General features: G+C 51.1%; 1 protein-coding gene across 1 annotated transcript; it reads left to right on the forward strand.

Annotated features, from left to right (window-relative positions):
• Window positions 1-15,403: 15,403 nt before the first annotated feature.
• MMD2 (monocyte to macrophage differentiation associated 2) lies at window positions 15,404-54,945 on the forward strand. The gene is made up of 7 exons (XM_045871013.1): window positions 15,404-15,450; window positions 40,273-40,405; window positions 41,780-41,940; window positions 44,707-44,781; window positions 49,811-49,912; window positions 50,886-50,955; window positions 54,742-54,945. The coding sequence occupies exons 1-7, from the start codon at window positions 15,404-15,406 to the stop codon at window positions 54,943-54,945; spliced, it is 792 nt and encodes a 263-aa protein (XP_045726969.1).
• Window positions 54,946-55,902: the final 957 nt, after the last annotated feature.

Here is a 55,902-nt window from a genome sequence, read left to right on the forward strand (position 1 = left end):
AATAAATAAATAAAATCTTAAGGGAAAAAAAGTACTAACCACAACATAAAACATTAATCTTCATCAAAATTAAGGACAACTGCTCATCAAGAGACCATCAAGAGACGTTGAGAAGGCAAGCCTCAGAATGGGGTACATATACTTGCAATACATGTATTTGCAATGCATATTTTGACAAAGGACGTCTTTCCAGAATGTTAAAAGAATTTCTACAAATCAGTAAGGAAAATACCAACTCATTTTTTTACTGGGCAAAAAACTTGAGCACAGGCACTTCATAAAATAGCAAAATGGCTAATGAGCACCTGAGAAGGTGATCATCATTAATATTCATCAAAGAAATGCAAATTAAAAGCAAATAAGATACCACAAGCATCTACCTGTTAAAATCAAATAGAAACAGAAACTGGACTAGGGCACCTGGGTGGCTCGGTTGGTTAAGCGTCTGCCTTTGACTCAGGTCATGATCTCAGGGTCCTGGGGTCAAGTTCTGCATTGGGCTCCCTGCTTAGTGGGGAGTCTGCTTCTCCCTTTGCCCCTCCCCCTGCTCATTCTCTCTCTCTCTCTCTCTCTCTCTCGCAAATAAATAAATAAAATCTTAAAAAAAAAAAAAAAAAAGAAACAGAGACCAGACTTGAAAATACCCTGAGTAGACAAAACCAGTTTAGTCAGACAAGTAAAGCTGAATTTAGCTTATTTTGTAAGACAAGCAAGGCTAAATCGACCTGGGTCACTTCTTGCTGGTGCCTCTGAAAATCATAAGTGAAACAAAGTAGTTCCCCCAAATTGATAGGGGGTAACTGCTAATCCGTGCATTTAAGAAAATTCTAATATCATAACCAATCATTGTAAAGAGTAAATAGTCACTATAGAAGCTGCTGCATAAAGATATACCTCTGAGCCTCCCTCCCTGTTCTGGTTTGAGCGCTCCTCGTTTGCAAACTGTCTCTTTGATGTGTATACAATAAACTTTTTCTAATTATCACTTCAGTGATTTGTTGATTTTCGTTTTTTATTCTGAACTTTTGACATCCCCTATTGGCTAAAATTACGATAACTGGCAACCCAAATTGTAGACGGTAACTGTGGGGCAACTTGAACTCTCATACACTGTGAATACAAGTCTAAATTCTTAGAATCAGGGCGCCTGACTGGCTCAGTCGGTAGGGCATGCGACTCTGGATCTCAGGGTTCTGAGTTTGAGCCCCACATTGGGCATAGAGAATACAGATGACTTAAATATAAAACCTTTAAAAAAATAAATCGCTAGAATCACTTTGGAAAACTTTTGACAGTATTTACTCAAGTTAAACATACATATTCCCTATGATTCAGCCATTTCACTTCTAGGCATATCCTTAATAGTAATTAGTGCATATTTCCCTCCAAAAGACAGGTATAGGAACACTCCTACCTGCTTTTTCTTAATAATCCAAAACTGGAAATAACCCAAATGTTCATCTACAACAGAATGAATAAGCAAATTTTGGTACATTCATACAAAAGAATACTACAGAGCAGTTAAAAGGCCATACACACATGAATGAATACAATATTGAGTGAAAAGATACAAAAGAACATAATACTGTATGAGTCCATCTACATGAAGTGAAAAATAGGCAGAGTCGTGGTTCCCTCTGGTGGGGGATTGGTTGGGAGGGGGTCAGGAGGGAGCCAGCTGGAGTGTGGGAACTGTCCTGTGTCCTGATTTTAGTGGTTGGGCATATACATATGTAAATGTATAAACATACATATGTGGATGCCCATAGAGTCCATCTCCAATCACTGAAGTCAAGGTGTAGCCCAGGAGCAATGTCTTTAGTGGTTCCGTCTTTATCAGTTGGCAATTTCCTGTGGGCCATAAAGAGGTGTCTGAATAAATCCCCTGGGTTCTAGACACAGTCCTTCACTTCATTTTGAAAAGCCACCCAATTTCCCCTCATTCATCAGAATCTATTGTTTCATCCAGGACAATAACTTCTTCTCTCTCTCCATTGGTTCAGCCAATGAAGATCTCCAAATGGCAGGGGTTAGACTCCGTTTCCAATTTACCAGAACCGTGACTCTGTTCCCTGGGGTAATAGGGGTCCTTTTGCTACTAGAATCTCAAAATCCAGTGAACTCAGGGCTGTGTGGATGGAAACAAAAAATTTTTCCGTGGATTATTAGTTGTAATCTGCAAGGAAACACTACCACCTCTACTCCCAGTTGATGGCATGTCCTGAATATTGTAGAATGACATCTCAACCTCACAGGGTGTGGCCACAGCTAAACCTTCAGGAGGCCATTCCACCATCTATGTGAACACCAGGATAACACTTTTAAAAATGGTAATGTCCAAAGCTGAGAGCTTGACCTGTGTGTGACTCAGAAACACAAACTCATGTCCCAGCTCACCTGGGGACGGCATGAACTGACATTCCTGATGACAGGTAGAGCAGGAAAGGTGCTTGAGACCTTCTATCATCACTTCAGGAGCCCTCCAGCTAACTAGCCTGATGCCAATCCCATGAAGAAGAGCTTCCCTTCCTCGTTTCAACCGTAGAGCAGAACCATCACCTGTTGGTGCTTAAAACATTCCTCAAGTATTCTTCCTGTGTGCCACATTCAGAGATTAACAATCCTCCCACAGGCAAGTTTCTAAATAAACCTGTGGGTTGAAGAGCTGGCAGAGAGGAGGGAACCGAGGACTGAGTGAAAGGGTGATGGAGGGCACCTTGCAGGAGGTGAGGCAGTGAGAGGGAGATCAGGGCAAGCACACCACTGAAATCGGACAGACATTCTGAGTTTCAAATCCGGGTTCAGGTTCTCTTGAGGTGTGTCTCCTTAAGTAAGTCACACAATCTCTCTGAGTATCTGTTTCCTCAACAATAACAAGGGCTAGAATAATTCTCTTGGGAGTGCTATGGAGATTGGATGCATGAATGGAGCCATCCCTCCGTGAAAGCAAAGAGAACACTGGCAAAAATGATCCAAATCCACTTCTTCGGAACTCTGGAGATGAAGTAAAGGATTGCAACATTCTAAGAAGCATTTATACAAGCAAAACAGTGGAATCTCTGTAAAAGCAGTGAGATCCGTGGCATTTTTAGTTTTCCCTAATTCCACCTCTCCCTCCAAGCTCCCTGGTAGCCTTGAAAGTCAGCAGCCTTGCGACAGTGACAGGCGTAAAAAAAGCAGCCTTGGTGGCGCCTGGGTGGCTCAGTCGTTAGGCGTCTGCCTTCGGCTCAGGTCATGATCCCAGGGTTCTGGGATCGGGTCCTACATCGGGCTCCCTGCTCGGCGGGAAGCCTGCTTCTCCCTCTCCCGCTCCCCCTGCTTGTGTTCCCTCTCTTGCTGTGTCTCTCTCTGTCAAATAAACAAAATCTTAAAAAAAAACCAACAAGCAGCCTAGCAGTCACTGGAGGCGGCGGAAAGGGCTTGGAGCTCCCCAAAAGCCCCATCCCCAGAGAATGGTCACCGTTTGACCTGCTTGGTCCAGTTTTTGCAGAAAAGCCCCATTTTGAAGCGTGTCTTTATTTGATCCAAGAGTTTGCCAGTTCATCATGTGGACGAAGTTCCCTTTCTATTCCTAGTTAGTTGAGTTTTATCTTGAAATGTGGTTGGATTTTGTCAAAAGCATTTCTGCATCTATAGGAGGATCACGTTTGTAATTTGCTTATTTGTTTGGTGACTTGGTCGGACTGATTCTGAGAACTCAGTCCCATCCCCGAATCCAGCAGTCCCACCTTGCACAATCTCTGATATCCCCGCTCAGGTTTTTTTTTTTTTCTCTTCTCTTCTTTTTGCCTCTTAATCTGGTTCGTCCCCTGGTTCGGCGTAAGCCACTGATGGGTTAAAGGTCGTGCATACGCCCCTCGGCCAGTTAGATTTTTGCCTGTTCCTGTTGTATGTGTGGCATAGAAGCTGCTAATCCAATTCAGAGAGTTTACTTGTTTCTGCCTTATGTTCAGCCAGAAACTCGCAGCTCAGCGTTCTTTTTTTTTTTTTTTTAAAGATTTTATTTATTTATTTGAGACAGAGAGAATGAGAGAGAGAGAGAGCATGAGACGGGGGAGGGTCAGAGGGAGAAGCAGACTCCCCGCCGAGCAGGGAGCCCGATGTGGGACTCGATCCAGGGACTCCAGGATCATGACCTGAGCCAAAGGCAGTCGCTTAACCAACTGAGCCACCCAGGTGCCCGCAGCTCAGCGTTCTTTCCATGGTCTCCTCTGAGAGGGTGTAGCCCTGGGCCAGCGCACCGTCTTCCAGATGGCCAGCGTTGACTGGGATGTCATTTGAAACCCCGGCTTGCTAGGAGCGACCACCGAGTAGCAGAAGCTAACTGTTCAGTAAATGCAGGTGTGAAGTTTGCGTAAGCTCCTTGGGCCGATGAAGTTTCCCCCTGTTTTGATGCAGTATGAAGGAATGCCTTCGTGTTTACCCCGTTTACAGCTACTCTGAAGGCTCCGGGGTTGGTACATTCTTCCTGGCTCCCAGAGCTGTCCAGGATCCCAGGAGGGCTGTGGGAATCTGCCAGATTTCCCTTCAGGCTTGGAGTTTTCAACTCTGGGTTCTGCATGAAGTCGGTCCTCCCTGGTGCAGCCGCTGAGCTCCTCATCCTGGATCCTCCCTCTGGGCAGCACCCTGGGCCGCTTCACCTGAGCTGCGGGGGGGACCAGATTTTCTGCTGATTGTTTTTGGATAGTGTCACTCGCTGAATTGCTGCTTTGCCAGGGAGAGGGCTTGCGAATCCTTTCCTCCGACATCATGAATGTCCCACCTCCACACCTTGCATTTTCACTTAACAACTTACCCTGGGGACATTTCCAGGCCCTTGGGATTGAGCACATTCTTTTCTACCCGTCGTCGCACGGGATTCCACTGTATGGCTGTTCTCCCATATTTAAAACAGCCTTGCTCAGTTGATGGGTATCTAGAGTGTCCCCGCTTTTTCACTGTTTCAGGCAACGTCGCACCTTCTCTCCTACCATCACAGGAAGATGGGAGAACTTGGCAGTGATGGAGGGAAGGCTCCTGTGGCCCAGCTGGAGGCCGTCACCCTGGAGAATTTGGAGGCGGCTCGCTATGTGACGTTAGGGGAGCATATTTGGTCTTCTCTGCTTGGCCCTAAGTTGGAAGTGGGGACAGAAATGAAGGAAGCTGTCAGTTATGGATCGAGTCTGGCATTTGGGAGCCGATGGTGGCTCGGGAGGCGGTCTGACATCCCAGACGGGTTGCCGCAGGCGGTTTAGGTCAGAGTTTGGTCCTCGTGTGTGGACTGGCCACCATACATCTGTATGTTCAGTCTCCCCACATCCTCAATAAACAGTGTAGATTCTACCTCCCAAATATAGTTAGGAAGCAACCACTCCCCCTAGCCATCCCCGTCCATGTTCGAGCCACCATCATCTCTGATTTTGCCATGAGAAAAGGCTTCCTTCTGGGTTTCCACGCTTCCAGCCTCGACCCCTTTCAACCCATTGGGAGCACTGCTCAGAAGAATCCTAGAAGGCAATGGGATCATGGACACCCTCTCCATCCCAGTTCCCAATAAAATCCCATTTCCTCACCGCAGTCTACAAGCACCGTTCTGAGAAAACTCTGCTCACCTCTTCCATCTCACTGGGGACCCCCTTCCCTCTACCCCCACTCCCAGCCCCGTCCTGCTTCTTCCTATCTCTCTTCCCCACCTTGAAGACGTTCCCTTGGCCTACAATCTGCCCCCTACTCCAGCCTCCCATCTTTCAGGTCTCGGCCTGAACAGAACCCCTGGGGACCAAGGCTGATGACATCCCTGACCATCCCCACCCAGCTGTCTTTTCTCTTCCCCTTTTAGCACTTAAAAAGGAAAACAAAACAAAACAAACCACCACTATGGATGGTTTCACACATATTAAAAACAGAGAGAAAAGCACAATGAATTTCCTTACACCAGCTTCAACAACAGCCTAAATTTTGCTATTCTGGTTTCAGTTATATTCCTTGACATCTTTTAAGAATATTTGAGAAGGAAATCCCAGATACCACTTCATTTCACTTGCATCTACCTCAGGATACATGTCAGGACCCCCCCCCCCCCGCCCTTTTTTTTAACATGGCAGCAATGCCTTTGTCCCACCTCACCCAATGAACAATCATCCCTTTATATCTACTACACAGTCAGGACTCCGTTTCCCCTGATTGTTGCTTATACGTCTTTTTACCACCGGTTCCTCTGCACCAGGATCCAAACTACAGGCCCTACATGATATTGGCCGACGAGACTGGAAGTCTCTTTTTTATCAAGAGAGTCTCCCCACTCAGTTGTCCTGCAGTCGACCCCACATTCTGGATTTGGCTGATTACTTTCCTGTGGTTTCACTCAACACAAGGATAATTGAGAATGTTCCTCTTATCTCTTTGACTTAGAACTAGAAGAAATACATTTTGGCAAGAAGATATCATCTGTGATTTCCAGCGCTGGGGTCAGTGGGACAAAGATCCGTGCATTTTAGGTATTGACACATATTGCTGAGAAGGTTACTCTAATTTATACTCCTGGGGCGGGACGGTGGGTAAGCAGGCCCATTCTCACCGCCAGACACCCCCAGTTTGAGCCAACTCCCAGGTTTGTCATTTTTAATGTGTGATAATGTGATAATTCTGCTTCTGGCCACAAGAGGTCAGCAAGGCCCGGGCAGCGGACCCCAGGGGATCTTCCAAGGCTGGATCCTGGGCTTTGAATCCCCTTGGGGGACCTGGCATCCGGGGTGTCTAGTAATCAGGAGGTGGGCGAGTGGGGCAGACTGGATAGGGGTGGACGAGGGCGGGGGCATGTCAGAAAGACCCTGGTAAGAGAAGGGCTGAAAGTCAGAGCAGGTGTTCTACTCCTGGAAATTCAAACACTGAACATTTCTGTGACTAATGTTAGTTGAAGCTTATAATTGTTAATTATAGCAGCAACTGGGCCTACGAGCACCACATACTTGATCTTTACCTCTTCTGCATATACACCCATGGCAGGTACAAAGATACGGCCTTTTTATAAAATTGCTATACAGGGGCACCTGGGTGGCTCGGTCATTAAACCTTCTGCCTTTGGCTCAGGTCATGATCCCAGGGTCCTGGGATCGAGCCCCGCATCGGGCTCCCTGCTCCGCGGGAAGCCTGCTTCTCCCTCTCCCACTCCCCCTGCTTGTGCTCTCTCTCTCAAATAAATAAATAAAATCTTTTAAAAAAGATAGAGGACATTATTAACAAAGAACCCATTGTTTTAGGCAAGGTCCCCCTTCTATGGGGGATGGTTGGGTTCTATTCATAAATTTCCTAGAGCTGACTGGGGAACTTGTTTGTTGACCTGTTAAAGGTTATGCTTCTGGGGGGTTGAAACTGCAGTTGGATTAGGTACTAAGTCTTGATTGACTGACTTAGGGCCTTAACCAAAGTGACGCCATTTTGGTCCTGTAGTTTTCTTTTTAACATTCGATTAAGTTTTGTTTCTTGTACATATAACACCAAAGCAAAGTTTTAAAACCTACTTACCACATCACACCAGTTTTTGTGAATATTTTGAAAATGATATTTTCCCCTTGTGGCCCCAGGACAATTTTTAAATAAAAAGCCGGAAGCCAATAATCTCACCTGGGGGGATGTCACCTCGTCCTCTAGCAAAATGTTTGGTATTCATTCTTCTCATGACAATTCAGGTTATCATTACTGATATTACCTCTCTGGTTGTTTTTGTTTTAAATCTGAGGTCCCAAGTCAATGGAGGGCCTGGATTTGAATTTGGCTTCAGCCTGTATGGACGTGTCTCCAGGTCTAATGTCCTTTGAATGGTGCCCTTGGGTACTTTGCAAATGCAGAGGTAACTTGGAGGCTTTCCTCCTCCAGGATTTGGATGGTAACTCCTGGGGATGCAGTGCTGAGATGAGGTGTCTGGAAGACAGAGGGCAGATGACCCAAGATCTGGGCCCCACACCCCTCCTTCCCCAGTTCACTTTCTGCTCTCATCTCTGCTGGTTTGGAAGCTCAGGATTTGGATTCCTGGCTAAGGCAGGAGTGGAGCAGACGGGAAAAGGGCATTCATTTGGAGGAGGTGGGAGGCTGGGACAGTTCAGAACAGGGAGGTCCCTGGTCAGAGGAGGCGCTTGCCAGGAATGAGGAGGTACCCTCCAAGCTGTCAGGCCCCTTGGGGGATTGCCATGCCCACCCTGTGCCCCTTTGTTGCAGCTGCACCCAGTGACTGGTGGATGGGAGGCCCCCTTGCCCCTGCTGTCCACCCCAAGAATAATCCCCTGATCAATCTCCTTGCCTTAATCTCCTCTCAGAGCCTGCTTCCCAGGAACCCTAGCTGGAACAAGCTGGTTCCTGGGAGCTGCTTTTTTTCCTTCTTGCAAAGACCTGAAGCTGGCTCAGGGACCGCAAAGCCAGAAAAGAGGAAAGGCTGCCCCCCGGCCGCCGTGGCTTCCCCAGCTGAGCAGTGACCAGGACAAATCCTGCTCCATGAGGCTCAGGGCCCGGCACACAGTAGACTGAACAAAGAACGGACAGTCAGAGTCCCAGCTCTGAGCGATGACAGGGGACAGAGGATCCTGATCAGACAAACCCTCTGGCAGTTAGACAGACATGGTTAAAAAGAAGGGTGCCTGGGTGGTTCAGTCGGTTAAGCGTCTGCCTTCGGCTCAGGTCATGATCTCAGGGTCCTAGGATTGAGCCCCCACGTTGGGCTCCCTGCTGAGCAGGGAGCCTGCTTCTCCCTCTTTCTCTCTCTGCTGCTCTCCCTGCTTGACTCTCTCAAATAAATAAATAAAATATTAAAAAAAAAAAAAGAAAGAAAGACAGCCACAGGCCCCAAATGGAATCATTTATGTTAAGAGCCTCACATCAGGAAACCAGGACTTAATACCTAACCTAACTGCAGTTTTCTCCCTCTATCCGAAAGTACCCTTGAACCCATTAACCTGGAATTTCCTGGTCAGCACTAGGAAATTTATGGCTAGACACTTTCCGTTCCCCTTAGGAGGGCAAACTTGTCTAAAATAATGCATTCTTTGCTAATTATGTCCCTTTTCCATTTTCTCCCTGTTTTTAAAAGCCTTTCCTTTCCTGCAGCCCAGTGGAGTTTCCCTCTGCCTGCTGGAAGGGAAGCTGCCCGATTCATGAATTGATTAGTGAAACCAATTATATCTTTACTAGAGTGAACATTTGTTATTTAACAACATATATCAAATAAAATCTGGAATATATATTATAAAATCTGAAATATACAAGTATGTATAAGCTATATGCGTGTATATACATGCATACATGTATATACACACATACACACATGTATAGTAGATTATAGATAAAATATAGGTATAGATACTGATGTAGGAAATATTGCAGTTTGGGAGCGAATGGTCAAGAAAGAATTCTTTTTTAAAAAAATATTTTATTTATTTATTTAATAGACACAGTGAGAGAGGGAACACAAGCAGGGGGAGTGGGGGAGGGAGAAGCAGGCTTCCCCCAGAGCCGGGAGCCCGATGTGGGGCTCGATCCCAGGACCCTGGGATCATGACCTGAGCTGAAGGCAGATGCTTAACTGACTGCGCCACCCAGGTGCCCCAAGAAAGAATTCTTGAGACCTCTTTGGCGCAAAAAGGTGGTTTTATTAAAGCATGCGGACAGGACCTGTGGGCAGGAAGAGCTGTACTGGGGTCATGAGGAGTGGCCTATTATATACTTTCAAGTTGAGAGGGGGTTAGGGACAGTGTAAGTCTCTAAGGAATTTGGAAGCAAGGTTTCCAAGACCTTGAGGGGCTAGCTGTTGCTAGGAAAAAGGTATTTATTACTGTCTAATAAAACCCTAGCCATGAGACCCTTCAGATGTATATCAGTGGGCCACATGCTTGGAGGATGATTGCTAACAAAAATCTTGGGGAAGGAGGTAGAGATAAAGGAAGTTTCCAAAGGAATTTTTATATGTTAAAGGAGAATTACAGGATCCTGGAGGTCAGGCTAATGTTAAGCTAAGATTGCCTTTTGCCCTTAGCAAAGTATTAACATGGAGGCAGTTTCTAGAGGAAGGTCACTCTGCCTGTCAATGGGCTGTAAGTTGGAAGGAAATTTAATTTTTTTCCCCTTTGCCTTTGTTCCCAGCATCAGGTCCTATTTGAAGGTATAGGGGGTGACGGAGAGCATCAAGAACCTGGAGAGAACCTTGAAAGGAGTAACATTGGCAAGTTTGTAGCTGTGTGCCTGAGGATAGTTTCAATGTGGATATCTGAGCTATCCATGTGTTTGCTGTCATATTCCTAGTGGTGCAAGGGGCTGATAGAGGATTTAAAAATGTTTCCTGCCTGTCTGTAGAGTGTACTCAACTCTCAGTCATGTAGATAGCGGTCTGTTGGGTGGTGTTTGGAGGAGAGCGTGGACAGTGAGATCTGGGATGGGGAGCCTCCCCTCAGTGGGGTAGGGAGACCAGGGACAGACTTACACTCTGGACCCGGCTGGACTTCAGGATCACCCAGGTTACCTGTAGAACCATACAAGTACTCAGCTGAGCCAGGGTCTCTGAGAAGGGGGACCAGGCATCAGGATTGTTGCAAGCTTCCCGAGAAACGCTGAAAGGTGAGCACCCCTGGATCAAAGTCAGTGAAGCAATGTTCCCACAGCGCCCCTCCACTGCAGCACAGACTTGGGGCAGCTGTTGAGAGACAGAAAAAGAGATTGATGCATGCGAAATACCTGTCTGGCTCTGTGATTATTCTTCTTCTTCCCATTTTGCACACCAGGAAGATGTGGCTGGCTGGTGGCAAAGCCAAGGCCAGAAAAGTTACGTGGGACAGCTGCCTATTGTCCACTCATTATTTACCTACCCAGGGTGGGTGTTTACCTTGAACCTGGCCCTGCCCATGGTCGTGGTCCCCACAGGTTAGGAGAAGCTGGGCAGGAAGCTGATCTTACAGCAGAGGACTGCCCGACATGAACCATCCACCCAAGTCAGACAACACCACTCTGTGACCCTGGTGCAGGGAGACAGAGACCAAAACCAGCTCAAAAGCTCATCTAATTAAGGTCCCTGTGCAAAGCACAAGAATACCAAATAGCCCTACTCTCCTGGCTAATACAAATGACCGTCACGGATTTGTCAGTCATAGCCCCACCCTCCCCCTGCTCTTTCCCCTTTCTAGAGAAGATTTATTAAGATATCTCATCAAGAATTGGTCCTGCTTCCTAATAGTATCCAATAAAAAGTACAGCCCCACTTCCTTGAACTTCCCCAAGCATCTAAGGCAAGTATGAATTCTGCCATGAGTCCTTCCTGACCCTTTCTGGAGGAGACCACTACGGTTCCCCATGGTGGGCCCTCCGACTTCTCACAACCAGTTGATAAACCTCCCCGCAGTCTTTGGCTGATGGGCATTGACAGGATGATACTGTGGGGCCCTGGGGCTGGTTCGAAGGTGGCACAAAGAGAAGGAGAAGCCATTTCCCTAAAAGCTCTTGCAAAGGAGATCTTTGAACTGGGTCTGGAAGAATAACAAGAGACTGGCCAGGCAAACTGAGGAGAAAAGGCCTTCCAGGCAGAGGGAACAGCATCTGTGTAGTCCCAGAGCATGAGAAAGCCATACACATTTGGGGAGTTTGTTTGGATTCATTTACTGGGTGTGGGGCATGGGCGAGGCTGTTTTATACTGACTCTATCCTGAAGGCAAGGGGAGCCACTGAAGGATTTTAGGGGGAGGGACTTAATCAGACTTGTGTTTCAGAAAGTTACTCTGGTAGGGAGGGTTTGTGGCCTGGAGAGGCTGAGACAATTGGGACTTTGTTATCAGACACTGCTAAGCACATAGTAGATGCCCATGTTGGAAATTACCCCGGGGGGAGAAGGAAAATCAGGTCAGGTCAGAAGGGGGCATTGGGTCCTGGGGACAGATGGCAGAGGGTGGCCTTGTGAGAGGAGACTGTGATGTAGCCAGGGCTTTGGGGAAGGGGTGAAAAGCATGGGTGGTTGTGGGGGGGGGCTTTCTCTCCCTCCCTGCTTGCCAATTTGCCCTCCAAAGAACCAGGAAGACAGTAAGTGCTTAATCAGTGCACATTCAATAGTGCAAGACACTTCAGGGACAGACAGATGTAGGTCTGTGTGGCTTGCTTTGGGACCTAGCCTCCCTGAGCAAGGCTCCGCATCCACAAATTAGGAACAGCACCTCCTACCATGTAGCTACAGATGGGGGAAGCACATTTTCAGTAATAACGTTGGGCCCAGGCTGCCTTTGTTCCTTCAGTAATCCTGCAAGGTGGGTGCTTTACAAGTGGGGAAACTGAGCCTTGAGTGGGAAGCACCTGTGTTCAGGGCACAAAGCTATCTGGTGGTGGAGGGCAGCCTTGGATCCTGGGAAGGCCACCTTCAGAGCTCCCAGCCACGGCCAGCCTGGTCCAGGGGGTGGTATGGGGCGGCCTTCTGGGCCCTTCTCTCTCTTCAGAGAAAGAACAGCAGAGCCCTAGGGAAGATGACTTTTGGCCAGGAGCGGATGAGGGGTTGATCGCTTAGGTGACCGTGAGCGGTCACTGTGGCAGGGGCTGTGGGTTGCATCTGGAGACAGGGCACGATGACCCCCCACCAGGAGCGGTGATGGACAGGCTCGGCGACAAGGCTGGGGGAGCCCGAGCCCGCACAGTGAGCAGGAGGTGGGCTTGCACCAAAGGGACTGTTGGCCAAGGTGAAGTGAGCACCGATGGACTTCTGCCATGGGGGGGCCAGGGGGGACAGAGCCGGGAGTGGGCAGATCCGGGAAGGCCCCAGGGTCAGGAGCCCAAGGCTTTTCCAGTGGCTGCCCCCACCCCTGGCGCCCACCCCGTCTCCTTCACGCACAGTCTAACCCTGACTCCCACACAGGAGTCAGGCCCTCAGTTGCCATAACAACTGGATCCCAGCAGTAAAAATAGTAACATTTCTTATCCAACTTTTTTTGCTCTTGGAAAAAAAGAAAATCCATTTCTAGGTTTGTGTTTCCCTTCAGGGGTCTCCTCTAGGGCCCCGCTGAGCCCACTGCCAAGACCTGGGGAAGGTCGACAGCAGGCTGGGGCCGGGAGGAGGCCAGCGGGCCAGCAGCCTGGGGAATTCTGGTTCCACATCTGTGGCTTCCCTCAGCCTCTGGGCAGCTCTGCTCAACGACGGATGCCCCAGGCCTGCCCTGGACTCCCCGGGAGGAGGGGGCCACGGGGAGGTCAGGCCTCTGGGGTCTTTCACTTTTATAAAGCCAGCAGGGACCTTTTTGGGAATTGAAGTTGAGGGTGGAGGAGGAGTAGGGCTGGCACCTGGGGACAGGTGTGTCCCAGTGGGCCTGACAATAAGGCCTGGGGAGGGGGTCACAACAGTGGTGATGGAGGTCAAGGTCAGGGAAGAAGCCATGAAATGCAGGCCCAGAGCTCGGGGCCTGGGCAGCTGGGCTCCAGGACAGCTCCTCTGGCTGTGTGACCTTCGGAGGGTCCCCGGGTCCCTCTCAGCCTCTTTCCCTTCTCCATCGAGGGGACAGGAGGCTCTGGTCATTATAGCCATGAGCCTCACCCAAAATGTATACGGACAACTGAAACAAAAGTTTCCTGAACATGACTTACTCTCTCCTGGCCCCGTGTACTCTGGACGGATGTCTTTTCTGTTTCATTTCCAACGGCTGCTCACCACCCACTGGTTGACTCCCTGATCTTCTAGAGCCACGCTGCCCCATAGGACTTCCTGTAGTGTTGGAAATGGTCCGACATGGCAGCCACTAGTCACATGTAGCTGGTGAGTACTTGCATGTGGCTTGTGTGACCCAAGAGCTGCATTTCAAATTGCATTTCACTTTATTTAACATAGAAATAAACAGATGCAGGAGGCTGGTGGCTTTCATGCTGGAGGTCGCAGCTCTGGGAGGTCCAGACGAGCAGTTCAAAACCTGCAGCTCCAAGGAACCTTCCAGCTCTGCCTCCTCACAGGGTGGGCTGGCTGCCTCGCCGGACCCTCTGGCCCACCACATTCTATCCCTCGGCCTTCCACTCATGCCAACCTTGACCTCAAGCTCACCTGGCCAAAAGCCAGCTCACATCTTCCCTCACCTCCCTGCTGCTCCTCCCCTGGTCTCCTCCCCCTCCCTCCACACCCCCAAATGTCATCACTACCCACCCAGCAGGGCCAGCCAGAAGCCCAGGGGTCACCCTTCACTTCTAATCCATCAGCAGGGCCTGGTGGATTTGACTTTGACCTCATAAACATCCCTAGACCCCCTTTCTGGTCCCTACCTCCAGTCCTCCCTCCCCCCTCAGCCTGTGAATGGGTGTACCTGCAACCCTTCTTGTCCCCACCAACACCAGCTATCTGTCTGTGCCCATCCTGTGCCCAGCATTTGGGGGCACAGAAGTGAATTCCATGGGGTCGCTTTTGCTCTGGGTGGGATTATTTTCTGAATGTGTAGTAGGAACTCACATAAAGCCTTGTTATTTAAAATAGCAGGGAGCTGGGGTTTGGGAACCAAAGGGAAGGGAGAGAAGTGTGTGGTGGGGAGGAGGTGTCTGTCAATTTGGGCACCTGTCCTTTCATGTTGAAGGCCGTTCTGCCTCCCGCAGTCCCCAAAGGTGTCATCCGCTCCCGTAAGTGGTTTCCCATAGCCTATAACCCGGGCCAAGGTCTCCTAAAGGATAGAGCTGGATTTTGTAGAAGATCAGAGCGGGGTGGGCAGATCCTGGGTACGTTGCCACCCGACAATAAAGTGCGCATGGCCCTGCCTGCGGGTCGTGAGGGTCCCCAGAGTCACAGCCTCTGGGAGTGGATTAGTTCCCCAGAGACTGCGGCCATCCCCGGGCGGGGGTCCCCTGGGGCCGTCGCGCCCCGCAGGCGCTCGGGTGGCAAGAGGCGCCGGCCTTGGGGGAAGCGCTAGCTGCAAGTATCCCGCCCGGCCGGCCACGCCAGGGGCCTGAGTGGCTGGCGCGCCAGGAGTGGGTCCGCTCCCTTCCCAGCCCAGCCCCGGCGGCGGGGACAGCGGGGCTCCGTCTAGCAGGCCGTCACCTCGCTCTGGGAACTACCGGCGGAGCGCACACCGGGAGAGAGCGAGGGAAGGGGCTCCGAGCGGAAGCCCCCGGCCCTCCCTATCGCTCCTCCCCCCCCGGGTGAGGGCAGGAGGGGGCTGCCGGGCACGGGGAGGGGGCCGCGGCCGCGGGGACTAAGGCGATTGGCCCGGAGCCCCCCCGCCCCGCCCCCGCCCCATCTGCTCGGGATTTGGCGTCGGCGTCTCGGGCTCCGGCTCGGCTCGGCTCCAGCTCGGGCTCCGCGCGCCCCCCCGGCCGGCCCCCGCCCCGCGCCCGCCTACCTGCTGCTCCCGCGCCCGGCGCCTCCCTCCCTCCCTCTCTCCCTCCCGCGCTCCCTCCTCGCGCCGGTTGTCGGAGCCCCGGGCTGGGCGCTGATGGAACCGCCGCGATGTTCGCTCCCCGGCTCCTGGATTTCCAGAAGACGAAGTACGCGAGGTGAGGGTGGGGGCGCGCGGGGAGAGGGGGAGGGGAGGGGGCGCGCGGGGAGAAGGGGAGGGCAGGGGGCGCGCGGGCAGAAGGGGAGGGCAGGGGGCGCGCGGGCAGAAGGGGAGGGCAGGGGGCGCGCGGGCAGAAGGGGAGGGCAGGGGGCGCGCGGGCAGAAGGGGAGGGCAGGGGGCGCGCGGGCAGAAGGGGAGGGCAGGGGGCGCGCGGGCAGAAGGGGAGGGCAGGGGGCGCGCGGGCAGAAGGGGAGGGGAGGGGGCGCGCGGGGAGAAGGGGAGGGCAGGGGGCGCGCGGGCAGAAGGGGAGGGGAGGGGGCGCGCGGGGAGAAGGGGAGGGCAGGGGGCGCGCGGGCAGAAGGGGAGGGCAGGGGGCGCGCGGGCAGAAGGGGAGGGCAGGGGGCGCGCGGGGAGGGGCGCGCCGGAAGGGGCCGAGCGGCGAGGGGGCGCGCGGGGAGCGGCGGCCAGGGCTCCCAAGGCTCTGTCCCGGCTCTGCGCTGCCGGGCTCGCTCCCCCGTCGCCCAGAGAATTCGAGTTGATAAATGGACCCTAACCTCGGCCGGAAGAAACCAGGAAGGAGACTCCGTGGTCTCTGTGAGAGTCCCCGCGCCCGGCTTTGCGCCCCCGGACCCGGGAGTAGCGCGGGTTCCCAGCGTCTCCTCTCCTGGCGGCGAGCCCTGAGGCGAGTCGCTTCACCTCCCGGAACCTCGATTTCCAGGTCTGCAAAACGGGGATAATGACCGTCCCCATCCCTGCGGACTCCGTGAAGCACTTTGCATGGCTCCCGGAGCAGAGTAGTCGCTCAGTTTTTATCCGGCCTTAACGATGAAAGGTTGTTAGCACGCACCAGCGGTGTTCCCCCACTACCCCCTGCACTGCCCTTGCCTTCCCCTCACTGCTCCTGTCACCCCCCCACTCCTTTCCCCCCTCCATCCCCCCCCACCAGCCTTCACCACCCCCATGGCAAGCTGGAGGAATGAGTTAAGTGCTCTTTTTAGGTGGGGAAACTGAGGTTTAGGACCCAGGAAGAGCTTGTACATCTTGGCTTTTTCACAGTGTGAGGTTTGTGGTCACCCCTGAGCCTCAGTTTCTTCTAAAATGGTGATGGCAGATACTCCCACGGGACTGCCGAGTGGAAGCCAAGCTCCTGTTGCATTGATTACGAATTAAATGAGGAGGTTCACAGTTATTAAGTTTCTCTAAGATTTTGTGGGGTCTGCTTGCCTGAAAGCTGGCAGGAAAACCCTTTCCCGAATTGCCCTCAGCCCCTAAAGGTCTTGAGGGAGGACAGGCTGTTCTGGGAGTGTGGGCTTTTGCCCCTGCCTTGGGTGCTGAGGGGGCGCCCAGCCTGCCCTGCTGACTTTTTGCCCTCCCCCTCAGGTCTCCTGCTTCTGGGTGGAGTAGGCAGGGGGTGAATTTGAGACGGATTAGCACCATTTTTGATATCCACGTCTACGTGGCTCACTGTCTCCTGACAGTTGCTGAGGGTCCCTGTCACCATGAGGTCTCCACAAGTTCTGGTCAAACAGCAGAGCTTGATCACAGATGTCCAGGCTGAGCATGGCATGGTGTGTGTGTGTGTGTGTGTGTGTGTGGCAGGACTAGAGCTTTACCTGCTCAGTCTCACCCTCCATTTCCTGGGGCAGGGTTGTACGTGTCTCCTTCATAAGGTTGGGGAGTCTCACTGGGAAAGGGGACAGTTCTTGTGGGTTTTTCTTTTAGCTGGAAGGTGGGAGGGGCTGGCTGTCCAAATCCATGGAGTCCTCTCTGATATGGGCACTTGGATTTCCAAAGGCTTGTTCTCAAGGGTCCTGTATGCTCTTGTGAGTTGTAAGTTGGTGGCGGGTTTGCTGGAAGGGAAGGGAAAAGCCTGGGAGTTGAGGCCACAGATGCAAACATGCAGGAAAGGAGCTCTGAACCCTGTGCCATGGGCCTTCGCCTGTCCTGCACCTGCTGTGTGGTCTTGAGTAGGTGTCTCAACCTCAGCTGGTTGATTTGGAAGGACAGGAGGGTTGGTCTGAATGATCTGTAGATTTGGACACTGGTGCTGCCCTCTCTAACTGGGTTAGAGCTCTCCAGCTGGGCCAGGGGCTGGACCATGAGCTTTTTCCTTTCTATGGGTGATGAGTCCAGTGAGGAAGTGGAGCACATGGATTAGAACTGTTTCTGTTCCTGTCCTCGTTGCGTGGCCCTTACCGTGGTGCAGCCCACAAGTTAGGTCCTTAATAAAGGCTTCCTACCCCGGGCTGTCCAGTAGAAATGTCACACAAGCCACATACTTAGTTCTACATTTTTTTTTTTTTTTAAGATTTTATTTATTTATTTGAGAGAGAGAATGAGAGAGAGCAAGCACATGAGAGGGGGGAGGGTCAGAGGGAGAAGCAGACTCCCCGCTGAGCAGGGAGCCCGATGCGGGACTCGATCCCGGGACTCCAGGACCATGACCCGAGCCGAAGGCAGCCACCTAACCAACTGAGCCACCCAGGCGCCCAGTTCTACATTTTTTAGTAGCTATTCAGTTTAATGTGTGACTGATTTTCTATCTCATTGTCATAAAAAGGTAAAAAATGGTGAGATTAATTTTAGGAATATATTATAGTTAATCCTTGATATGCAAAGTGTTGTCGTTTCAACAAAAAACCCCAAAAATGAATTATTCATGAGATACTTTACATTCTCTTTTCACTGCAAGTCTTTGAGATCTGTTTGTGTGTTTTATACCCATGGCCCATCTTGGTTCGGACTAGCTATATTTCAGATGCTCAATAGCCTCATGTACCCAGTGGCTGCCATATTAAATAGCACACAAATATCTTCCAGGGCGAGAGATGGGCGTTTGTCTTAATCAGTTTGGGCTACTATAAGGAAGTACCATAGACTGGGTGGCTTATGAACAATAGAAAATTAGTTCTCATAGTTCTGGAGGCTGGAGGTCTGAGATGAGGGTGCCAGCATGGTTGGGTTCTGGTGAGGACCATCTTTTGGGTTACAGAGTACAAACGTCTCGTTTTATCTTCATGTGGCAGAAAGAGAAGGAGCTACTCTCTGGCCTCTTCTTAGAAGGGCACTAATCTCATTCATGAGGGCCCCACCTCCCTGATCTAATTATGCCCTAAAAGTCCCACTTCCAAATGCCATCATGCTGGAAATTAGATTTCAAAATAGGATTTTTTTTTTTTTTTTTTGTGGGGAGGAGGGAGAACACAACCATTCAGCCCCTAACAATGTTCTTAGTTAAATGCTGTGTGACACTGTAAAGGATGTTTTCCCTCTTTGAGCCTCTGTTTTTTTTTTTTTTTTTTAAAGATTTTATTTATTTATCTGACAGAGAGAGAGAGAACAAGTAGGCAGAGAGACAGGCAGAGGGAGAGGGAGAAGCAGACTCCCCGCCGAGCAGGGAGCCCGATGTGAGACTCGATCCCAGGACCCTGGGATCATGACCTGAGCCGAAGGCAGACGCTTAATGATTGAGCCACCCAGGTGCCCCAAGAATTATGAATTTCTTTTTTTTCTTTTTTTTTTTTAAAGATTTTATTTATTTATTTCAGAAAGAGAGCACATGAGAGGGGGGAGGGGCAGAGGGAGAAGCAGACTCCCTGCCGAGCAGGGAGCCCGATGTGGGACTCGATCCCGGGTCTCCAGGATCATGACCTGAGCCGAAGGCAGCCGCTTAACCAACTGAGCCACCCAGGCACCCAAGAATTATGAATTTCTATTCATCAAAAAAATGTCATGAAGAAAATAGAAGACAATCTACGAACTGGAAGGACATATCTGCAGCACATTTACCCACCAAAATAATTAACGTCCAGGATATATAAACAACTACAATAAGAAAAAGACAAATAAGAGAATAGAAAGTGTAAAAATACAAATCGTTTTGCAGATGAACACAGAGAGAACACAAATGAACAGTGAACATATGAAAAGCTGTTCATGTTCATTGGGTGTCTACCCTGGAGAATATTGTGCACATGTGCATCATTGGAAATGAACAAGAATTTTCTCATCAGCGTTGTTCATGATAAGCTAGACCTGGAGACATCCCAAATGTCATTGCTAGAGTGGTGTATATTCATATAATGGAATAAGACCCTGCAAGGCGAGCGACCTCCACTTTCAGGCAACAGTATGGATCAATCTTATAGATGTGTTGAGTGATAGCCAAACACAAAGGAAAGTATGAATCCAATCATTCAATGCTCAAAAACACGCAAACCAACTGTTGTTTAGGAATGCAGAAGAAAGTATGTGGAAAGCCAGAACATGATGATGATTGCAAAATCAGCTCCCTGGCTACCTCTAAGGGAGTCGGTGGGGATACACAGGGTGCTTCTGGGTCTTGGCAGTGTTCTAATTCTTGACTTGGGAAGAAAACCAAGCTGGATTTTCCATGCCCTACAAGACAGCTCCCAATCCCCAGGGGTAGACTTACCCACATGGCCATACCTCCCTACAAGGGAGGCTGGGAAGTGTCCTCCCACTGTCTGTGCCCATTGCTGCCTCCCTGGGGCCCAGAACAGCACCTGTCATCTGAGTAGGTACCAGTCAGATCTGGTGAATGACTAGTGGCTGTGTGACTTTGAGCAAGCGAATTAACCTCTGAAGACATTGGTCTGCGCTCTTGCTTTGATCTGACTTTAAATGGGGTCTTTATAAAGCAGCGTTATGGTTATACCTGCAGCCTATGCTCCTTGGACAACATTTTTAAAATCCTGGGAAGTAGGTATAAAAATGAAAGCGACAGTCCCCCTGCATCCCGCCATCTTGAGATCTTCACTGTGAAACGTGCTGTTTGCTTCCAGTGCTTTCTCCGTGGAGACACTACAGTTAGCATGGCTTGTCTTTTAAAAAATTTGACCTGCGGCAAGGCTGTCTCCCTTGTCTTTAACCATTATTCACAACCTGAGTTTAATGTGTGCCTCATTTTCCATCTCATCATTGAACCCTGCTTTATTTTATTACTTCCCATTTTTAGACGCTTCTCTTGCTTCCTGAAACCCACTTCTGCTGGGGGACATCTCTGCGGGAGAATTCAGGAGAATTCTCTGTGTGGACGCATATCTGATCCACTGTCGATCCTGGGCATTAGCCACGTCCTGTGGGTCACAAGTTCCCTCTGATGCCCAGTTTATAAGGACCAGGTCTTGGGGCGCCCCCAGGAATGGCCCCCGTCGCGCCGTTCCTGCCACGGGTTTGAAGTTGCCCCTGAGGCCACACAGAGGTCAGGGCCCAGCTCTTCCCACAGCGGTGTCCCTGGGGAGCGGAAGGAGCTTGGAGCTTGTGTTCTGATTCTGCTCATCTTTTTGCTGGGTTCTCTTGAGCGGGCCACTTAGTCACTGCGCCATGGCATCCTCCTTGGGCCTGAGGCTAACATGGGCTTGGCAAAGCATACAGTGGCCCTGGGGGGCTTTCTGTAGGTTTAGGTCCCCATCCTACTTCCTGACATCCCTTCAAGGCCGCTTAGGACCAGTCCTATTCCAGCCGAGAAATCCTGAAGGTTACGGGTTTTGTAGACATTTTCTTTTTGTTCTTCAGGGGATGGAGATATGTGTGAGAAGCATCCAGTGAGGGTATACAGTCGGTGCTCCGAAGTGGTGGTTATTTCTGTAAGTGATGATTGTCATGGACAGTCTCTTTCCGGAGAGGACCTGAAGCACTCTGGAAAAAGCACGTTTCTCAGGGTCCACGGGGCTGCCAGAGACCCCTTCAGGCTTGGCAAGGCTTGCTGTGATGCCGGCCGGCTTCTGGGCACGGAGGAGGGGCGCTGAGGAGAGGCTTCCAGGGCCTCTGTCTTGCCGGGCTGCCATGGGCAGGCCAGCTCCGGGCTTCACGGAGTAGGAACCACGTGCCGGGCCTCACGCCTCGAACCTTCCATTCACCATCCCCTCCGACCCTTAGCAGTTGGGGCTACTGTAGGTACCATTTTTTATCCTTACTTGGTTTGCCTGTGGTCATGGAACACACGGTGAGGTTCACACCCGGACTGTGCTTTGCTTTTCTGCCTCCCACACAACCACGGGGATAGTGATCCTCGCGATCAGGTACGTTTGTGGAGTAGGGCCGGAACTCGCATGCACGGTGGTCCCCGCTGGACACAGGGACTGGAACCCCGAGTCTTCCCTGTTGCCCGCCCCCAGGCAGGGCCCTCAGCACACCCTCTGTGCGGCCTCCTTCATTCATGGACAGGCCCCCAAGCATGTGTAGGGCCGGAGCAAGTGTCCCAGGGGAAGCCCACACACCATATGTCTGAATATTTAAAGTTAAAAATCTAGCTAACAAGCTTTTCAACAAAACAGGTTCTGTCCTGCTTGGCAAATATACTTCTATAATGACAAAAATGGAACATTCTGGTAAAGTCGTGGCCGTCAGATGGTTTAAGGCTGGCCACATGAGCCTTGGTGTTTGTGGCTGGGCCAGCCGTGCCTGGATGGGGAATAAGATAAAGGCATGCATAATTTATTAATTGCTATACATTTCATACCAGTTATTTTTCTCTTCGTTGCAGCAAAATCATCAATTGTGTTACTTCCATTCAAAATTTTCACTTAAATTGGGTTCTGGTAATCATCTAGAGTTGTGCAATCCAGGACAGTAGCACGAGCCACCTGTGGCTATTTAATTAATTAGCTAATTAATTAATTAATTTTAAGTCGGCTCCATGCCCAGTGTGGGGCCCAACGCTGGGCTGGAACTCACAACCCTGAGATCAAGACTTGAGCTGAGACCAAGAGTCAGACACTTTAACCAACTGAGCCACCCAGGTGCCCCCAGCTGTGGCTATTTAAATTCAAATCTAAGTTCGTTAAAGTGAAATAAAGTAAAAAAGCTAGCCCTTCAGTTGCATGGGCCCAGATTCAGGTGCTCAATAGCCGAGTTCGGCTGGTGGCCAACGTATTGTAAATACAACGCAGACCTACAACATTTCGATCATTGAAGAAATTTCTCTCGGAGAGCACTAGTCTGAAGGATGAAAATGCAAAACGTAATTTTAAAAATATCCCACAGGGGCGCCTGGGTGGCTCAGTCTTTAAGCGTCTGCCTTCAGCTCAGGTCACGATCCCAGGATCGGGCTCCCTGCTCAGCGGGAAGCCTGCTTCTCCCTCTCCCACTCCCCCTGCTTGTGTTCCCTCTCTCGCTGTGTCTCTCTCTGTCAAATATATAAATAAAACCTTAAAAAAAAAATCCCACAAACATAAATTAAACCAAATGTAAAAAATTGAAAAAAAAAAAAACCCTCTTCTTTTTAGAGTATCCAAAACTTCCTTAAATTTTTGAAAGGCAAAATATAAAGGAAGATTAATAAGCATAAAACTTAAAGTCAAGTAGTATTTACGTAAAATAAAGTATTTAAGTAAAGCTGAAATATTCAGATTTTTTTGCAAGTGTGATTGAATCTCCTTTTATGAAAAGGAAACCCTTCCCCTCTAGAGCTCAGTGCCCACCCGGTTGCAAGAGATGTGGAGAAGTCCTTTCCTGGGGCCTGGGTTAGTCATAAAGTGGATGGCTAGGGTGACAGCTTGGATTATGCCAGTGATGAGCACTGGATCCCCCGTGAGCCAGGTGCTCGAGGCTTCTTTAAGCTAGTGTGTGGGTGTGGCGAAAGCAAGACCCTCTAAACCCGTTCCGCAGCATACTCCGTGAATCAGTATCATTGGTGTTATCTAGTGCTTGTTAGAAATGCGGAATCTCGGGCTCCATCCCAGACATACGGAAGCTCATAGTTTAGGGGAGGACTTGGTTTCCTAATAATATCATGTGAGTGAATGCAAAATTGAGATGTCGACAAGCGTGCAGGAAAGATGGGTATGGCTTCTGCTCAGGTGCCCGGGCCAGGCAGGCTTGAGGGTTAATCAGGTACTCTCAGTTGTAAGAAATAACCGAAGGCCTCAATTTGAACTGGCTTAGAGGAGAGAGAGGGAAGGAGGGACAGAGAGAGAGAGAAGGGAGAGGAAGGAGGAGAGAGAGGGAAGATGAGGATAAGGAGAGGAAGGAGAAGAAGAAAGAGAAAGAAGGGAACACCAGAAGACAGAAATGAGTTTGTGTCCAGAACTGAAAAGTTCAGGAGTGTCTGGGTTCAGGTACAGCTGGATCCAGGGTCTTAAAGAGGACCCGGGCTGTCTCTCTTTGTCTCTGGGCTCTGTTTCCTCTGGTGGCTGCATTGTCTGGACTGTTCACAGCCCTCGTGGACTGAGAGTTTCTCTTTCCTGGCAGAATCACCACTGTCCTGGAATCGAGTGTCTGTGTCCTGGCTTGGATGGCATGCCCACCCTTGAACCTATCGGCGGGGTCAAGGGAAGGGCTATGGCAAGGCTAGATCCTTTGGAGCGTGGAGTTTGGGAGTCAGGCATGGCTTGGGTGGTGGTGGGATGTGGCTCCACCTGAGCCCAATGGAACAAGAGGAGGAAGGTGTGGCCGAAAAGGAAAGTGAGTGCCGTTGTATAGGATTGATGCTTGTTGCATCTCCTGACAACGGGACGGTTCCTTGCCAATGTGTCCCCTTGACCCCAAAGCTTTCAGTGCGTGTGTATGTAGTACCAGGCACTCTCTTATGAGATGAGATTTAAGAAAGAAGACTCGGCCTTAAATAGGAAGTTCTGATACTTGCTGCAACAGGCATGAACTTTGAGGACAGATGTTAAAAAGCTGCTAAGCAAAAGGACGAATGTTGTGTGAGTCCACTTCTGTGAGGTCCCCAGAGTCGTCAGACTCACAGAGACAGAGAGCAGATGGTGGTGCTGGGGGCTGGGAGGGGGTGGGGGTCCTTGCGTCGCGGGGACAGAGTCTCAGTGTGGGGGGAGGGAACGTTCTGGAGCCGGATGGTGGTGGTGGCTACAAAGCAGTGTGAATGTGCTCAACGCCCCTGAACTGGACCCTGAAACATGGTTAAGGCAATAAATTCTACATTGAGAGTGTTTTACCACAATGAAAAAAAAAACCTAGCTGAAAACAGTGACACGTAGGTCATTTATTAAATGCGAGGGGAAAGAGGGGGGAAAAAAAGGAACTTCAGCATTGATGTGATATTACTTCATATGGGGTCCATATTCTGACCTTACCAGTTTGCCCCGTCACTGTCCCAGCTGCCAGGATCCGGTTCGGGGTGCCCTGCATTGTTTCCTTAGCCTCCTCAAATCCAGAATTTATCTCCCATCTTCCTGTCAGGCATCCGCGTTTCTGAGGTGTCCAGGCCAGTTGCTCTGTAGGCTGCCCCAGTGTGGGGGTCCCTGGGCTCAGTTCGGGGTCTCAGGGTTAGACTGAGGCTCTGCATTTTTGGTGGAAGCGATGCTGGTCCTTCTAGGCATCTCATAACTGGCAGTGAACCTCGATCACTTGCTCACGTTGATGTCCTCCAGGTTTTCTGTCTGTAAAAATTATTGTCTGTTTTGGTAATTGGTGGCATTTGGGGGAGGGAGTATTTTGAGATTGTGTACATATTCTGGTCCTCACGTGATGAAAACTGTCATTCATAAAAGTAGAGAGAATAGAGTAATGAACCCGACACCCCATAGCCTGAACTTAACAGTTACTAACATTTGGCCAAAGTTGCTTCACCTCTGCTTTTTCCCCGAGGGTATGGCTTCAGTCCACATCTCTAACTGGTGAGGACACTTTTTCCAATCCCTACACCGCTGTCCCACCTGTCAGCATTGGCAATAATTCCCTAGTGCTGCGGACGCGCTTGAATTGTACATTTTGTCTAGTTTTAGAGAAGGTATATTTACTTAACTGCATGTGGCTAGTGCTGTGTTAAGTAGCATGGCTGTGGAGGCTCGATTAGGTTCAGGATCCACGTTCTCGGCAAGAAACTTCAAGGTGCATCTCTCTGTCGGGGGCACGCGAGACATCTGACTGTCCCATTTCCAGTGATGTCAAGATTGATCTTGGGGCCCCTCGGCTCCTTTTGAATATCCAGTTGCTCAGCAACCCCCCCAATTTCTCTACACTTAGTGTACCAAAGTGATGGGATCTTCATTATTATCCAAGAGAAAACCACGGTTCATTTCTTTCCAAGAAAAGCCTCCAGAGGAAGGAATGGATGTGTCGGTTTGTAGCGTAGATATTCTTAGGATGTGTGGATGGTGTCTTGGGCTCTGTGAACCCCTGGGGTGGTGCATCCACTCTGTGCGTGTGTGCGCACTGTGTGTGTGCATTTGGCCCCGGAGAGATGTAGATCTCCCAGCGGCCAGCCACCATGCTCAGGAATGGGTGCCTGAGTCCTGGACATAGGGGATGGAGCTGGGTCGAAATCCAGCTTCAGCATATCCCAGGGCCCTCTGTGTTGGAGTTCCCGTGGCTCTACCAGGCCCTGAATGGCGCTCTGGACCGTTGGCCATTGGTGGCACTGGGTTATGCCTAGGGCATGTGGCACTGTGTTGGCAGGGCTGGTCATTCCAGGTGCCGTCTCTATGAGGGGAAGGATGTTTGCCGTGAGCTCACGGGAAATGTTCTGGATTGTAATCCCATCGTGACATCAGGGAGGGGAAGACTGCAGAGATGGCAAGCTGGGAGGGAGGCCAGGTGGCCTTGTCAGGGGGAGGCTGCGGGCCATGCGTTTTGGTGGTCCCTGAGGAGCCCCTGCACCCCAGCATCCCTGAGGCAGGGTCTGGCTCTACTCTGCTGGCCACCTTTATGAGCCTCATCTCCTCATCTGAAAAATGGGCTAAGAAGCCCACCCTGCAAGATTCCGAGGGCTTTGGAGGGGAGCTGAGGAGTGACTTCAGATTCATTTCCGGCTCTGCACCAGGGAAAACTGCAGTGAACAGAGCAGACGTGGGTCCCAGGCCCAGTGAGCTGCTGCCCTGAGGAGCCAGGGGGTGTGAGCGAGCCTTGCGAACTGTGCAGTGCTGTACAGACAAGCCTTCTGGTATCACCGCCCCATCCCCAGATGGGACTGGAGCCATTCAGAAGCGATGTCGCTTGCTTGCCCCGGGGGCTTGTGGCTGGTATCCTGAGAGGCCAAGTCTTAGTCCCAGAGAATCTGCCTTAGTTTGGGTCTCCCCAGCAGCGGACCCCGAGACGAGGACGCAAAGGCAGGCAGTGTGTTTGGGAGGTGATCCCAAGAGACATCGAGAGAGTGGGGAATGAGCACAGGGCAGGGCACACAGCCACCAGGGGTTTGTTAAGAAGCAAGTTGGTTCTGCTTGGGGGACGGTGTAGGGCATGCGTCGGAGTTACCCCACCGGGCACAGAGGCCTGGCACGCTCCTCAGCTCACTGTGTCACTGACAGAGGCCGCCTGCCATGAGCACTAACTCTTGGACGCTTGGGTGGGGCGTGGGCTTGCATCAGCCTCTTGTTGCAAGGACAGAAGAGGTGCCCCCCCCCAAAGATTTCTGGTTCAGAAGGTCTCTCACCTGCTGTCTTCCAGCAATTTCGGTGAGGCAGGGGACGGGGGTGGTCCCTGCTTTAGAGATGAGGACTCTCATTATCCCAGAGGGGAGGAGGTTCCCCAGGGAGCTATAGGGAGGGTGCGGGGCTGGGGTCTACCAGTCCTACCGGGTACACACCTCCAGGGGGCGCTGTCCCCAGGGACCGCCCCGTGAAGCAATGCCCTGTGGCCTGTGTTCCCTCCTACAGACCGTGACAGAGTTCCCCGGACCCGGCACCGGGGCCAGTCTCCCCCTTCCTCAGTTTCCCCTTCCTGTTCCTGGCTTGCTCTCCCCTGGGATTTTGATATTGAGACCACTATGGGGTAGCACTGGCCCAAAAACTGTTTCCCAAAGCCTGAGCCAAGATGCTGTCTGCACCCAGGAGGAGCCTGAATTCATGAATGGACACAAAGAAGCATCCTGGGGCCAAGCTGGAGAAGGGGAGGCTCTCAGGGCCCAGGGCCAGCTTGGCCCTGGGCTGCCCTGGCCTCTGTGGGACAGACAGACAGACCCCCTTTGTGTGGAAGCCTGGACACATCTCTTTAGTCCTCTGTCTTGGGATCCCAGGGCCGCCGCTGCCAGGCACGGCCCAATCCGGAAGTTTTCCTGGGAGAGGAGGACTGCTTCTCTCCGGGGGCTACAGCCCTGGTCCCAGGCTGGGAGGAGAGGGAGAAACTGCAGAAGCTCTGAGGCTGGGCCTGGCCCCTCCAGCCTGACAGGGACGGAGCAGGAGGGGAGGTGAGCAGCTGGGATGTGCTGGGGGTCCAGGTGGTGGGGACCTGGCAGGTCAGCCAGCTTCGTTTGGCCCTGCCAGGGGCAGAAACGGTTTAGAAAGCGACCCCCCCTTTTTTTTTTTAAGATTTTATTTTGAAGTCGTCTCTACACCCAATATGGGGCTTGAACCCACAACCCTGAGATCAAGAGTTGCATGGTCCACCCACTGAGCCAGCCAGGCACCCCCAAAAGCATCCCTTTTCAGACCCCATCCAGACCTAGCCCTCAGGAGCGTGGAGCTGCTCTGTTGACCTTCTGTTGAATTATAACATACAGGAGAGCCTGCCTTTCACTTACAGCTCGAACCCGGGACACACTGGGGAACGAGCACCCAGATCAAGATGCTAAACAGGGCCAGTTGCCAAACACCCCCCGTGTGCCCCCTCCTGTCACTGTCCCCCACTCCCAAGGGTACCCACTGCCCTGGCTTTTATCATCAAAGTCTCCTGTTGCCGATTCTTGAAGTTTATGTAAATCGGTCCGAAGAGCGGGTACTGTGGTCGAGCGCCGTGTCTGAGACGCCTGCCGGGTTCTGCGTTCAGCTGTGTTGGCCTGTCTCGATGCAGTCTGCTGTTCTGTGGTGTGGCTCCCTCCGTTTCTTTCCACCCTGCCCTGGATGGGCATTTTGGGTAATTCCCAGCACTCTCGTTGTGACCACCCCCTGCCCTCCCCCAACTCTGATGCAGCAGGTTTGAGAACACCTGGTCTCAAATATGGATTTCAAACATGGACTTCCGTATTTAAGATGTTTTTGTTAGATTTTTTAAAAAATTATTAAGTAGTAAATGAACATTGTGGCCAGTGACGCAATGCAGAAATATAGAGAAAAAAATAGTGTTTCCCGCTCTTCTCCCCTGTCTCTCCTCTGGTGTCCCCTTTCATACCTTTTCCAGGTCAGCTCCCCGCCCCGCCTCTTAGATCGCGCTACCTTGGGCAAGCCTCTTTTTTTTTTTTTTTTAAAGATTTTATTTATTTATTTGAGACAGAGAGAATGAGAGACAGAGCATGAGAGGGAGGAGGGTCAGAGGGAGAAGCAGACTCCCTGCTGAGCGGGGAGCCCGATGCGGGACTCGATCCCGGGACTCCAGGATCATGACCTGAGCCGAAGGCAGTCGCTTAACCAACTGAGCCACCCAGGCGCCCCGTCTTTTTTTTTTTTTTTTTAAGATTGATTTATTTATTTGAGAGAGCGAGAAAGTACACGAGAGGGGGGAGGGTCAGAGGGAGAAGCAGGCTCCTCGCCGAGCAGGGAGCCCGATGCGGGACTCGATCCCGGGACTCCAGGATCATGACCTGAGCCGAAGGCAGTCGCTTAACCAACTGAGCCACCAGGCGCCCACCTTGGGCAAGCCTCTTATCCTGGCTGGATTGACCCACGTCTCAGGAGCCTGTCTGCTCCAAAATTTTTGGAAGATCTTAAAAGGCCGGGACTATTCCTAACTCGACATATCTCCAGTCTGAACTTCATAAACACTCTGAGATGATTGATTATTCAGGTAGTTGCCAGGCATTACCTGTTGCATGCCTGGCTCTGCATCGGTACCGGGAAGATGAAGATGAATCGGGGCCAGGCCCTTGTTTGCAGCTTAGGGGCCAAGACCGACCCGGAAACACCCAAATGCATGTTGCCTGTGTTATGGTAGGGGTTGCAAGGGCGATTGTGGGAGTCCAAAGGAAGGAGCTACTCTCTCTGCCTAGAAGTGCTCCGGGAAGAGAAAGACAGAAGGGGTCTACAGTACAATGGCTTGTGCCTCGACCTACCACTGAGAGAAAGCTGTTTACTCTCCAGTCTAGATGGGGGTGTGAGGATCAAGGAAAGCTTTTCAGAGGGGCCTTTTGACCTGGGCTTTGAAGGCTGAATAGGAGTTCTCCAGCTATAGAAGAGGGAAAGGGATTTTTAAGCAGAAGAAAAGACAGGTGGAAGGCCTAGAGACATGATGACTGTGTGCCATGGGGAGAGCTTTCTTGGGGAAGAATTGCAGGGTCTAAGTCAGGGATAGGAAACAAAAGAAGCAGGTCCCCCCCTTTTTGTTCTTGGCTTGGCATGGTCTCTTGTGCTCTGGGTCGGCCAGGATTTTGCCCTGGCGCGTGAGATCTGCGAGTCTTGGTGTTAGACTTCCCAAGGTGGGAGGGGACTGACAAAGCCGGGGCTTGGGCAGGGTGGGGGGGCACTTACAGCCAGGGTTGCTCTGACCATTGGCCAATGAAGCAGTGATTTTAGGAGCTGGGACAGGGCTCTGTCCCTTCCCTTCTTTGCCTCCAGATTCTCCATCCTGGAGAGGATGCCCAGATACTTTATACTATAGTGTAAAAGACTGATGGCAGAACCACAGACAGGCCTGAAAGGGGAAGTGAGTGCGGTACAAAGAATAGACCAGGAGTCAGGAGGTCTGGGGTCCCCTTCTCAGCTGCAACCACTTCCTAGCCTGTGGCTTAACTTCTGTGAATCCCTGTATAAAATGCCAGTCATACTCTCATCCCTGCTCACTTTGCAGCGATGCTCATGCAGGAGGAGGGAAGTGAAAGCGTTGGGTAACTCTCAAGCCAGGGACGGCTGCCTCCTGCCTGCCCCGTACCCATAGCAGACATGACCAATCGTCACGCCCTCCTTTCCTGCCATGCCTAAACTCACGGCACACACCCCCGGCAGCCACGACCAGCCCTGGGCTTGGCGTGGGTGTTGAAGCCTCTTTGCTGTCTGTGCTGAGCTGGGTGTTCCTTTTGTGGTCCTGGGGTCCTGTGGTGTCCCTGTTGTGGGACACCTGGTGCTGTCCCCTCTCTTCCTCGCCCTGTGGCTTCTCAGCCTCGCTTGCACACTGCAATCACCTGGGGAGTTTAAAAAACTACCAGTGCTTGGGTCCCTCCCCTGGCAGTTCTGTTTTGAGCGCCGGGGATGTGGCCTGAGCATCGGGATTTTTCCTTTCTTCCTGGGGCGATTCTCATGCACAGCAACATTTGCTCCAGCTGCTTTCCCCAACCTGCCAGGTGGTGATAGCTTGCATCCCCTGTGGCCCTGGGTCTCAGGGAGGGGGTAATGATGACGCAGCTGAGCCCCAACTCCTGTTGCCTCCTCGCTCGCAGGATAACAAGGAGTCTTCCTGTGTACCTCGATTTGCCTGTGGCTTGAATTTGTTGTTGTTAAAATATATAACATAAAATGGACTGTTTTAACCATTCTTAAGAGTCATAAGCCCTTTCACACTGTTGTACAACCATCACCACCATCCGGCTCTAGAACCCTTCATTGTCTCAAACTGGGACCCTGTCCCCGTCATACACCATCCCCTCCCCCAGCCCCCCGGCACCACCACCTGCTCTTGTCTTCATGGATTTGGCAACTCTGGGGATCTCATATACATGGAATCCTGCATTATTCACCTTTCTGTGTCTGGCTTATATCATGTAGCTTAATGTCCTCAGAGATCATCCACGTTGTCGGTAGCAGGTGTCAGGATTCCTTCCATTGGATGGATGGACCACATTCTGTTACCTGTTCATCTGTGATGGACTCTTTGGGGTGCTTCCACCTTTCGGTTCCCGTGAATCACACTGCCGTGGACGTGGGTGTGCAAACATCTCTTCAGCCCCTGCTTTCGATTCTTCTCCCAGAAGTGGAGTTCCTGGATCTGATGGTGGTTCCACGTGTAATTTCGGGGGGGGGGGGCCCAGACTGTGTCCCAGGGTGGCCGCACCATTTACTTTCCTGCCAATTTCCCCACACCCTCGCCGACACTTGCTTTCTGGTTTTTGGGTAATAGCCACCGTTATGGGTGTGGAGTGGTGAGGGCTGATTTTGAAAGCAAACTTTCTTTCCTTACTTGACCGTGTCAGAGCACCTGTTCCGGAGGGGACGCGGGAGGCGGAGTACTGAGCACCTGCTGTGTGCGGGGAGTTCACACATCTCCTCCTCTGTGAGACAGGCACCATCACCCTCCTGGAGTGCAGGCCTCATGCTCAGCCAGTTCTGGGCTCAATTTCCTCTGCTGAAATGGGGCTCATAATAGAACCTTCCTCATGGGTTGTGAGGATTCAGACTCATTAATGTTGGTCACGTGCCAATAAGTGCTGAGTGCTGTGCGCAGATTAACCCATTTCATCATTTTATAATCCTCTGAGGTGGGTGCTGAGGTTCTCCCCTTTGCTCAGATGAGAAAACCGAGGCCAGGGAGTTTTTGCAGCTTGGACATGGACTCGTGGCTAGAGAGGAGTGGTGCCCGGATTGACTCTGGGTGGTCTGACCCCCTGAGCTCCTGATCTTAACTGTAAACTCTAGTGCATGCTCAGTAGGTGGTAGGAGGAGGGTCTAAGCCAAAGCAGAGGCTTAGGGAGGAGAAGAGGAGATCCCCAGGAGTGGCTCCACCCCATCTGAGAAGGGCGGCAGGTGAACAGCTCCTTCCAGTAGAGCATTCTCACCTGGGTGCTGTGAGTTCTGGGCTGATTCTTGGGGCAGCCCTGCAGCAGGCGGGTGTCCCAGCCATGACCAGCTCCGCAGGACAGTGCTGTGACCGCATGAAGGATGGGGGGAGGGCAGGCTGGGGCTCTGATGGAGGAACTCTCTCCCAGTTGTCGGACTCACGGGATCATACAGCTCCTGCATTTGGAGTGTTCACCAAGTCCAGTCCGAACTGCTTCCAAAGGCTGTCCTCTTTCCACCGTGCCCCACTGCCCATCCAAACCTTAGAAACCCAAGCGTTTGCCACTTTCAGAAAGGACTGGGACAGACACCTCCTGGGATTCCAGTACTGTATTAGTCAGGACACTGAGCCTCAGCAAAACATCATTTACACGAAGGAAACATTTGAAAGTGTTTTGGTGTTCATCTTGGAAGGAAGAAAGGGAAGCAGATTTTCTGCCATCCATCCTTCTGTCCATTCAGACAACTATGTATCTACCTATACACTTATTTTTCTACCAAGCTATGTGCCTATCTCTGCTACTCACATACTCACCCACCACTCCATCCATCTCCCCCATCTATCTCTTCATCCATTCATCCCCCACCCATCCATCCATCCCCCACCCATCCATCCATCCATCCCCCACCCATCCATCCATCCATCCCCCACCCACCCATCCATCCCCCATCCATCCATTCCCCATCCATCCATCCACCCATCCATCCATCCATTTATCCCCATCCATCATCCATCCATCCATTTATCTCCCATCCATCCCCCATCCATCCATCCATCCATCCCCCCATCCATCCCATCTATCCCCTCATTCATCCCCCATCCATCCCTCCACCCATCCCTCCACCCATCCATCCATCCCCCACCCATGCATCCATCCCCCATCCATCCATCCATCCACCCCCATCCATCCATCCACCCATCCCATCTGTCCCCTCATTCATCCCCCATCCATCCATCCACCATCCCCCACACATCTATCCATCCCCATCCATCCATCCATCCATCCATCCACCCCCATCCATCCATCCCTCATCCATCCCCTCATCCATCCATCCCCCCATCCATCCCATCTATCCCTTCATTCATCCATCCCCTCACCCATCCATCCATCCTCCAGTCTCCCCATTTATTGATGCCCCATCCATCCATCCTCCAATCTCCCCATTTATCCATCCATCCATCCGTCCTACCATCCATTCCCTATCTTCCTGTCCCCTGATCCATCCATCCATCCTTCCAGACAAATACTTACCTAGTTACTTGCCTATCAAGCCATTTGCCTATCTCTCCAGTCTACTTACCCACCTTCCCATCCAGCTAGTTCCACAGTTGCTAATTGGAAACGTACTGGAAAGTATGGCTGTTGTCTTGTGGACAGTGGGAGAGCCAATGAAAACAATAAAGTCACATTATTTTCTCCTTTTCACTAGCAATTAAAAGTTCAAATTTGAAATCTGCAATACCGAGGTGCATCAATAATGTCTTTAGGGAGTAATGGGCATAAGGGTGACATTTTGCAGTTGCCGAGAAAACTCTGTCAGCCCTACAAGAGTAGGGGGACGTGGGTAGACAGCCTAACTCCAGATGTTGCCTTCCAGTGACTTCCTTTATTCTGGGCAGCCATGCGCTGAGTGCAGGGGCAGTTTCCTGGGGAATGAGGCGGGAATGGTTCTGGAGCATGGAGATGTTGGCACCCTGGGATCCTGAGACTGGGATCGCCTCCTGATCCCTGCCACTGACCCAGCTCCCACTCCAGCCTGGTGGCCACCCCCCCCAGGCCTCTGAGCACTCCTCCACCTTCCCGCTCCTCCTTTCCTGCTGCCCTTTGGTCTCCAGAAGTTCCCGCTGCTGTCTTCAGTGCGATCATCCCATCCTGTCTGTGACATCAACCCCCCCAGCAGAGGACTGACCTTCTGTTGTCGAAATCTTTACATCATAAAAGCATTGGCATAATGACCCTAAGAGAATTTTCCCCAACTTTTTATTTGGAAAAATTTCAAATGTGTATCAAAAAGTTGCAAGAAAAGTTTCATGAACGCCTGAGTGCCATTCACTTAGAGTCACCGGATATTAACCTTTTCAGAGTTGGCTTTATCATTTCCTCTTTCTCTGAACCTTTGGAGGATAAATTGCAGACATCCGGACACTTCATCCTCAAACATGTCAGGACGTATCTCTTACGGAAGGACATTCTCCCCCATAACTGGGACACACTTATCTCTCCCAGCACATGACACAACACTGTGATCAAAGGCAGTCCATCTTTGTCTTCCCTCAGAACACTTAAATGAATTCTTAAGAAGAAAAATGCCATCAAGAGTGATTCCTACGGCCTCACCACGAATATGTATTTCATTATTGTGCATTAACAGGTCTTCCATCCATACACTTATTTCGACCTTATTATAATCATAATGAGTTATATATTCTCTTTCCCACCTGATGATAGATATATGGCAAACATTTCCTGTGTCATTATGCAGTTAAAAAAAACTGACATTTAGGGCACCTGGGTGGCTCGGATGGTTAAGCGTCTGCCTTCGGCTCAGGTCATGATCCCAGGGTCCTGGGATCGAGTCCCGCATCGGGCTCCCTGCTCCTTGGGAGCCTGCTTCTCCCTCTGCCTCTCTCTCTCTCTGTCTGTCTCTCATGAATAAATAAATAAAATAAAAAAAAAAAAACCAAAAAAAACCCCTGACATTTAGTTACACAAATAAAACTTGAATATAATCCCATAAAAATTCAAACAATACAGGTCAATGGAAAATCTCCTTTGATCTCTCACCCAATCTTACAAATTCAAAAAAATAAGGGGCAGCCAAAGTCCTCTGTGACCAGAAACCCCAATTCCATCCATCTCTCCTCTTTTTTTTCCAGGCATCTTTGTATGTATGCCTTTACCACCGACCTGTTGTTAGATATTCAGATTAATTCCTGTTACTGGGATTTGTCCAGTTCTGTGTTACTCACTGTTTAGCAGCTTGGCTTTTCATGTATCTCACTCAGTGCGTCCCTGCTTCCGCTGCCCATTGCTGTCACCCAGCAGCTTTAATATTGATGCCTTGGTCCCAGCCACAGAGAGAGGTTCCGGGTTATTTGATCTGGGATGTAGCCGGGGGATTGGCATGTTTCAAAGCTTCCCAGGAGATTTTTTTTCCTTAGCATTAAAAAAAAATTTAAGGTGAAATTGACATATAAAATTTGCCATTTTATTTTATTTTATTTTATTTTGTTTTATTTTGTTTTATTTTTATTTTAAAGTAGGCTGCACGCCCAGAATGGAACCTAACACAGGGTTTGAACTCACGACCCTGAGATCAGGACCTGAGCTGAGATCAAGACCTGGCTGAGATCAAGAATCGGATCCCTAACCGATTGAGCCACCCAGGTGCCTCCCAAAATTTGCCATTTTAAAGTGAACAGTTTAGTGGCCGAGTGCAGTCCACAATGTTGTGCAATTGCTGCCTCTGTCTGGTTCCAAACATCTCCATCCCCGCAAAAGGAGAACCTGTACCCATTAAGTGCTTGCTCCTTCCAGCCTGGAGCAACCGCTAATCTCTTTGTCGTTACGGATTTGCCTATTCTGGATATTTCATATACATAGAACCCTATAATATGTGATCTTTTGTGTCTGGCTTCTTCCACTCATGGGACAGCATCCTGTGCTTGAGATTTGTATGTGTAGCAGGTACCTGAATGTCCTTCCTTTTTACTGCTGAGTACTATCCTATCATATGGATGGATCATGTTTTGTTGATCTACCCATCCATGTGCAACCAAGATTGAGGACCACTGGCCTAACCTCGTATGGCCTCACCTTCAAATTGGAATAATAATATCTACTTTGCGAGGATGTTGTGGGCTTTAATGGGAAGTATTTGGATGGGTCAACCACCAGTAAGAAAATGGTCTCTGGACTCTTTGGGGGGCTCTCCAGGAAGATGTAAAAAGAATGCCCATTCTTTGAGCCCTGTTGCATGTCAGGCACTCCTGTGTGGCCTCTTGAGCCATTTTTTAAAAGACTTATTTATTTATTTTAGAGAGAGAGAGAGAGAGAGAGCATGAGCAGGGGGAGGGGCAGAGGGAGAGGGAGAGCGAGAGAGAAGCAGACTCCCCACTGAGCTCAAAGCCTGACATGGCTTGATCCCACAACCCATGAGATCATGACCTGAGCCAAAATCAAGAGTCAGATGCTTAACTGACTGAGCCACCCAGGCACTGCACTCTTGAGCCATATCATCTCATGGTAGGGTTGGTAGTAGTATCTCCTTTTACATACAAGGAAGCTGCAGCCCAGAGACGGGAAGTAATTTCCCCTAGGTCTCACAGCACCTAAGTGACACGGCACAGATTTTCCACGCAGCTGTGCCCAGATCCAAAGCCCCTCCTCCGTCCTGTTCAGGATGGGAATTCAGCCTCTGTCCTTGCCTCCCTGCTGGCTTGGACTCTGGATCCTGACTCCGTTTGGGAGCTCTCCGCATGGAGTTGCCCTCCCCATCCCCCACAAATGCCATGGCCCCACGGTCATCTAAACAGAGGGCTGGCCGCGGAATGGTGATTCTGTTCTCCAGAGAGGAGGCAGAAAGGCTCACTTCCCTCCTTTAGTTTAACTAGTGACAGCCTGCTGAAAATATCGACTCTTTGGAGAGAAACTTCCCACAATCTTGAAGGCTGCTCCTTGACTGTCAGCTCTGTTCTAGAACATTCTAAATTTTATCTATATGTTTCATCTGTTAAAAATGACTCCATTGGGCGCCTGGGTGGCTCAGTTGGTTAAGCGACTGCCTTCGGCTCAGGTCATGATCCTGGAGTCCCGGGATCGAGTCCCGCATCGGGCTCCCTGCTCGGCGGGGAGTCTGCTTCTCCCTCTGACCCTCCCCCCTCTCATGTGCTCTCTCTCTCTCATTCTCTCTGTCTCAAATAAATAAATAAAATCTTAAAAAAAAAAAAAAAAGACTCCATTATCTCTCTACTGGGGAATGGATAAACAAGCCATTGTACATCCAGACAATGGAATAGCGCTTAGCAGTAAAAAGGAAGGAGCCATTGGAACACGGCAACAACACGGATGGACCTCACATGCGTGATGCCTAGTAAAAAAAGCCGAACTCAAAAGGCTATGCAGAAAAAAAAGAAAAAAAAAGATGGAAGTGTTGAGCATAATCGTCAAGACAGTAATGTGTGATTTAGGAAGGCCCATTTTCTCCTTGTATAAAACAAGTTTGTCTTAGATGCATTTTAAATAGAACTAAGTAGATCCCTGCTTGGCATTCAGAGCAGTTTCTTTCCACCCAAGAATGCACTTTGACTTTATAAAATAAATTCTTTTTAGACATTAAAAAAAATCCCAAAACAAAAACACTGCAGGCCGACCCTGTGACTGCATTTATGCGACATTCTGGAAAGGCAAAGCTGTAGGGGCAGAGAACAGGGTGGTGGTTACGCGCCTGGAGACAGGTATCGGGGGCCCAGCGTGTGCGGGCATTTGGGGAAGATGAAGGATCTGTTATTTATCTTGGTTGTGGTGGTGGTGACATGGCAGTCTTCATTTACCCAGACTCATAAAACTGGGTAGCTAAAAAAAGAAAAAAATTATACTGTATGTAAATGCAAAGGGAAAGTGAAAACCTAAAAAAACAATTCATTGTCCTCTTAAGAAATGTCTGCCTAGAGGCTCCGAAGAAAGAAAGTAGGCCAAAAGGAGGTAAAGAAAAAGTTCTTGGTTCTGGAGGGTTGTGGGAACTCTGTTTCTTGGGCGCTTGCCCCCGGCCCTGGGGCCTGGTCTCCCGGCCTTTTTCTCGGCCCGCCTTTCTTCTGTTCAGCGGCTGCAGCATGGGGCAGAGACAAGGAGGGTTTTGTGGAGCCCAGAAACAAATAAAGAACTGCCCATCGCGGGTCGCCACGGCAACGTGACATTGCCCTTGGACCCGTGAGGCTGGCACTGTGGGTGGCTTATTTGTGTTTGTTAAGGGAGCAGAGGAGAGGGCGGCCAGGCCGCGCCTGATGGCAGGTGGACAAGAACTCCCTCAGCCCCAGGCTCGGTTTCCCACCTTGGAGAAAGGCGTCAGCTGTGTCCCTGCGCAGTTGGCATCTGTCCCCCCCCCAGTCCCGTTGGCACAGCCCCTTTGGGGGCTTTTGGGCAGGACCTATCAAGATGAACACCGCATGAACCTGTTTTAGTGTCTCCAGGGCTACAGTAACAAGTGACCATACGCTTTGTGACTTAAAATAACAAAAATTTGGTCTCTCGGCTCTGGAAGCCAGAAGTCCAAAATTGAGGTGATGGCAGGTTTGATTCCTTCTGGAGGCTCTGAAGGAGAAGCTTCTGTGCCTGTCTCCCAGCCTCTGGCGGTTTCAGCAGCCCTAGGTGTCCCTTGGCTTGTGGTCACATCACGGTGGAGTCTGCGTCTCCATTGTCTCATGGGCTTCGGCTCTGTGGCTCTCCTTTTCCCATAAGCACCCTAGTTGTAGCAGATGAGGGGCTCGCCCTCCTCCGGTGGGACCTCATGTTAACTGAGGACATCTGCAACAGCTCTGTTTCCAGATGAGGTCACTTTCTGAGGTACTGGGGGTTAGGACATCTGCATAGGAATTTTGGGAAGACACAGTTCAGCTCATAACACTGCCCTGCACGCACTGGGCTGCTTGCCATGTGCTCTGCACATTCCCGTCTGCTGCTCCCTGGGCCAGGAGCACCCTTCCCTCTCCTACCTCTCTTTTCATCTGGTAAACTCACTTATCCCTCGTTACCTATCTGCCGGTGCCCGCTATGGGGCCGGGTGCTCTGCCAGGCACTCGGACATCAGGGTGTGCCTGAGCCTTGGGGAGCCTGTCCTCTCTTGGAAGCCTTCACACTATGCTGTGTCCCTCCTCTCAACTCCAGCCGGCACATAGTAGGTGCTCCTGAATGTTTCCCGGAAGGATGAGGAGCACTAATCACATGGTATTGTATTGGGATTTCTGCTTGGATTCGATGCCTTCTGGATTGTGAGCTTCTTGAGGGCAGGGCCAGGTCACCCCAATGCACCGTACCTAGTTCTCAGTGTAAAACCAGCATACAGAAGGTGCTTAACAAATGCTCTATGAACTGTATGGCACGGATCCAGCAGGGAGGAGGTGCTCACAAATCCTCAGTGAAGTACACTTAACACGGATCCAGCATACAGAAGGTGTTCCGTAAATGCTCTGTGAACTTTATTGGCACAGATCCAGCACACAGAAGGTACTCAGTGAATGCTCTGTCATCTGTCCTGGTGTGGTACCAGCATATAGAAACTGCTCACTAAATGCTTCCTACATTCTGCCCTCTAGCTTCCCTTCTGCAAAATGGGGGGGGGGAGGGGCGAAGGCTCCATCGGAGCTCCAGGAGAGACTGGAGGGCTCGAGGCACGGAGATTCCCAAAGACTCTGGAACACCAGGAGTGCGTATTGCTCGGGATACAGTCCACTGGTGGTTCCACATGTGGACCTACGCCCGGCAGAAATACAGTGTGATGGTCACCAAAGATGTGCGCATGGTTGCTTATGGACGGAGTTCTCCCTGGGGGCCCCAAACCGGGCAGTCCACCTCCAGGAGCTGGATGCATACATTGTGTGTAGAATTCTGTCCGGCAGTGAAAACAGCCAATCCCTGCATCTGACAACATGAATGAATCTTGCCAAAGTCACGTGGAACCAAAGAAGGTGGACAAAGGAGGGTTTGTGCTGCGTGATCCCACTGATGGGAAGTCCAAGCGCAGGCCAAACTAATCAATGATGACAGAGTAAGAGGTGGTTTCCTTGAGGGAAGAGTCCCTGGGAGGGGGCCTACGGGCCCTCCTGGGGGGCGGGAAGTGAGCTCGGGCCCCTCCCGCGTGGTGGGTTTGCGGGTGGGTGCATGAGTCAGAGGGTCAGTCTGTACCCGCAGGGAGCCGTGCTCTATGTCAGACGGAAGGAAAATGAGAAACATGAAATGGAGAGAATGCTGTATTTAGCCAAGTTTGGTAACAAGTACCACATTGGGGATCAGGCACAAAATATTGGCTAGTCCAAAAAGAGTGTAATAGAAAGAGGGAGAGGGAGGAGTGGGGGGGGGAGAGAGGAGGGGAGTGGGACTCTGGACGGGGGGAGGGGAAGGAGAGGAGGGAGGAGGAGGGAGGAGGGGAGTGGGACTCTGGATGGGGGAGGGGAAGGAGAGGAGGGAGGGGGAGGGGAGGGATCCTTTATTTTCCCACCAGGAGGGACCCGATCTTCAGGTCTCCTGGGAATCCTGTGAACACAGCTGCTCCCGGCTTCCTGGCCCAGCTTCCGGGAATTATGCCTCTCATTCCAGGTTCATGAACCACCGAGTCCCTGCCCACAAGAGGTACCAGCCCACTGAGTACGAGCATGCAGCCAACTGTGCCACCCATGCTGTGAGTTGGCTTTTGGGGGGCCGAGCGGGGGACACTTCCAGGTGGGAGGGAAGGTAGGCTCTTCACCCTTGGAGAGGGTCAGCATCTCTTTTCCGTGGTGATGTCCCAACGGACGACAAGTCCTCTGTGGCCCTTGGAAGAGTGAGTGGGATCTGGAGGGAAGGCCATCTGGGGACATTGGACTGTGGTGCTGAGCATGCCTGTCTTGCTCTGCGAACCTTCGCTGGCTCCCTGGTACCTGGCACGGCATCTGGACTCTAGCAAGCTCCCAGGCAGGCCTTAGTTCATAAGTTGGTCCACCTTCCCTGCTACCCGGGTTCCAGCGCCCTGGAGTCCTTGCCTCCCTCTGCCTGGAGTCCTTGCTGACACCATCCCAGCCTCGCCTAAGAGATCCTTCTCTGGGCAGTAGGCCCCTTTGGGAATAATGGAAGATCGAGACCCACATTGTCCAGTTCGGTAGCCACTGGCCCCGTGTGGCTTTTGCGCCCTTGAAATGCAGCTCATCTGTTGGAGACGTGCTGCCAACTTGGGAAGACTTAGCACGGAAAACAGGATGTAAAATTGCTCCTTAATATGTTTATGCATATTACATGGTATTTTGGATATATCGGGCTGAACAAAATGTAGTATTAACGTTAATTTCACCAGTTTCTTTTTCCCTTTAAGAACGTGGGTCCCAGAACACCCAAAATGACCTGTGGGACTCGCGTTATAGTTCTACTGGCTGGGGCTGCCATAAACCCTTTCTCCTGAAAATGTGTTCCCAACACAGAACTGGGCACACTTCAGGCACCCCCTGCCCCCTGTGCTTTGGAGAGTTCTAGACTTCTCCGGGGAAATGATGGATCAGCCAAGGCGTGAAGAGCGAAGGGTTTTCCCGGTGGACCTGGTGGGGAGGGCTACTTTCTCCAGAAGGTGCTAACTACGTGTGCATAGGTGTGAGGCGGTGCTCGGTGCTCGGGGACCGCGAGGCTGGCTGTGGGGGGCAGTGACCGGCGATGCTCCTTGAGGCGGGGAGCCGTCGTGTTTACCACGACCTTCTCCAGAGCCGTGCTGCCCGATAGGGTAGCCCCTGGCTCCGTGGGGCTGCTGAAATTGAAACTAAAATCAACTAAAACGACATAACATAAAAAACGTCAGCACTTTATTGCCTCCATCATGATTCAGGTGCTCGGTAGTCACAGGTGTCTAGCAGCTCCCATGTTGGATGGGGCAGGTCTAGGACTTTCCCGCCAAGGAGGGAGGGTCTGTTGGATGGCGCGGGTCTGGAGAAGAGAGTGGGCGGCATGCTCGGGGAAGCTCAGGGGCTCTGTACCTCCCTGGCCCCCACGCTGAAGGCTGGCCCTGCAGCACCTGTCCCCGCTCTGCTTCCAGCTCTGGATCATCCCCAGCATCCTCGGCAGCTCCAACCTCTACTTCCTGTCCGACGACGACTGGGAGACCATCTCTGCTTGGATTTACGGCCTCGGCCTCTGTGGGCTCTTCGTGGTGTCCACCGTGTTCCACACCATCTCCTGGAAGAAGAGCCACCTCAGGTGCCTCTGCCTAGCCCACGGGTGGGGCAGGGGCTGGGCGGAGTGACCAGGGTGGTGACCTTCACGCCGTCTTTGCCTCGGCCGGCCGGCCAGGACTGGATCCCACCTGGGCAGACCACCTCACCCACATGAGCCTCGTTTGCTCACCTCCGAGAGGCCCGGAGAGCAAGCCCCCAGCTCCCAGTGCTGTTGGGAGGGACCCTCCTGATCATCGTAACCATCAGAATGGCCTCCCCGGGTCCAGGCCCTGTAGAGACGTCACCCCTGATCTTTTCAATAATTCTGCGGTATAGGCATTAGTCTTGGATTTTTAAATTTTTGCTTTGCTTTTAATTTTTAAAAACACTGTGGTAAATACCCATAACATAAATTGACTCTCTTCGTCAGTCTTAAGCGTCCAGTTCAGGGGCATTAAGCACATTCACACTGTTGTGCCAACACCACCACCCATCTCCAGAACTTTCTTCATCTTCCTGAACTGAAGCTCCATCCCCTTTGAGCGCTCGCTCCCCATCCCCCCCCGCAGCCCCCGGCACCCACCATCCTACTTCCTAGGGACCTCAGGCAAGGCAGTCGTACGGTATTTGTCCTTTTGTGACTGGCTTCTCTCACTCAGCTTGAGGCTTCAGGGCTGGTCCCCATTGCAGCAGTGGTCCTCGTCTCCAGCTTCAGCCTCCCCTGCCCCTCCCCCAGGAGCCCCGTGACTTTGCTGTAGCCCCCATTCCCATCTCCCATTCTTGCCCTCTCCGTGGGTCTTGGTTCTGCCCCGCTGTAGGAGTTTCTTGTGACTGCCGTAGCAAATGACCCCAGTCTGGGTGGCTGGAAACAACAGAATTCTTTCTCTCGTAGTTTAGGAGGCCAGAAGGCCGAGATCCAGGTGTCAGTGGGGCCATGCTCCCTCTAAAGTCTCTAGGGGAGGATCTGGCCTCTTCCAGCTCCTGGTGGCCCGAGTCTTCCTTGGCTTCTAGCTGCCTCTCCAGGCTGCCTGTGTCTTCACATGGCCTTCCTCCCCGTGTGTCTCTTTGTCCAGATCTCGCTCCCCTTTTTCTTACTAAGAAACCAGTCATTGGTTTTAGCGCCGGCTTAGCCAGTGGTGGGCTTGTGCTGGCATTTCCTGTCCTCACCTGTCACATAGTGGATGAAAAAAACAGCACCTGTCTTCTAGGTGGGATTAAAAAGTCCTAAGTTGCTTAGACCAGTGCTCTGCTTATGGCCCACACCGTAAACATGCTAACTGTTGTTGTCACTTTCATTTCTAGGAGGACATGTGGTTAAACCATACGTAGGATCCTTGGTCAGTTTTACTGAGGGCTGCAGTTTGCTGGGCAGAATCAGTTTGCGTTAGTTATCTATTGCTCTGTAATACGTTATCCTCAGTCACAGAGGTTTTATTTATTTATTTTTTTAAAGATTTTATTTATTTATTTGAGAGAGAGAGTGAGTGAGAGACAGAGAGAAGACAAGCCGCGGGGAGAGGCAGAGGCAGAGGGAGAAGCAGGCTCCCCACAAAGTAGGGAGCCTGACACGGGGCTCAATCCCAGGACCCCGAGATCATGACCTGAGCCAAAAGCAGATGCTCAACCCACTGAGCCACCCAGGTGCCCCAGTCACAGAGGTTTTAAATAACGGGAAATCTTGACTACCTCTCAAGGCTTCTGAGAATCAGGAATTCAGGAGCTTAATTAGCTGTGTGGTTCTGGTTCATGATCTCTGGTGTAACCAAGATGCTGGGCCGGGGCTGCCGCCATCTGAAGGCTTGACTGGGGCTGGAGAGGCCACTTCCAAGGGGGCTCCCTCACATAGCTGGCAAGTTGGTACTGGATGCTTTACCAGGTGCTCCGTGCTTCCCACATGGACCGCTCCACAGACATGTCTCCTTGCTCCCAAAGTTAGTGTTCCAAGAGAACAAGCCAGAGGCTCTAATATCGTTTATGATCGAGCCTTAGAAATCACTCACCATCATTTCCGCAGCCCTCTGTTGGTTACGTGTGTCTGCCTTATTCATCGTGGGAGGGGGCTATGCATGGGTGTGAATACCAGGAAGTGGGGCTCTTTGGGTATCATTTTGGAGGTCGGCTGCCACACTGGGCAAACATATTGAGGGCTACCGTTTGCTACTCAACATGAGGTCACAACAAAAACAGCGAATGTTTATCGAGCACTTCCTGATACGTGCTATGTTAAGTACTAATGCACTTAAACCTCATGGCCACCCTGTGATAGGCTGCTGGTACCCTCCCCACTTGACAGATCAGAGAGCTGAGGCTGAGAGATGGTAAGGAGCTGGTTCAAGGTTATGCAGTCCATAAGTGGTAAGGTTGGCGTTTGGACTCAGGCCTGCTGGGCTCCAGACCTGGACCTGAACCAGAATGCTGGGACCCAGAGGCTCTTTAGTGGGGGCACATAGGTTCATTGGTTTTGTACTTTTTTTTAGTCATCAAAGTATTTCATCATTTGAATTCTTTTGAAAAGCCCAGTATATAAAGCCAAAATGCAGAGTGTGGGTGTCAGACCTTCACCTTTCAGAGAGAGGGGGGTCCTCAGCGAAACCTGTGGGGTGTCCCCATTGGACCCCCAGGGGGATGGGGAGCCTGGTTTGAAAACCACTGCTCTGGGCACTTCCAGATGGGGAGCCTGAAGCCCAAGGGTGGTGGCTGGGGCGAAGGCCCGTCAGCCCCGAGCCCAGGCCCCTCCGCACCTGCGGGCGGGGAGGTGTGGCTCTGGGGCCCTATCCCTGACCCTTCCCCTACCCCTTCTCTGCCCCAGGATGGTGGAGCATTGCCTGCACATGTTCGACCGCATGGTAATCTACTTCTTCATAGCGGCGTCCTACGCGCCCTGGTGAGTACCTCTGCGCAGAGCCTCGTTGGGGGGTGGGGGAGACTGGCTTCCTCTCTCTGAATGTCTTCTTCTAATTTGGCTGGGTAATCTGTTGACTCGGCACAAAAGAGTGTAGGTAAAAAGACGCCCTCTGTCCATTCTCCTTCTGCAACTACGTACAACTCTTGTGTCTCTTTCCGGAGTTGTTTTGTGCAAAAATAGCCAAAGTGTGTGCCCAGAATATTGTAAATGCATTGGTGTTCATATTTTTCCTCCTGCTTCTAATACAAAAGGAAGGGTACTATACAAACTGCAGTTTGCTTTTGTTCTCTTGGTAATGTTGCTGGGGGTACCTCTCTGTATTTTAGTACACTGAAAATTTCCCCAGTCTTTTTTTCTATCGCAGCATAACATTTCCTGGCCATCCCGTTTATGGATATTTCTGGCATTGGGGCGCTCCGTCCCTTGGCTAGGAGAGACCGTGCCGTAGTGAATCTCCTTGTTTTCGTATCGTTTAGCACCCGCGTGTGGATATGTTGGCTCGAATCATATGAAGTTGCTAAGAGGTGGCCTCTTCTGACCTCCAGAAACAGCAGTTTCATGTGGTGGAAACTGATCTTTGTGGCATAAATTCGAGACTTGGATTTCTGGGCGGCAGGGAGCCGGCCTTCTAATTTGGTTAACTGTTGCCAGATCACCACACGGTGTATTGGTTTTAACCTCCCCCCGCCCCCACAGCAAGTGACCTGGAGTTTTCCAACTTGATTTAGCAATCTAGAAAGTTCTGGAATAAGGAAACGCTCAGCTTCAGGCCACATTCTAAAAGCCCACAGAGCCGTTGAGCTCACGTCTGGGGAATGCGTGGCCGGGTGGTGCTGGCGGTTGGGACCCCGAGGGTCTGGCCTGGACGGGCGTCTGTGACGGGACAGTGGTGGCATGGTGAGACAGGCCTGCGTGCATGCAGCCATGGGAGCTCAGAGGAGGCACAGCTGTGGCGTCGGGGCCTCCGGAGGGCTGCCTGGAGGAGGGGTGCTGCTCTGAGGACCCGCACGTGCGCTTCTGAAGAGTAGGGAGCCATAGGAAGGTTTGTTCTGTTTTTGCCCAGGAAATTTCTGTTTTTGGTCATCACAAGTGGGGCCTTCTCTTTCGTTATATCTGCTAATAAATGGGTTTTATTTGTATATGCGAAGGTGATTGCTATTTTTTTTTTAATTTTATTTATTTGACAGAGAGACACAGCGAGAGGGAACACAAGCAGGGGGAGTGGGAGAGGGAGAAGCAGGCCCCCCACGGAGCAGGGAGCCCAACGCGGGGCTCGATCCCAGGACCCCGAGATCATGACCTGAGCTGAAGGCAGACGCTTAACGACTGAGCCACCCAGGTGCCCCACGATTGCTTTTTAAATATGTTTCGTGGAGGTGTGCCGTACCTGGAGAGCATGCGCGGTCATAAATGTACATCCCTGTGAATTTTCAGCGGCCAGCACCCAGATGAAGAAGCAGAACATGTCCAGCCCCCTTGTCCCCCTGGGCCTCCTCCCCTCAAGGTAACCGCAGCTCTGACATATGACAGTTAGGCCTGATGTCTTCTTTTGTGTTAGTGGAGTCCCCGTTCTTTTGGATTCTTGCTTCTTCCACACAGCATACGTCTGGAGAAACCCATGGAGTCATCCATCCTCCCTGCTGGACAGGGCCCTTGTGACCATAGCTCGGGTGTCCACGCTCCTGGGCAGGCTTGGCATGGTGCCCACGTCTCATACAAGGGTAGAGGCAAACGGAGTATAGATGGGAGGCTCTTTGGTCTGCTTTTAGGGGTGATGGGGCTTCAAAGCAGGATATTGATGTCGTTCTAGTGTTTGGACCGATGGGAGCAGAGGTGCGAGGACAGGCTGGCCCAGGACCTAGGGGAGCAGCGGTGGTGGCCTGGACCCGGAGTGGCCATGGGAGTCAAGGGAGAGGAGTGACAGATCGAAAAGACACTTGCAGGCAGCTGAGTAGACTGACTCATGGACAGTGGGAGGGGGTGAGGGGTGCCAGATTTCTTGGGCCAGCCTCCCCTCCGAAACCAGTGCCGCTGCCGGGTCCTCCCTGGGGTTGCAGGCCGATGCAAGCCCCATGCCCAGCTGGACTTTGGGAGAGAAGGGGACTTGCTTCTCTTCCCAAAACTGGTATGCTTCTGGCCGTCAGATGCCAAGTGGGCAGGCGTATGTATGGAGGCTTCTAGAATAAGCACAGGTCCTGGGTGAGTGGGTTGTGGGGAGGCCACTGGAGCAGGCCAGGAGCAGGAGAGCGAAACCAGGAGCCACGGGAGGGAGCTCCTTCCACGCGGCCACTTGTGGTCGGCCCCAGGTGGGCCCTAGGCATCACCTGCAGTTGCTAGGGGCCAGATCATCTCAGGTTTCCTTTCGGATGCGGCCAGGTATAGTCAAGTTTTGTGCTCAGCTGCAGTAACTCTCTTCGACGTGGATTTCTAAAGCAATCCCCTGACTATCCTCCACTCTGTTGATTTAATGGCTGGGTTTCTAGTCTTTATCCCCAGCTGTGACTGACGGAAAGGTACAGACACTCTCTCCTCATGGGACTTAGGGTCCCACAGGGAGCACAGATGTTGACTGTCCCAATACTGACACGGGAATGAGCCACAACTGTGAATGAGGGGTGCAGGTGATGTGTCCTGGTTTGCGAGCCTTTTTAGGAGGAAGAGTTGGCCGAACGTGGGTGTTGGTCAGATGTGTGGGAGGACGTAGACGGAGGAGCTTGGTGACCAGTTTTCCAGCTGGGCACTTGGGTGCGTGGGAAAGGGGGACATGGGACAAGGTGGTATAAAATCATTTGGTGGGTATTTTTCTTTGAATGGCTCTGGTTTTCATGCCATTTTCTGCAGAGCCCCGGAGGTTCCCAGATGACCATGGAGGGGTGGGGGTGTGAATGACTGTGGGTTCCTCCATCCTTGCCTCAATCAGAAAACCCTATTTTTTTTGATGTTTATTTTTGATAGATTAGACTTACACGTAAAATTCCTGCATACAATCTTTACTTAAAGGGTGTAAAAGATGCTTGAAAGCCTCTGGCATAGTAGAAAGAGAGGAGCAGAAATATTTGTTTGAAATTCAGCACACTTTTTTGGGGTGGGGGAGCGTTCATTTTCTTCTGTTAAAGTCAAGTTGAAATTCAATGTGATATTTGTAAGAAATGACCTGTGTAGTTCGAGACTCCCTCCCCTTACCCCTCCCCCCATCCCATTTTATACTCGTCCTCCTACCCATTGGCCTATTTTGTGTCTGTTTGGAGAGCTGTTTAGAATGATCTTCACTGATGGTTCTTCCGGGTAATGAGTCGGGTTATTTTTTTCTACCTTTAAGCTTTCCAGTATAAATTAACTTCTTTATAATAACAATTGGACTCAGAGCCGATTACTTTTTTGGGGGACACAGGGTGGGCAGAGGTTGCATATAAGGTGGTCTCATTCAAGAAATTCACTCCGGAAAAAAGTGAAAAAGGATCCCTCCCCTCAAGCACTGCCATCATCAACTGTCCCTTTCTAGATGGAACTCCCACTACCCACTCGACAGGGGGGCTCCGATCGGTGTCCTGCGCATTTACACATCTCTCTTCACGTGTGCAAATAATACAGTCCCGTTACTCTCCCCTCACTCCCCACCGCCACACACAGCATGTCTGGGAGATGTCCGCACCAAAGTCCAGATTGTTCTGTTTTCCAAGCTGCTGGGCTCATGTGTATCCGGCAGGGTGCAGTTGGGGGACAGAAACCATACAATGATTTGAACACGGAACATCTGGTATAAAGGATTGATCATAGGAGATTGGAGGAGTGGAGAATTGATTGATGAGCATCAAAGACAAATCTAGGGAAGCTACAGAGTGGCAGAAATAAGGGACAGCTACGACCAGCCCCGCTCCATCCAGGGCAGAGGTCCCCCCACGTTCGAAAGGGCCTGACCTTTGCCCACAGGATGACAGAGAGGCTGCTGGAGGGGGCCATGGGTGTGGCTTGCTGGGAATCAGCCCTCTGGTGGTGCTGGGGGAGGCTGGCCACTGGAGGCCCCGAGCGTTACCCCTTGTTCCGTGCCGGGGAAGCTGCTGGTTGCTCCTGGAAGCAGCCGTTGAGAGGCCCCTGCAGGAACCCCGAGCGTTTTGGTGCAGATAGTGTATAGGGTGGAGGTCAGGCAGCTTGCTGGGCAGGGGTCCCCACGGGGGGCCCCCAGTGTGCAGGTGTGTGGGGCTGAAGAGGGGGTGCAGGAGCAGCTGCCCGGCCTGAGGCACAGGCCTGCATTGTCCCCTGTACCGCCACTGTCCCCTGCATCCACGGCTAGAGCACACGCTGTGGCCAAATGCTGGAGAAAGCCGCGGGGAAACCGCCTCAGCCCAGCAGCAGAGAGAAGCCTGCTCTCAGAACCTGGTGGGAGAACCGCGGGCACCAGGAAGGAAGAAGCTCTCCTCCCGCAGAGTCTCTTCACTGCCCTCCCCTGACAAAGCTTAACGTCATGCCTGCCGGGAAGGAAGAAGGCACGTGGCCCAGCTCCGTTAGCTTGGAGCAGGCGGGAAGGGTGAATTCGGAGCCGAGAGGCAGTCTATTGATAACCAGCACAGACGAATACCATCCTTATATCACCTTCGCCTTCTGGTAGATAGTTGGGTGTTTTCCCGTGTGTCCTGTTGGACCAGGGCTGTGATGAATGTCCTCTTCTGTGCCTCTGTGCGCGGACGAGACCGCATTTCCTTGGCTAACCCCTGGGGCTGGAATGACGGGGTCACTGGACATGCACACCTCGGGTTTGATAGATTCGGCCAGATTGCCCTCACACAGGCTTTATGCTTCTGCCCATTTGAGATGCCCTTTGTCTTCGCGCTCGGACGGTGTCCGTTTTGCCAATTTTCCTCTAATCATTGCTTATTGTTCCAGTCAGGTTCTCTGTCTGTCTCTCCACCCTGAGAGCTGTGGGGCGCAGGGCTGCTCTGGGGTCAGTCTTCCTGGGAGGGGCTGGATCCCAGGGGGCCCCCCTCAGGCTGTGCCCTTGGCTTTCTCTCAGGCTGAACCTTCGGGAACTGGGCCCCTGGGCCTCCCACATGCGTTGGCTGGTCTGGATCATGGCCTCGGTGGGCACCATCTATGTCTTCTTCTTCCATGAGCGGTAAGCCAAGGCTGGGTGGGGGGGCTCGGGGCTCAGGTAGGCTGGACCTCCTCTCTGCCCTTGGGGAGAAGAGACCCCAGGATGACCCCGAAGCATGAGGGCACAGCTCTGCCCGGTGTCCCGGGGCTCAGGCCCATGGATGGCCACCAGAGCCACAGCCCATAGGGTCGATCTGAAGAGGTTTTATTTTTATTTTATTTTATTTTTTTAAAAGATTTTATTTATTTATTTGACAGAGAGCGAGCGAGAGCAGGAACACAAGCAGGGGGAGTGGGAGAGGGAGAAGCAGGCCCCCCGCGGAGCAGGGAGCCCGATGCGGGGCTCGATCCCAGGACCCTGGGACCATGACCTGAGCCGAAGGCAGACGCTTAACGACTGAGCCACCCAGGCGCCCCCTGAAGGGGTTTTAAAAAAGACCTTGTGGGTCACGTGTTACCCACCTTCCCTAAGCTGGGTTGTCAGATGAGGGGAGAGGCTCCAGGCTCTCTTCACTTCCGTCCCACCGAGTGAGGAAAGAAACAGGGCTATAGAAGCAAAGGGGAGTAACTGACTTCTGGAATCTCCAGGGAGGGCAAATCGGTGTCAGCCTGTGCAGCCGCTGGGATGGACGGAGGGAGGGCAGCTGCCTGGGCCCCCGGGGAAAAGGTGCTGGGATCACACAGTCATGACGGCCCCGGCCCGAGCGCGGCGAGGGCCCGTGTGCGTGCTGTACTCAGCGGGGACAGCCCTGGCCTGTCATCCCACCCATGGAGACCAAGGCCCCGAGGGCAGGACATCTGCCCAGGGCCACCCAGCTCTGCCAGTGCCTGCTGCGGGTACCTGGGTGAAGTCAGAGCCCAGGAGCGCTGGGCAGAGGGCAGAGCTCTTCTCACTCTTTTGGTTGGGGTGTCCCCTCCTACCCAGAGCGGGGAGCTGTATGCCGTTCCTCATGGGGAGGCTGTCCCGAGGCCCAGATGGCTTGTCTTCCTGCCAGGTACAAGCTGGTGGAGCTGCTCTGCTATGTCATCATGGGCTTCTTCCCCGCCCTGGTCCTCCTTTCAATGGTAAGTCCCACCTGCCCGGCCAGGGGGCTCCCAGCTTGCTGACTTTCTCTCTCTCTCTCTCTCTCTCTCTCTCTCTCGATGGCCGCGTCAGCCCCTCCCCACATCAGACCCCCTCCCCACGTCAGCCTCCCTGTGTGTTTAAGGATTCAATAGGAAGACCACGAGAGAGGGAATAGGACGGTGCCTGGGACATAGTTAAGTACCCAGTCGCTAAATTAAATCTGTGATGATAACATCCCTGGCCGTGGAGGCAGAGCTGAGGCTCAGGACTTCCAACCCTTTGGTGTTTGCACATCCTAAACGGCTTGTCCGCACAAGAGACCTAAAGGGGCAGCCAAGGTTCCTCCCCTGCACAGGTTCTGAGCCCTTACAAAGGGCAGGAGGCTTACTCGCAGGATCCTCCTTTGTTGTCCCTGGAGATGCATGTGATGTCCCGTTCAAGACACCCAGGCTGGCCCACACTCGTGTGCAGCCCCTGAGTGGCTGAGCCGGGATTGGGCCCCATCACTGCTGACTGTGGGGACTAGGATCTCTGGGCTGCTCTGCCTGGGCCTGTGAGGGGCATAGCCCAGGAAGAGAAGCAGCTGGGGTGGCCACGCATGGAGCACATCTCCTCTGCAAACTTCAGTTGTCCCATCTGTCAAATGGGCACAGTAAACTCACCTGCCTGGCACCCTCCCTAGTTTATTATCTTACACTGTGATTATTGGTAGGTGGTAAAATTATTATGTAGTCAAGTCTAGCAGGTGTTCTGTTTTTTTTTTTTTAATGTTACAGTTTTTACACAAAAAAGTGGTAAGGTTAGGAAGGCCTTCCTTTTCTCCAAGTTCACGTAAATATTTACCTGTGTTTTCTCCTGTTTCTGTTGTGGTTTAACCTTTCCGCTGTGGTTTCTCCTGGACGTGGTGATTCGTCCCTGAGCCCCTAGCCAGTGATGTCAATTATCTGCCATTTAAATGTGTTCCTTTGGTCACACATTAAATTCACACGTATATGTGGGTCTACTTCCGAGATTTCAGTTCCGTTCCTTCCAGGGACCCATCTCTATCCTGGCACCAAACCGTTTTATGTAATCTAGCTTAATGACGTTTTAATCCGTGTCCCTGTCAGTCCTTCTGCTCAGCATTTTCCTGATGATTTGTATTTATTCTTACAGACTGCCTTCTCCCCCTGCAAGTTCAGTTTTATTTGAATATATATATTTATCTATTAAATTGTATAATATTGTGTAATTTATATAAAATGTTTTAAACATGTTAAAGTTACAAAATCTATTTAAACTTATTTTTAAAATTTTAAAGAATTTTATGAAGAATATTAAATAGTACATTGTATAATTTATATTAAACAAATATTAAAGTTTTAAAAAATGTTAAAATTTATTTAAATTTATTTTTAAATGTTTAAAAATTTTATGAAGTATGTTAAATATTACATTATATAATTTATAGTAAGTAAATATTTTTAACGTTTAAAAAATTTTAAAACGGGCACCTGGGTGGCTCAGTAGTTAAGCGTCTGCCTTCGGCTCAGGTCATGATCTCAGGGCCCTGGGATCGAGCCCCGCATCAGGCTCCCTGCCCGGTGGGAAGCCTGCTTCTCCCTCTCCCGTTCTCCCTGCTTGTTTCTCTCTCTCGCTGTGTCTCTCTCTGTCAAATAAATAAAAAATCTTTAAAAAAATAAATAAAATAAAAAAAAAATAAAACATTTTAAAACATTTAAATGTATTTAAAAAAAATTTAAAAATGTATAAAGAATATTAAAATAAATATTACATTATATCATTTATATTAAATAAAAATTTTTAATTTTTCTGAATTTTAAAGAATTTAAATTTATTTTAAAAATTTTATGAATTATATTAAGCTAAATATTACATTGTAATATTTGGAAATTTTTAAACTATTTAAATTTATTTTTAGATTCTAAAAAATTTTATGAAGTATATTAAATATTACATTATCTAATTTATATTAGATAAATATTTTTAAAATTTCTTAAAATTCATTTAAAATTTTTAAAATTTCATAAATTACATTAAATATTAAATTATACAATATCCATCAAATTATGTTTAAGTACATATACATATACTTATATATAGTAAGGGTGTATTTTAATACATAGTCACTGCAAAAAATAAGTCTGAAGATGTGTGAAAGAGCCAAGCCCTCCTCCCCCCGCCCGCAGTACAATGCCCCAGCTGCAACCACCATTCAGTTTGTGTGTCCTTTTTATTTATTTATTTATATGCAAATCTATGTGGATATGCAGACATACGGACTTGTTTGTTCTTCTTCTACAAAAACGAGATCACACAAAACGTCCGGCTCTGCAATGTGCTTTCCTCACTTAGCACGTGCCGTGGGTTCATCTCCATGACCGCCACGTGGAGTCATGCCTGCCTCGTAAGGTGGTTGTGAAGGCTCCGAGGTGCGAGCAGGTGCGGGCAGGTGCGGTCAGGTGGGGGCAGGTGCGAACAGGTGCGAGGAGGCACTAGGTATTCCTAAAGCTGTTACTGTGTCATTAATATTCCAGTATGATGCTCTCGAGGACTGAGGGAATCAGTGTCCACAGGGACGATGAAATACTATGTAGCTGTTCAGGAGCTGGAGGTGGCTCTCGCTGTGGGATGCAGACTGGTCCCCCACAGAGCAGTTAACCCAACGTGGAGTTGCAGCATGGTGGGGATGGCGTGAGCCCCTTTGTCTGGAATGATCAGTTCCTGTGCATAGTACCTACTATGAAGTGCATGCATATCGTGTGTTGCACGTGGGGAGAACGTTTCTGGAAGGATACTGTTAACAGTGGTAGCCTGTAACATGTGTACGAGCGGACCCGGGGGAGATGGGGGGGATGGTGTGGCAGGTTCTTCGCGCTCAGTCTCTGCCATTCCCTTTAACCACCAACCACTCAGGGGTTAATAAGTGCTTGTCTCTGACGGCTAGGACGACTCCTTTTTTCTTAATGTTTTTTGTTGGGTTTCTCTAAAATTCTTCACCCTGGACATGCATTACTTTTAAAAAAATTGTGATACAATATACATAAAACTTACGATTTTTAACCCTTTTAAATCTATAGTTGAGCGGCAGGAAGCATGTTCACATTTTCGTGCAGGGGTCGCCACCAGCCATCTCCAGAACTTTCTCATCGTCCCAGACTGAACTCTGTCCCCATGAAACACGAACTCCCTGCTCCCCCTCCCCCAGCCCCTGGTAACCTACTTTCTGTCTCTATGGATTCGATGGACTCCGGGGACCTTGTATGCGTGGGATCCTACAGTACTTGTCCTTCTGTGCCTGGCTCCCTTCACTCAACACCATGTCCTCCCGGTTCATTCGTGTTGGATCAGGTGCCAGAATTTCCTTCCTTTTTAACTCTGAGTAATGTTCCATGGCATGAAATCCCACGAACAACAATTTGTTTATCCATTCATCCGTCTACGGACATGTGCGTTGCTCCCACATTGTGGCTGTCGTGAACCTGGATGTACCAGCATCTGTCCAGGTCCCTGCTTTCGCTTCTTTGGGGTACACGCCCAGATGTATTAATTTTTAGAAAAGATAAGCTAGAAAGTAGTCTTCGAGATTTTGGTAGAAATGAGCAATATTTGGGAATTAATTTGGGGAGAATAGACAACACGTGTCGAGACCTCCTACCTGGGAATCCGGGCTGGCTCGCCATCCACGTCTCTTTTCGTTTTGGGGCGGTGGGGGAGTGGCGGGGGGCTCCCAGCCTTGCTGGCTGCTCCTCTGACCTGTGCCCCACCCTTGTCCTTGCCGACAGCCCAACACCGAGGGCATCTGGGAGCTGATGACCGGAGGGGTCTTCTACTGCTTGGGCATGGTGTTCTTCAAGAGTGACGGCAGGATCCCCTTTGCTCACGCCATCTGGCATCTCTTTGTGGCCTTAGGGGCTGGCACCCACTACTATGCCATCTGGAGGTACCTCTATCTGCCCAGCACCCTGCAGGCCAAGGTGTCCAAATGAGGTGGCCCAGACTGCATGGGGCAGAGCATCAGGAAAAGTGTTTCTGTGAACTTTGGTCCAGAGCACAGCGCCCAGGCCCGTCTGCGCGTCCACGGGCAGAGCTTTTGATGGGTCCGAGGCCAGAATGTCCTTCGGGTCCCAAGTGAGAAAGAAAGCATTTAGTCATTTTGACAGAGGAGAAATTAACCCTGTAACGTGTTTCTATCCTAGGCAAGTGTTTCCTAATACAACCCACGTTAACGTCCTCAGAAAAGGGAGCAGACGCTGTCCTGGCAGATTGGGGGACCCTGGGCCCATATTCACTCTTTAAGGCCCTCAGAACGCTATTAGGGAGTCAGGGGATTGTTTGTACCCCATTGGCCAGGGCCTCCTCTGCTACCAAAGTCCTGGCTGGGGAATTGTGCCCTGTTCAGGGTAAGTCACCCAGCCTGTAGATCAGGGATGGTGAATATCCGTGACCGTAGCAGACATCACCAATCAACTGCAGCATGGTGCGGAATCAGGATTCTTCTTCAGGAGGTGCTCTGGGCAGCCACGACCTATCCATTCAGCACTCACGATGGCACCCCTTAGCCTTTCCTGTCTGATGTGCTCTGCAGTGGGATCACGGCCAGACCGTGTGGGGGAGCCTGCTTATCTCCTGACATGACACCTGTCCCTACTGGGGAAACTCCTGGAGCAGGCTGTCTGGGGGGCAATGAAGGGAGACTGAGGCAGACAGCCCAAGTAGCCCCTGGCCTTCTGCTCCACTATAGCTTGTTCTCAGTACAGAGGAGTGAGTGAGTGGTGGGGGTTGGGGAAGCGGTTACTTGGTCATTTCTTCTGCTGAAAAAATCCAGAGAAATTATCAGAGCCATTCATTCGGGGGGCAAGCAGATCCTGGGGACTTGCTGACCTGCTCCAGATTTAGGACTTGTGATGCCAACATTCAGATTCTTGCTTGGTGCCAATGAGCAG

Source organism: Mirounga angustirostris, unplaced genomic scaffold (genome assembly GCF_029215605.1).
Source record: "Mirounga angustirostris isolate CCGP_5_RB_7025 unplaced genomic scaffold, mMirAng1.0.hap1 SCAF_5, whole genome shotgun sequence".
Taxonomy (NCBI): domain Eukaryota; kingdom Metazoa; phylum Chordata; class Mammalia; order Carnivora; family Phocidae; genus Mirounga; species Mirounga angustirostris.

Excerpts from the sequence above, each read along its gene's own strand:
- MMD2 (XM_045871013.1), top strand. The coding sequence starts at position 15,404 with ATGTTCGCTCCCCGGCTCCTGGATTTCCAGAAGACGAAGTACGCGAG. Across the intron at positions 44,782-49,810 it reads GCGGCGTCCTACGCGCCCTG|GCTGAACCTTCGGGAACTGG; the intron begins GTGAGTACCTCT and ends GCTTTCTCTCAG. Across the intron at positions 49,913-50,885 it reads GTCTTCTTCTTCCATGAGCG|GTACAAGCTGGTGGAGCTGC; the intron begins GTAAGCCAAGGC and ends TCTTCCTGCCAG.